The sequence below is a fragment of the Malania oleifera genome, chromosome 4 (assembly GCF_029873635.1).
Source record: "Malania oleifera isolate guangnan ecotype guangnan chromosome 4, ASM2987363v1, whole genome shotgun sequence".
NCBI classification, from domain to species: Eukaryota; Viridiplantae; Streptophyta; class Magnoliopsida; order Santalales; family Ximeniaceae; genus Malania; species Malania oleifera.
This window is the reverse complement of record NC_080420.1, coordinates 9,506,086-9,578,174: the sequence shown is the minus strand read 5'-3', so window position 1 is coordinate 9,578,174 and position 72,089 is coordinate 9,506,086.

Genomic DNA, 72,089 nt, shown 5'->3' with positions numbered 1-72,089 from the left:
CTCTCAAACTTCAATCAAATCATTTAGAGCTTCATATGATCAAAATAAGTTTAAAGGTTAAAATGATTGCTACAGGTTTCAATATAGATGATAGAACAAAATTCATAGAAACCTATGCATGAACCTTAAAAATCAAAGTCATTTGAATTTATGCCTCTCACTCATTAGGATTCACAAAGAAAAGAGGCAATGTAGGCTTAGTTCAATTAAAGAAATACTTATTGTGACTTTTTAATCCTCTAAGCCGAAGCATGATAAGCTAAGATTAAATCATGAAAATTCTAAAACACTTGGCTAAGTAATTAGAAAATAAGAAAAGGCTTAAAATGATTAAGTGGTTAACTCAGGGGGAGCATTACACTTTCATGGCTACTAAATTAAAATACTCTCATAATCATAGTTTACATGCCTTAATGAATAACAATACTACACTGAACTCAATTCTATCCTTTTTTCTTTACTATTTATATTTTTTTATGGATATATTATATTTATGAATTGATAATTGCTACCTGATTGCATGCTTAGTCTAGAATACCTCCTGCATGACAGATGCAGTGGATGTGTATTGCGTGTTGATAGTTGAAATAGGTTTTCGCATACTCAAATTGAATTATTTTGAATTAATTCTTGAATCTATCGGGTTTTGTTGCATAAAAATTTGGGAAATGTTCAATTTACAGACAACATGCTGCTGAAATTTCGACAGAAATTTTCCCAAACTAAAACCTTGTGTTAAAGATGATTATGATAAAATTAACGTTAAAATATTTTTAAAAGGATGAGTGAAAACAAATTGAAAATTAATTTTCATTCTTGCATAATCATCCAGTAGTTAAGGGAGCTGAGCTCCATCCTTATAAAAAGAGCTTAAAAGACTCATATGCATCTTATGGATTTACTCATATGCATCTTATGGATTTATTTCTTGTATATTGAGGCTCTTCTGTAACCCTAAACATAATATCCATCTTTTATGGCTTTACATTTAGATATGAATTGTTCTTGGTTATGTGCTATACAATATGCCTTAATATCTATTTATGATGCATTTGTGGCTTTTTAGGTTGACTATACCAATCAAGTGACAAATATATATATACATTCAGTATTAGTTGGTCCAAGGAATCTAGAAATAACTGCTTATAGTGCTTAGCAGATCTATTCTTGGCTAGTATATGTAGTTCATCTCATTTTGGCTATATCTTCAAATTGTTAGGGGGAGCAACTTAACTAAATTCTCCGACTCTAAAATTCCTTAACAATTCTAGCACTTTCATTCATACTCTTAATGTATTGAGTTGTGTGCTTCATACTGATTATGAATGTTGGATGTATTTGAATCATAGCATGCACTGTTTTGGCTTTTAAAGAATATCTTGCATGAATTGATAATGAGCTATTCTTGTAATCATTCAGGTCTTTAATTTATTTTTTGGAATTGCTCTATTTTCAAACGGCATGCTGCCGAAATTTCAAAAATTTTCCCAAAATTGAATCTTATATCTGAATGTCTTGTGTTTGCTTTCCTACCTTAGTCCCTTCTTGCTAATGTCATAAAGGGGGAGAAATGTCTAATACAAAATTGGGAAAGCTAAACACATGTTAATACATATCAGAATTGAGCTTTATTAACAATTAAAATTGAATGCATTATTTGTGTATGTTTGTCTTCATTCAAATGTCTGCACTTAAAATTCAAATTCTATGCATATACTTAGGGGAAGCGTGCTTGGCTTTGCCCACTTTTGCAAGTTGTTTTGTCATCATCAAAAGGGGGAGAATGCTGACTCTATGAGTCTGATCCCATTTTGATTATGACAAAACCAATGTTTCTCACTTGTGTACTAAGCTTCTTGAACATGTTTATCCTTAACATGCACTGTTAATAGGAACTTAAGTAAGTCATACGGACTATGAAGATCAAACTTCATTTATGGCATTTGAAGAATCGAAAGAATGAAGACATATTTTTCTATTGTATTTGCATTCATTTTTAATTGGTCTGTAATAGTAAATATAGGAAAACGTCTATAATAGTCTCTGCATGTTTTGCATTTAGGTAATTGTAAGCTCAAGACCTTAGAAAGACCTTAAGGCTTCGGTTGACCAACTCCGAATTTTTGGGACCATTTCAAAATGACCCTAAAAAGACCTTAGGTCCAAGCACAAATGCACAAAAGGGTCCCCACGATCACTTACATTATTAGGGGAAAGAATTGAAATGAATTGGACTAAATAGGTAAAATTGTGAGGGGTCGGGTGATTAAACCCGTTATGTTCAAAACATCTTGGGCGCTCGAATCGTGGACTGGTCAACAAGTTGACCTGTGTTTGGCAAACCAAGCTGAAATGAAAACACCATCCATAGGCAACCGAACCGCTAAGGTGACTCTTTTCACCAACTCAGCCAACCGAACATTCACGTTCAAAATGGCCCTGGGCGACTGAACACATAAGTTTGGTTAACCAAATGATAAACTAGGCGATCGAAATGTGGACAGAATGAAATCGACTCAATTCAGCCAACCGAATCTTGAATCGCACACCCGAACCTTCAAAAATAACTTTTTTAATTGAGTCTATTCGGGCGGCCGAACCATGGTTCAGCCACCCAAAACTCTCTGGTTGAAATAATTTTTACGCGGTTAAGCACGGTTAAAGGGGTTAATATTTCTTAATGGTTTTAAAACAATATTAATAATTCCCCCCATGTCCCTAACAGTTATAATTTGCCCTACTTCTATATATATAGGGCCTCATTTGTGAAAATTAGGAGAGGTTTTAGCAAAATCATTAGCAAGAAATCCTCTCAAACTCAAAAAGCTTATTTTGCCTATTCTACTTCAAATACTCTCATACACTCATTCCTTTGATCAATCCTAGTATTGTGAAAGTTTCTATTGTGCTATTGCTTGATTGTTGATTGCTTAATACTCTCATTATTGTGATTGTTGATTGTTATTGATTTTGGAGAGTTAAGCAAGAGTTATCCCACAGATTTAATTTGATAAATCTAGTGTTGGGAAAAACTCATTAGCTTGAGGATCTTAAAATTGTTATTGCAAGATTCCTATAGTTATAAGTTTTGTGTGCAAAGTATTTTACAAGCTATATTTTTCAAACAACTCTTGTGCTTATTTTATCGAGGAAAATATTTTGAATTAGTTTGCATATTTGATTAGCATCTTTAAAACATAATCTATTATTGAGATTTATTATATCTTGTTTCAAAGAAATAGTTTATTAGAACACTCTCGACCATATTTGTGATTATACATTGTTGAGTGTTTGCTTGCACAAAATCACATCACCGAGCTTACAATTCCTATATTGTTGATGTGTGGTTGACTGGTTACATTTGGTACATATCTGTTTGATTGAGAAGCATAATCACTCTACCCAATTTACTATTGAGAAATACTGTTGTATTCCAGACGTGGCCTGAGGGGCAGTAGTCCAGCCCAAAAGGATAGTTTGTAAAGGTTGAGGTCAGTCTTGTACTAATTGACCTAGTTGTATTTACGTGCCGCTCCACCTGTTAAGTAAACCCATTGTATAATTCTTGTGCTGGTGAGCCAAGGTGGGGACATAGGCAGGATTGGCCGAACCCTGATATCATATTCAGTGACACTTTTACATTTCCTGCATTATATTCTACTTTGTACTTGATTTAATTTCAATGCTGAATATACTCTATATCTGATTGGCATAAATTGTATCCGGTTGAGAAATACTCAAATTGTGGTGCATGTACTAAAATTTGTTTAATATATCATATCTATAATTTCATATATACTTGGACTGCTTCTAGGTTGCATTATACTGTTGCTAGATTAGTTTAACTGTGGAGGAAATTTTTTAAATCTCCAATTCACCTCCCCCCCCCCCCCCTCTTTGGATTGCGCCAAAGTTAACAGTATTATACACGTATTTGGGAAAAAGTAAAGTGAGTGGGGTGATCATGTCCTTTTCCTTAAAAACATATGTAATGAGTTAAACTAAACCCTAGAGATGATCATACCTTTATTTTCAGTAAAATATATTTTTCCTGAGCAGTTTATTATAATATGATATATCACTCAAATCGTGTGGCATGAGAATATTTATTATTATTGCATAATTAAACCTGATGGTTTTTATGGAATTACACAGTGGAAGATATGGTTTTATACTAATCTCAAGAAATGTTAAGAATAATGTGGATTTATGAAATGACGATTTTAAACCAAGTTATGATATGATTGTTTTATACTGAGTTATGATATGATGGTTTTATACCGAGTTATGATATGATTGTTTTATATTGAGTTATGATATGATGGTTTTATACCGAGTTATGATATAATGGTTTTATACCGAGATATGATATGACAGTTTTATACCGAGTTATGATATGACATGTTTTATACAGATTTATGAATATGACGGTTTATACCGAGCTGTAAAAATGAGATCATGTTAATGTTTTTACCATTTAAATTATAGATATGGTTTATGAACCCTGAGGGACTAGATCTTATGGAAGCTTGGTATCGCAGCTTGTGAAAGTGTTAGTACAACCACACTGTAGTAGAAGTATAGGCCATAGATAGTAGATTTGGTCTAAGTAGGGTCGTACCCTCATGGATTCTGCACCAGGTAGAGGTGGGAAAATCGTACTTCAGAGCATGTTATGTTGACCTAACGGTGGTCGACCGACTAGATGCTAGGTCCAGTCTTCAGACCATACAACCCGATCATGGGGGTTATTTATGATATTATATGATGACCTAATAAGGAAATTTCTTTATTCATATATGTAATTTATGAATAATGGGCTATATTGAGCTGAAAATATGTTATGAAGGAAAATGTATGTATTTTCAATGATATAGGTGTGAGTACAATTTTCAAATGCCATTTCACTTACAACTAAATATATGAATATATTTTGTTCCTACTTAAACTCATGTTAGCCACACGCCGATGATAATCTAATCTGTCTTATTGAGAAGTGTCTCACCCCAATATCCATATCATATTTCAGGTCCTAGAGGAATTTGAGCCTAGCGTGCTACGGGGCTGGGATTAGATTTTTTGTAGTTGTTGAAAGTGCAAGCAAGACACTAGTTTATTATGTTTGTTTATTTTGGGATGTAATATATATAACGTGGAGACACATATGAGAAACTGGGATGGTTTAGAACTCAGGTGAAGTGTTTAAGGTTTAGTTGTCTTCCACAACATATTTTATATTGAGTGTATGGATAGGGGCACCCGAGACCCCCTTTCAGGTTCAGGTCCGCTAACACTGCAGTTATGGTATCAGAGATTATTATAGGGTTTATTTATGGAATAATAGCACCTCGAGCCCCGCCAGATTTGGGGCGCTACATCCACATACATCAGTATGAACAATCTCTCCAGAAGACTCCCACTTCTTGTGGCTCTTTTCTTTGTATGTTTGGTTTGCTTTCCTTTAATGCAATCAATACATACATCAAAATCAGTAAAATCAAGATTTGATAAAATCTCATCTTTTACTAATCTCTCCATTCTTTCTCTAGATATATGACGCAGTCTTTTATCCCACAAGAAAAAGGAATTTTCATTAACTCTGCTACGTTTAGTTCCAACATTATTATGTAGGGTGAGAAGTGTTTCAGCAAACTTTTCATTAAGATTAAATTTATACAACCCCTCAGATAAAATACCAAAACCAACATACAAGAAACTTTTTATTAGACAAAAACCTTTATGTTCAAAGTACAAACCATAACCGCCATTATCTAGTGTGGACATGGAAATTAAGTTCCTAAAAATAGTTGGAACATATAATGTATCATATAGGTCTAAACAATGACCTGACTCTAAATCCAATTGAAAGGCTCCAACACCAACAACTGATACATGATTTCCATTTCCCAAGACTATGAAGTGGTCATTATCCTTTATCTATATTCCGAATTGTAAAGTATCCCTGCATCGAATTTGAAACATGAATTATAGAACCAGTATCAATCCACCATGTGTTAGAAGGAACTTGCGTCATGTTAGATTCGAAACATACATAAACTAAAAGCTTATCTTTCTTTTCGAACCAAGCTTTACATTACGGGCAACTTTTCTTTAAATGCCCATAGCCATGATAGAAATAACATTTTGGTCCATTATGTTCCTTCTTGCGAGTCTTATTACCATAAGACGTACCCGCTACCTTTAATGGATCTTTAAGTCTAGTAGTTAGATTAGTTATATCAAGTACATCTTCGTTCATTTCTTGGCTACCATCAAACTTCATTGTGGTAAGTTTAGCCATTAACCTCCCTAAAAGGGACTCGTCAGCTGAACGAAACCAATCTTCCACAGCCTTAAGGTATTCCTTTGCATTTTCTTGTTGAGGAAGTATTGACTTAATATTATTTTCTAGTTGAAAAACTATCACAACAATAATGCTTTGAGTAGAATATTTCCATTAGTAAATTGCGTTCAATCTTTGGATCAACTTATGCAATATACTAACATTTACATTTACTCGTTTTTACATAATTAGGCATAATTGATAACCTTTTTAAAGTTCGATTGGTCTATCACCTTTGGGTATCCATCCCAATCTTACTACAATTCTTTCAATTATCCTGACTAATTCAATGATTATTTGAAAGTTGGTGCACCTTTGGCTCAACCATAATAATCAAATAACCATTTTGTAATAATTTTTGAAAAATCAAATTTCAATCAATGTTTATAATTTTTTTTCCTAGCAAGATCACTTTGGTGACAACATACCAACCATAAATAAACATTGATTGATTTATTACTCAGCAAAAATTTATCCAAGTTTAAAGGAGATAAATAATTTCTCACAATGAGAATTTTACTTGGATTATTGTTTTTTTTTTTAAATATGACAGTCCATATATTAAAAAAAATCTGGTAGCCCATATATTCAAACATGCATAAATATATTTAATAATCTAATTAAATGTTTAAGTGGCCCAAAGCCAAGAACCTTGCATCTCTTTTTCCGAAATTCTCGCATTAAAGCATATGATTCAACAATATGACTTTACTGAGCAATTGATCATACCTTTTGTTCAATTCACAACTAAATCAATTTACTCTCCAAAATACTAGTAGAATCCATCTATAAGTATTGAAGTTACTACAAATTAAAAATTTGAATCTGCCACAAAATAAACACCCAACAATCACTTTACATCTCGGGCAGCGAGATTCACGATTTTAGAATCATGATATTAAAAACATTAAATCCCATAAATCCAGCAAATATCATATAAATTTTTTCAGGAATCATATATTTTATGAAATTTTTTTTCGATTCCAAAAAAAATATCAGGAACACAATTTTTTATACGAAATAATAACAAGATCGTAAGGGGTTAACGGAAACAATCTTTATCATGCAAGGAAGATCACAATAATTCCAACATGTCTCTGATACCACATGTAAGAAATCTATATGCTGCTATTAGCTAAACATTGGATCTTCATCATCATGATCTTCATATACGTGTATAATCTATAATAAGGAAAACATAAAATATACATACCGGGATCGTTCATGACATATACAAACTGATAAGAATCGTTTCTCTCGATTAATCCCGATCTCTTTTTGTATATCACCATATGTAAGGGAGTAGCTTGATGAATAGAGAACAAAGGTCGAGAGAGGACAATTCCTATATTTCTTTTCTATAGATCATTCCATAAACATACAAGAATGAATCTCCCCTTTAGATCATTCTATAAACATACAAGAATGAATCTCTCCTTTACAACTACTACCCATAACAATAGTTATATAGGAAGTTGATTAAAAAAAATAGTTATATAGGAAAATCTTTTTATTTCCCAACCATTAATTTCAACTTTACATTATCTATAGATAAGTCATTTCATTTTCCTTATCATAAGTCATTTCACTTATCATATGGACATATCTTTTGGTATATAATCCAACATGCCTGTAATCTTTCTGGCAAAGAATTCATTGTTAATTCCTCGTGTCATTCATCTTATAAAACATTTCACAGCGGGTTTCTTCATGTATGGAGCCTTCACTAATTATGTTGTGATTGGGACTAGCTTAGATTTCCATGTTTATGGTCTTCACTTAGGGTTCTTATGTAACTTGAAAATATTAGGTAATGGAAAGGAAAGTATGTTCATGTTTGGTTATCAAGTAAAGAGTAAAGTAAGAAGCTAAAATAATATAATAGACCATAAAGAATGATAAACCTTTGATATGTCATAATTTTTAATCATATTAAAGTTCATTCTTTGTAGTATAGTTGTAAGTAAAGACAAAATACTACGAAAAATGAATTTCCTTCTTATTGCTTTTTTTCAATTCCCTCTCTCAAAGAAAATTCTTGATTGAAATGGAACCTCATGACTGTACTGGGTGTCGAAGCCCACTTGATTATTTGAAAGGATCATTATAGCTCTTCTAATAATTTTAGACTGCAATTTTCATTCACTTTCCAATCAGTTCAAAAGATTTTCATGAGATGAAAGTACACCGAAGGAATGGCACCGGCAGATTAAACTCCACTTCATCAAACACCTCACCTGGGAAGGTGAGCTTGTCAAATTTTCTTGGAAATAAAAACAACCTCATGCTCACCTGCAGCATCTCTGTCTTCACAGGAGCGCAGAGTGGGCAATTGCATGAAGGAGTCATTAAATCAAGAGTCAAGTCACGATGATGATTGTGCTTCCAGAATGGCTCAGATTGTTTGTTCGTAAGTTTATTTATTCTGTAACCACTTCTTTCCCAAGTTGGTTCTTCATTCATTAGGTTGCTGTCACAACACTTGAAAAATAGCAAGTCTTGATTTCTAGCGTCTCCAGTCGCGAAGCAAAGGTCTTTATGAGGGAAAAACCCGAAAGTACCTACAGTTCAAACTAAATAAGCTTCTTCATTAATACAGCAGCAGGCCACACCCATTTCCACTGTGCAACTGCTGTGCAAGTCACTTGGCATCTTGCATATAAAGGTTTAATTTAATGTGTAGCATGTTTGACAGGTTAAAGTAAAGCTTTCTTTTGGCAAAAATGTTATCAGACATAACAAATATTGGGGATTAAGGTTGTGTTTGAAAGTATAAAATTGGAGTATTATATTCCGGATCGAACCATGTTCCCAAATGTGGCTCAAAGAATGATTTTTTAGGGAATTGTTCTTAAAGGATGTTGACTGAGAATTAACTATGCTGGGCATTCATGGTTTGTCAATTGAGCTTCAACTGCCCGATGACCCAATAAGTGTCTCAGATTCTTACGTTTTTCAGAAATATGGGAACCGTGTGTGATCAGAAAGAATGAAATCTGAAATTTTCACCCAATTATATTTGATGGGTGAAGTTCAGAGTATATTTGGTAAAAAGGAAAGAGAAAAAAGAAGAGAAAAATGTTGGAAGTAGATTGAAATCTCAGACATATAATATTAAATGCTGTTTTCAGGTCTAAATCTTTGTCTCTGTGCGTCAATGATGATGGGCACTGCTAGCCAACCGAACAGTAAAAGAGTCCATTGTGTAAACTGTGCTTCAAGACTGCATTGGAGAATATACTAGTGCCACACATTCATCTGCGGTGGGCGAGCATTGAAAAATCACATGAATATATTTAAAAGTTCTTCATGATCAGAAGGGTTTTTTTTTTTTTTTCAAAATTTGTAGTTATTCCAAAGGGAAGTTACATTATTTATAAAAGATAGAATTAAATTTACTTTTCATGTCAATCAATGTTTCTGCTGGAGCCACCTGAAACATCATAAAGTTTAGCATTCTTATATTTGTTTTTGGCCTTTTTTTTTTAACCAAAAACGTCGTTAAAAAGTATTAATGAATGACTTTTCCTACTTATATATGATGTTAATCTAATGCATTATAGCAATCAAAAATATAATATTTCAGCCCATTTAATGTTTAATGCGAAATGTGTGCAAATTGCGATTAGGAACCTCTTCTGTTACACTTTTCTTTTAATTTTTTTTTAATGATCTCTAGGATGAATGTGAAACTAATAAAATTTAAATTCATACAAATAAAATTCAAACTACTAATCCATTGTAGTACTAATGTGACAACCTATCTAATATTGAATATGGACCATGTTCAGTGCATCTGGAATTTGATCTTGAGTCTAGCGAGTGAAATTTTTAATGAGATATGTAATGATAATAAAGGTTTGGATCAATCACCCATTTGTGTTTGTAGATCACATATACATGTTATGATTGATCTTAAGGTTTTAAAAGGAATCACTTATTTGTCAAAGTGATGTATGGAAAATTAGGTGTTTGGTGCTTAATGCAAATATTATATGAAATAAATAAGACACAATTAGAACCAAAACACGACTCCAATTAGGGTGGAGCATTGAAATCTTGCTTACTATAATTAAGTATTCAAGCTCCCTATAGTTTAAGTTTAGCTAGGTGTAGATGATAACCCATTGACTTAACTCTTTTAAGATATAACAGTCTAAGTGAATCATTTGACTCCTCGCAAAGCCCACAGCGTTTGATCAACTCAGCCACAATCGGTGTTCTGATCCGAAGATCCTTTGCAGGGTTGGGTCTCTTCTCGATTCAGCCCTGTTGAATCCATCGTATTCTTCTTACACAAGAAAAGAATTGGTGAGAAGTGGATTTGTGCTTCAAGGTGCTCTATGAAACCCTAGCCGCCGTCGCGAGGGAAGATGACAATGGACTTGTTGTTCTGTGCCGACGGCGTTTGGAAAAACAGTAACTGCTCTGTGAAACCCTAGCCGCCGTCGCGAGGGAAGACGACGATGGAGTTGGTGACAATGGCATTTGGAGTGCCCCTGCTGTTCTATCGTCCCTAATGGCATTGGGAGCGCCTTGCTGTTCCGTCGCCCCTGACGGCATTTGGGGGTCTCTCAGACTCTTCCCACGAGGTTTTCTGTGAAACTTTTGTCTCCGTCGTGACGAGAGACGACGGCGTTGCAGCTCTAACTTCGGCGAGGTTGTTTCGTCGCCTTTGAAGGCGTAGAGAGTCATCGTCGGTTGTTGGCGGTCAGTGGTGGAGTTGGGATTGACTCTCGTGCAGTGGAAAGGAGGAGTTCTTTGCCAGTGCCGCTTCGAAGAATTTGTCCGCCTTAACATCTTTGTGTCGCCATCTCCGCCGCAGGTTGCAGTGGCAGCGGTACTCCTCAGAGAGCAGCAATGGCTTTGTCTTCGACGTTGGCATCGAGTTGGGCTGCGAGAATCTGAGATGGAGACAATGACGAAGTGGTGACGGCGAAATTGCATCGGTGACATACGGTGACAAAAGATGTAGGTTTTCCGCAGGTTTGGTTTTTATTGATTATTTTTAATTCTGTTTGTTTTTTTTTTTTTTTTTTGGTGTTTAATATGGAAAATAGGTAGCTGATAGACATGACCGCGCCGTCTATGGTAGCTGTTACTAGAGGGTTGAGGGGAGGTGTCGACGCTAGTTTACGAGTTGCAGGGAGTGGTTCGAGGGATAATAAGGTCGAAAAGGAGGAAGGTTTCCCTGGGGGGAAATCGTTTGAGGAAGCCTTGAAGATGCCAATTCCATCTTCAAAATTCAAAATCCCATTGAGGAAACCAAAACTAATTAATAGGGAATTAGGTTTTTTTTTCTCAGATGTGGAGATGGAAAAGGCTACTGAGGATCTGAAGTTTGCGTTGGTGCTTAAATTTCTTTCTGCAAGCCCATCTATTGATGTCCTTCAGAGGCATATTATCCAATTCTGGGGTCTCTCTGAAGTCCCAATGATAAGTTTTGTGGACAACTATCATGTTCTGATGCATTTGGTAAACGAAAAGGATTACATTCATGCATGGGCACAAGAAGGAAGATGGGTGGCAGGGTGCCAATTTCAGATTTTTAACTGGTCCATGGATTTGGATGTAAACAAGGAGTCATTGATCGCACCTTAGTGGATTTTCCTACCAGGTCTGCCTTTATATTTATATAGAATTGATTGTTTGCAGAGTTTGGCTACTAGATTTGGTAGAGTCTTGGGACGAATAATGTCACATTATATAGAACACGAGCCATTGGTGCGAGTTTATGTGTTGAAGTGGACTTGCAGAAGGATCCTGTTAAGGGTTTTCCGTTGGTGGTAGGACAAAAGCAAAATTGGCAAAGGGTAATTTATGAGAAGAGGGGTTTCTATTGTAATAAATGTTGTAGGCAAGGTCACGCTAAAGTGGTATGCCGGTTTGGAGTTAAGCCTAAGGATAAAAGGAAGGTAGGTATGAGGAAGGAGAGAGATGAGATGGTTTGTAAAGAAGTGGGTAGAAAAGAGAATATGATAGTTGAAGAGGAAGGTCTTGTTTTGAAGATTCAGGATAAGAGGGTGGAGGAGAAGAAGGATGGAAAACTGAGTGGTCCATCGAATGGGATTGAGAAAAATAAAAAAATTGTGAATGAGGTTAATAATCTAGGCTCTCAAAAAGTGGATGAAGTTAATTCGGTAGAGAAAGAGAAAGTCAATCGTTGTCAAGACCAGAAGTCAGGGGTGGTAGGGGTGCAGGTAAAACTGGGAGTTTGTTCTAGGTCTGGCCAAGAAATCGGAGTTGTGTATGAAGGGGGGGAGGGGAAAAGTTGAAAAGGACAAGGATGGGGAGGTGATTTTGGTGGAGGAGGTGGATGAGAGAGAGGGGGATGTGGAGGGTGTCATGTGTAGGGATAATTATGATGTGTTGTCTGAGGGAGATATGGAGGTTTGCATTGATACTCAAAAAGAATATCACTCTGATCCAAGTAATGTGACAGTGGGTGAGTCGGAAGGAAGAAGTAAAGATGATGGTCAAGTGAGAAAGTCTAAGGGGGCTAAGGTAGTGCCTCAAAAGTTGAACTTATGATGGAAAAATTTATGTTTTGAAATATAAAAGGGTTGGGCACGTCAAAGAGAAGATTGAAATAAATTGTGAAAGATCAGAAAGTTTCGATTTTGGCAGTTTCGGAACCTTTTCAAGATATAGAAAAGATAAGAAGGTGGGCAGTGTATTTGCAATTTACTAACTTTTCCTCTAATGTAGATGAAGGTGGGAAGATTTGGCTGTTCTGGAAAGATGATGTCCAAGTGGATTGGGTGGGTGCCTCAAATTAATGTGTGATAGTTTTGTTAACAGAGGATAGAGGCTCTTTGCTTCTTACTTTTGTTTATGCTAAATGTAATCATATTGAGAGAAGAGATTTAGGGGAAAAGCTTCAGGGGCTGTCGAGTGTTGATGTGGCTTGGGTTGTTATAGGGGATTTTAAAGTAATTAGGTCTGATGAGGAAAGGGTAGGAGGTAGATCTCGCTTGGGTTCATCTATGGTTGAATTCAATGGTTGTATTAATAGATGTGGATTATTGGACCTCAAATTCAAAGGAAGTCAATTTTCATGGTGTAACGGCCAACAAGGTTTGATGAGAAGTTGGGTCAAACTAGACAGGGTGCTAATTAATAATGTTTTTTCTAGAATATGGTGAGCTAAGACATCTTTGTTGACAATAAATACTTCAAATCATTCTCCTATCATTTTATAGCTTTGTGCGAGTATGGAGTGGTATGGGCCAACGCCTTTTAGGTTTCAGAACATGTGGATGTTGCATGGGGATTTTTTGGAAATGGTTGAATCATCTTGGAGAGAACACATTGTGGCGGATTCAGGATTGTGTAAATTGGCGGGTAAATTGAAAAGGCTAAAAAAAAGACTTAGGGAGTGGAATAAACAAACTTTTGGTCGTGTTGTTGGTTTTATTCAAGAGTTAGAGGAAAAGGTGAAAAAATATGAGCATTTACTACAGACTGAGTACTCAGAATTAGTTGAAGAAAAGTTCCTTGTTTCTAAGGCTAAGTTGGAGGTATGGTATAGAAAGGAAGATGCTAGGTTAGCGGAGCAAGCAAAGATGAAATGGTTGATTGATGGTGATTAGAATTCAAAATTTTTTTATGTTGTGATCACGCAAAAAAAGGCGTAACTCTTGTGCAAATTCAATGGTGCTTCCTGATGGTTCGATGTTGGAAAATATGCAGATGGTCCATGATGAGGCTGTGAATTATTTTGAACAATTCTTGAGACAAAATAGTTCAGTGCAAAGGTCAAATTTGGATGGTATTATCCATTTGGTAGTTTCTGAGGAGTCTATAGGTCCGTTGAGGGAAGAACCGACTGAGGAGGAGGTTTATAAAGCTATTTCTTCTATTTCTATGAATAGTAGCCTGGGACCGGATGGGTTTGGGTCTTCTTTCAATATTACTTGTTGGAAGATTATTAAAAAAATGTGATGGATGCAGTAAGAGAATTCTTCAGAGGTGATATGTTGCCTCAATTTTTTTGTTCCTCTTACATAGTGCTTATTCCTAAAGTAAAGGATCCTCATTCTTGTGATAAATTTCAGCCGATAAGCATTTGTAACGTAATCTATAAAATTTTCTTCAAAATCCTTGCTGGCAAGCTTTCGTTGGTGATGGGTAATTTAATATCTTTAGAACAAGGTGCTTTTGTGAAAGGGAGAAGTATTTTTGAAAATATAATGCTTGCTCAGGAGATGACAAAATTATTACATAAGCGGGTGAGAGAAGGTAATATAATGCTAAAGCTTGATATGAGCAAAGCGTATGATCGAATGGAGTGGCAGGTGGTAGATCAGATTTTCCATGCTCTTAGTTTTTCAGATTGGTTTTGTAAGTTGATTCAGAATTGTATTTCTAACCCATGGTTTTTTGTCATGATGCATGACACTTATAGAGGTTTCTTCAAGTCAAAAAAGGGCTTGAGGCAAGGGGATCTGTTGTCGCCATATATTTTCATCATCATGGAAGAAGTTCTTTCTAAATTAATTCAAAAAAAGCTGTCTGAGAAGCGGATTTTACCATTTGCACATCCGGGTGGTGCACGTATTATATTGCATTTAATTTACGCAGAAGATGTTGTTATATTTGCTAATGCTGGAAAAAAATATGTTAGAAAGATAATGAAGGTGATTAACGAGTATGAAAACTTGACTGTCCAAAGGGTGAATAAAGATAAATCAGCTATTTTTTTCTCAAAGAAGTTGGTATTCAGAGGAAGGGAGAAATTCTTCAAGAAACTGGTTATAGTGAAGGTAAATTTCCTTTTACGTATTTGGGTGTGCCGATGGTGGATGGTAAATTGAAGAGCTGTCATTTTGACCCTTTAATTCAAAAAATAAGTAAGAGAGTTGAGGGCTAGAAAAGTAGACTGTTATCTTAAGAAGGTCGTCTAATTTTGTTAAGACATGTGCTTTCGAGTATGTCATTGCATTTGTTAGCTGTACTAAATGTCCCAAAACTGGTGATAAAAAAGATACGAGGTATGTTTCCTTCTTTTTTCTGGGGTTTTAAGGATGGAAAAGAAAAAATGAAATGGAGGGCTTGGAAGAAATTGTGTGTTCCAGTATAGGAGGGGGGGCATAGGAGTAAGGGATATTTCGGAAGTGCAACAGTCTTTGTTCATGAAGTTTGGTTGGTATTTATTAACTCAAAATTCTTTATGGGCTAGATTTTTTAAAGCTAAATATGTGAAAGGAGGACATATTGCTCTCTGCAGACCTCATGGATCGGATTCTTCCTTTTGGAGGAAAGTTCTGTAGGGTATGCCTGAACTGTTAAGTAAATCTAAGTGGAAGGTTAGAGAAGGAGATGTAAAATTGTGGTATGATAAGTTTCTAGATTTGAGACCTTTGTTTGCAGAGTGTTCAGATGGTGCACATTCACATATCAAATTAAAAGATTTGGTTGTCAATAATGCGTGGGATGTGAAAATTTTGCAGATGATTCTGGGGTATAATAAAGCAGAAGAAGTGATGGAAAAGGTGGGGAATCTTAGAAACTCTTCAGACATACTGCTATGGCTCCCAGAAAAGGATGATTGCTTTAATACAAAGTCTGCATGGGATGTTATCATAGTTAGAGTTCCAAAGTTTGATTGGGCAAAGTGGGTTTGGAATAAATGGTTACCGAAGAAAATTGTTATCTGCATGTGGAAGGCCGCTTTTGAGTGCTTAAGTGTTGATGAAAAGGTGAGAAGGGTGGGGGTTTCGCTTGCTTTGGCATGTAATTGTTGTGAAATGAAGCAGCCAGAAGATATGGAACATGTGTAAAATAAGGGAGACCTTGCTACTGAGGTTTGGAGGAAAGTTTCAGTGGAGGTAGGTGTTCCTTTCCTTAGACAACAAAGTTGGAAAGAAAGAGTTCAAATGTGGTTTAATAAGGCTTCTAGATTTTCTCAATTGGGATCATTGATGGGTTTGATTCCTTGTTTAGTTGTTTGGAGGCTGTGGAGAAGGAGATCTGCAGCTAGAATAGAGGGGAAATTGAAGAGTAGTACATATGTGTGGCTGTCTATTAAATATTGGGTGGTGGTTTTGAGCAAGAATATGATAGGAATGACTCAGTTAAAGGATGCTGATTTTCGGATATTGTAGAATTTGGAAGTGCAAATTGTGAATAAAAGAATTAAAACAATGCAATGTGTGAGATGGCTAAAATCGGGGCAAGGGAGGTTGAAACTAAATTTGGACAGAAGCAGCTTGGGGAACCCAGGGCCAGCGGGTGGTGGTGGCATCCTTAGAGACCATGCAGGTTCTTTTGTTTTTGGTTTTTTAAAATATTTTGGTTCTTGCTCAAATAATGAATGTGAATTGAGAGCTGTGTTGGAGAGAATAAATATTTGTAAACATTTGGGTCATACTAGTATTGATATTGAATATGATTCGAATATTATTGTAAATTGGATAAGATCCAATAGGTGCTCCTTGTGGTATTTGTGGGATTTTTGGGAGCAGTTAATTGGTTTATTGGAGGGAGTAGACTTTTCGACAAAGCATGGGTATATAGAAGGGAACAAAGTGGCAGATGTCTTGGCTCGTCAAGGTGCTATGGGGAGGAATTGTTTGTTTACAAATAGTAGTCAACTCCCTATAGTTATCAATGGGTTGTATAAACTGGAGAAGATGAGTATGGCTTATATGAGGTATGTTTAGATGATTTACCGTTGGTTTTGATTTATGCTTTATGTTGTTTATCTTTTGTTTGTTTTTTTGCGTGAGATTTGTTTTGTAGGTCCTAGTTTTGTTTTGTTTTGCTTTGACTTGTAATCCTATTTTGTCTGGATGTTGGTGTTGTTTTTTGGGAGACCTTTAAAGTTTTGTCTTTTGTTTCTCCCTTTGATTGTCTTATAACCACAGTATTCCTCCATCAAAAGTGAGGGTTTATCAATAAATAAATTGAGGTGCCGCACTTCTTAAAAAAAAAAAAAAAAAAAGAAGAATCATTTGACTCTCTTCAATTTTGAACTTGTTGAAATATTTTCTAAAAAAATCGATTTTATGAGTTTTCAAAGTCTTATATTTATTAATTCTCTAAAGCATTCATGAGTATTTAATGCTATGTGGGTTTGTCCCACATTGAAAAGAGTGAAAAATGAAAGTCGTTAATAAATGCTAAGGTAAAATAATCTCCTAAAGTTGGTTTAGAGATAGTGTTATTGTGTACTCTAGTGCACCCTAGGATGGTTTGATCCATCAGCACATGCACACGTACGTGCGTGCGCACGTGGTGTGAGCTGTAGGGTGCCAGTGGTGCATTTAGTTGGTGCACAAGAACTTAGCACTTTGCACGCTTACATTGTTACGAGATCATGATTGGATGGCTTAAAATTAATCTTATAATTTTTATAAGATCAAGTGGTGCGATTTGGACTGTATAAATAATATGACGGTAAGAATAATTGATTTTCTAGAATGTCTCAACTAGGGCACGACCAAGAGACCTTGTAAGTGTGACCAGATCTACTAAACACAAAGAAAGAATTAAATATATTCTAGATTGTGTCGACCAAAGCTTGACCAGGGCACGACCAGGTCAACGCCTGATCGACTTCAGAAATCTGCTTCTCGAATGGCTGTTAATTAATGAAACATATTTGAACAGATGTAACCTTTCGAAAAAGGCATAATTTTATCCATTTAAAGACAGAATTTACTCCATGAAGATATAGAAATAATCAATCATTCTCTCTTTCTCTTTCTCTCATAAGGCTTTCACAAATTATATTTTCTTTAATCTTGGGGTTATGTTTTATGCAAAAATAGAATTCTAGAAATTTGTTCAGATTCCTCTAAGGGTGTTTGTGATCAGTTTTCGTTTGTGTATAACGCTGACTGATATCAAAATATATTATGGGCTTCATTTTATCCTGGAAACGTATCTGCTGACTCAATACTCGCCAATCTGGTGGGGGCAAATAATGTTTTAAGGAAAACGACATTGTATTGTGCCTTGAAGTGTTTTCAATATTGTAGCATTTTGTCTACTTATTTACAATACATTTCTTACATTCTTAAAAAATTATTTTCAAAATAGCTGGTTCTTCAACCTTGAGGGAATTCACTATGGATTTTTTCAAACTTGAACGTTTTGATAGAAGCAATTTCAAGCACAGACGAAAAAAGATGCACTTTCTTCTTGCGAGTCTCAAAGTGGTTTATGTTCTAACCACCCCCAAACTTGTTGTGAATGGGAATGAGACTTTGGCTCAAGGACGTGCAAGACTAAAATGGGGACAAGATTATTCTATATACAAAGCCCACATTTGAAATTCAATGTCAAACAATGTGTTCGATCTGTATCAAAATATGACTACTGCAAAAGAGTTGTGGGAAGCACTTAAGGCTAAGTATTTTACAGATGATGTGACTAGTAAGAAGTTTCTAACTAAAATTTTTTTCAATTGTACCATACTTGATAGTAGGCCCATGGTAGAGCAATTTCATGAAATTATGCATATCCTTAACAAGTTTAATCAACATAATATGAAAATGGATGAATGCATTCCTGTTTCATCTATTATTGATAAGTTACCTCCATCTTGTGAAGATGTTAGAAAATCCTTGAAGCATAGGAAGGATGATATGTCTCTTGAACAATTAGGCCAACACTTCCAAATTGAGGAAGTGTTTAGGAAAAACCTAAAAAGTGCAAAAGAGCATACTTCCAAAGTGCATATGATGGAAGAAGGATGCAACTCTAATCAGCCCTAACATCCCAAGAAATGGAATCTAAAGAGGAAGTTCAATTTTGTCAAGAATCAAAATAAGAAAAAGAAGGGTTCATGCTTCCATTATGGAAAACCCGGACACAACAAAAATGAGTGTCGTCTTCTCAAGAAAAAGCAAAATGGAACAAACTCTAACAAGTTTGTGACTATGATTTTTGAAATCAATGTTGTTGAAGATGACTGTGCATGGTGGATTGACTCAGGTGCAACAATGCATGTTTGCAAAGATTAGAGTTCATTCTCAAAGTATGAACCGTTGATAATGGCAATGTTCTCTACATGGAAAATTTGTTCACTACTGTAGTCAAAGGCAAATGAGATGTTACTTTTGAATTTACTTCTGGAAAAAGTTTAACTCTCATTGATGTATACCATGTACTAGAAATTAGGAAGAATTTAGTTTCTAGAAACCAACTTTTTAAGTTTGGCTTTAAGTTAGTGTTTGAATCTGACAAATTTGTACTCTCCGAGGGTGGAGTCTTTGCAAGAAAAGGTTATATGTATGAGGGTATGTTTAAACTTAGTATCAATAAAGTGAATGTTTCTGTTTATATTGTTGATTCACTTTCTTTATGGCATAATCATTTAGGACATATTAATACTACAAAATTGCATGATATGGCTAATATGGAATTAATTCCTAGATATGCAAATGACATGGATGATAAGTGCAGTGTATGTACTAAAACCAAAATAACCAGAAAACCTTTTCCTAATAAAACTATTGAAATTTCTTCTTTACTTCAATTAGTGCATAGTGATGTATGTGACTTGCATGGTACACCTACCATAAAAATATTTTGTAGCATTTATAAATTATTTTTCTAGATTCTGTTATGTTTATCTTATGCATGCTAAGGATGAAGTAATTGATAAATTTAAGGTTTATAAGGTAGAAGTTGAAAACCAATGTGACACTAAGATATATAAAGTGTCTTAGATCAGATAGAAGAGGTGAAAATCACTTCCCCGCCTATTGTGAATCAATAGGCGTGATACATGAAATTTTTGCAGCATATACTCCACAACAAAATGGAGTGGTAGAAAGGAAAAATCAAACATTAGTTGAAATGGTCAATGTCATGATGTCAAATTTAGGACTAAGTAGTGGTTATTTGGGTGAAGCCTGACTAACTACTTGTCATATATTAAAAATAATTCCTTTTAAGAGGATTAAGACTTCTCCATATGAGTCATGGAAGAAAAGAAAATCTAATTTAAAATATCTTAAGATTTGGGGCTGTAGAGGAGTTGTAAGGCTTCATGAACTCAAGATAAAGAAATTAGGTGAGCGAGGAATAGAATGTGTATTCCTTGGCTATGCTGAACATAGGAAAGCTTACAGATTCTTGGTAACTAAACAAAATGATTCTATAAGAGTTAATTCAGTGATAGAATCTAGAGATAATCAATTCTATGAAAATAAGTTCACTTCCATACAAAAGGTTAGTGATCAAAATAAATTAGTGGAGACATTGAAACCACTTCGTACTAGTGGTGAACCTTTTGAACCTAGTGAATATAAGAGGAGTAAGAGGAGGAGAACAACAAAGTCTTTTGGACCTGACTTTATAATCAACCTAGTATAAGTACTAGAGAATCACACTCTAGACAAACTATAATTTCACCAAGTGTGGAATCAGATCCTCTTCCTTATGTAGAGGCAATGAAGTCTTAAGATTCTATATTTCGTAAAGAAGCTATAACCGATGAAATGAATTTTATCATGGGTAATAAAACCTGTAAATTGGCTGATTTACCTCCTAGTTCAAAACCAATAGGTTGTAAATGTATCTTAAAAAAATAAAAAAATAAAATTATTTCACAATATTAGTGACGAATCTTCAAATTCGTCAATATTAGCCCATTATTAGTAACGGATTTGGGAACCGTCACTAATACTTCTTTTATTTAAAAAAAAAATAAGAAAAATTTATTTCACAATATTAGCAACGAATTTGAAGATTCATCACTATTAGCCCATTATTAGTGACGGATTTGGGAACCGTCTCTAATACTTTTTTATTTTAAAAAAATAAGAAAAATTTATTTCACAATATTAGTGATGAATTTGGAGATTCGTCACTATTAGTCCCTTATTAGTGATGGATTTTAGAACCATCACTAATTCTTCTTTTTTCTAAAAAAAAAAATAAGAAAAATTTATTTCACAATATTTGCAATGAATTTGAAGATTTGTCACTATTAGCCCCTTATTAGTGATGGAATCTAGAACCGTCACTAATACTTCTTTTATTTAAAAAATAAATAAGAAAATTTTATTTCAAAATATTAGTGACGAATTTAAAGATTCGTCACTATTAGCCCTTTATTAGTGATGAAATTTAGAACCGTCACTAATACTTCTTTTATTTAAAAAAAAAAAAAAAAAACTAAGAAAAATTTATTTCTCAATATTAGTGAGGAATTTGAAGATTCGTCACTATTAGCTCCTTACTAGTGACAGATTTTAGAACCGTCACTAATACTTCTTTTATTTAGAAAAATAAGAAAAATTTATTTCACAATATTAGCGACGAATTTGAAGATTCATCACTATTAACCCCTTATTAGTGACGGATTCTAGAACCGTCACTAATACTTCTTTTATTTAAAAAAAAATTATTTTAAAATGTTAGTGACAAATTTGAAGATTCATCACTATTAGTCCCTTATTAGTGATGGATTTTAGAATCGTCACTAATACTTCTTTTATTTAGAAAAATAAGAAAAATTTATTTCACAATATTAGCGACGAATTTGAAGATTCATTACTATTAGCCCCATATTAGTGACAGATTCTAGAACCGCCACTAATACTTCTTTTATTTAAAAAAATTAAGAAAAATTTATTTCACAATATTAATGACTAATTTGAATATTCGTCACTATTAGCCCATTATTAGTGACGGATTTGGGAACCGTCATTAATACTTCTTTTATTTTAAAAAAATAAAAAAAAAATTATTTCACAATATTAGTGACGAATTTAAAGATTCGTCATTATTGACTTTATGAGTCCAAACCTATTTTGATAGTGACAAATTACTTAGTATTTGATATGTGCATTGAGAGTGTGAACAGGAACATTATTTAGCATGCACAGAAGTTGAGGAAGTCATGGAAACCATGAGGATTAAAGAATATACAACCAGACACAATCCATGGAACTAAAAGAGTAGAAGAATGGAGATGCAAGCACCAAGTTCTAGAAAGTCATGGGAATGAGTATTTAGATTTCATTGTATTTGCATATTTTATATGATATAGTTAGAAGTTCAAAATCATACCTTAGACTAACCTTAGGACAAATGCATATCATGAAGAATTTATTTAAAAGAGTCTAAGTTAAACAGAATTTTGGAGGTAAATCTTTAGAGGCCTCGTAGGCGAACCCAATGGTCTTGTCGGCGAACCCAATGGTTTCGTCAACGAGAACAGAATCTTGAGGTTTGAGGTTTGGTAAAAGTATTTTACACATTTAAATCTTATTTTTGTTTTCCCTTAACTTATAAAATTTATATATATATTACTTGGGAACAAAAATAACAATCTGAATATTTTATTCTCTTATTGAATATACATACTTGAGAAAAAATTTGATTTAACTAAACTGAAAACTAAGGTGGAGTCCCAAGAGGGGGGTGAATTGGATTTAAAAATTTTCTTTTAATTTTTTTTAAAGAATCCTTAACCTCCTTTACTTCTTTTAATGATTTCTTGACTTCTTGTTGATTTATCAAATACACAATAAATACTTAAAACGAAATTCAATCCACAACCACACACAAGTACTTAAACAATCAAGTAACCAATCAATCAATTTTCCAATCTACCACAATATCTAAGATATAAGATTCTGCTTTTTATTTGTTTGCAACCCTATATATATGAAAGTTTGATTCAAACCCTGTGATAATGAATTTACTTTCTCAAAATGAAGTGCAATATAAAATCCAATACACTTTCCAAAAGCTTAGACGTTAAATAAACTTTCAGTTAAAGAGTCTTTGGGTGTTCCACTAATCAATGTACTCTCTTACGATTTCCGCAAAGTATGGATCAACCAACATACTCCCTTTCAGTTTCTACAATCTCAAAAACAAATTAAGCTTAAGTTTATTTAATATCTAATCCGCGTAGTGTATATGATTAAGAAATTTAGAACATCCACGCAGTTAATATATGTTGAATGTAAATAGAGTAAAGGAAAGAGAGAGACACCGAGATTTTACGAGATTTGGCTTATCGCCAGTCTACGTCCTCGCCTTTGGCAAACCACCAAAGGATTCACTAAAACCAATTCCTTTGCCGAGCAAAACAACACCATTTACACACTCCTTTAGTAGGCTAGAGCCCACTTCTACAAGCGATATCCCCTCACTTGGTCACTCCTTCAATAGGCTAGAGCCCGCCTCTCTAAGTGATATCCTCTCGCTTAGCCAACGATCCGAACACCTCGAATCATCCAAGAACTACAAAAAAATATGAAGTAAACACTATGTACAATAACACTCTCAAAACAAAGTAGATTAGTACAAATTCAACACTAGGTATTGAAGCTCAAGTGTAGAGATCACCTAGGGTTTTTTGTGATTGATAAAACTCAGTATGAGAACTGTAGGTTGATGTTTCAGCAGCAATTCAGAAGAATTCCCCCTAGCAAGAGTATGAGCAATAGAGAACTTTGAGAGAGATTGAGAATTTGAATGCAAGTTTGCTGTGTAATTGCTTGGTTATTAAATTTTTGGGATTAAGGTAGTATTTATAGATTTTTTAGGTTTAGTTTTCTTGTTCCCCAAGTTACTTGGAGTGTCCACCAAGTTTTTATAACGTTCATATTTGAAAAACTAATTTTTTAGAATTTTCCCGTTGAGGCTTAAAAATTCAAATTCCCGTAGAGTCGGGTGGCTAGACAAGCGACTGGGTAGTGTTTTTCACAGGGTCAGTCGGCTGGACAGACAGCTGACACCTTTCTATTTGTTCATAATTTAACCCAAATAAATGTCAGTCGGCTGGCTTGACATAATTCAAAAATGTCAATCAGTTGACTATTTCTAGTTCAAACTGTTAGTCGGCTGGGCAGTTAATCATTCTGATGTTTTCTCAGTCGGTTGGCCAATCTCAATGTTTTGCTGGTCGGTCGGCTAACTAGTCAATTTTCTGAAAATATTTCATTTTTCATTTTTAAACCCTTTTATTACTTGAAATATTTAAATATAACTTTGTTAAACACATTTTCCAAGGTTTTAAAAATCTGGTCTCTAAGTCCATATTCAACCCTAAAAGAGTTTCAATAATATTTCAAAAGATATTTAAAATATGAAGTACTTATATAAAGACTTCTAAAACTTTGAACATTCTTGGCACTTGAGTCTTTATGCTTGTCTTTTCTTTGATCTTTCTTTTGCTTTGCTTTCTTTTGCCTCTCTTGTTTTTCTTCAAGCTTTAATATACTTTCAAGCTCTCTCTCATATACTTCAAGCTTTAAAATGTTATCTTGAAATCCATGCTTTAAGCTTCATTTTCATGCTTGATCCTTGTGAGTCCTGAAATATCATTACTCAACAAATATGTTAAGTTTCACTTATTTGTTAGCATCAAAACAACATGTTAATCCTTGTTAGGCCAACATAAAATTATTGTTCCAAGATTGACTACTACAAAAACTATTTGATTGCTCAATTTTTGAGTGTTTTAAATATATATGTGTGAGAAATCTTTGGAATATTTCAAGTCATATTTTTATTCAAAGAGTTAATCTTGCAAATTACTTGATAGCTGGAACCTAGATCTAAGTGCTACTAAAGATTATTTTTACAAGGATCATATCTTGATTTTCCTACATCAAGTGGATTGGTTTGAAACCTTAAAATCTCCAAAGTGTTTTTTTATAAGAAATTAATTTTTCAGAGATATTATCTTGAAAGTAATTTTGTGAAGCATATCATACATATAACGATTTTATCATTACATACATACTGAGTTTCAAGTTTTATCATATGAATATGTGTTAGGGATTTCTATTGTACTCACCAGCTTGTGTAGAAGCATTATTGAGTTTTTTCCAAATAGTTATATTGTAATCACAATTCAGGTTGTGAACCGGGTTTAAGGAGAAAGTTGTATCTCTTGTAAGTAGCAGATTAGGAGGAAGTTGTACCTCTTGTAAGCAGCGGATTGTAAGAGAAGCTTCGTCCCGATTAAAGGAGCAGGGATTTAGTGAAATCCTTAAGTGGGTTACTCAAGGCAAGGATGTAGGCCGGTTTGGCTGAACCTCGTAAAAATTGTGTTTGCCTTCTCTCTTTCCTTACTCCTTTTAATTTTTACAATGCATTTCATTACCTATCTTACATGTGTGTATGTTGAATAACCTTTAAAGCACTTGGTAATTAATTGGGTATAATTGAATATAAACTTATTGGATTAAATTAATTTCAAGCCCTAGTGATTGTCTATGTTAAATCTTAAAATAGGGACTGATTAATGAAGTAAAATTATATATTTTCAAAATACCCAATTCACCTGCCCTCTTGGGATTACACGTAAATTCACAGTCACTATTAGTCCCTTATTAGTGATGGATTTCAAAATTCATCACTAATAGTCAGTTATTAGTGACGGTTTAAAGAACCGTCACTAAAAGTTTTTTATTTAAAAAATACGAAAATAATTTATTAAAGAATATTAGTGATAGTTTTGAAAATTCGTCACTAATAATAGGGTATTAGTGATGATTTTTTAAATTCGTCACTAATAGTGTATTTTATTTTAAAAATATTTACGTAACTAATAGTGACGGTTTCAAAACCATCACTGATACCCTCTCTGCACAATTTCCCCAATCTCTCGCCTTTCTACTTTCCCAATATCGCATTTTCCCTCCTCTCTTCTTTCCTCCTCCCTTATTTCTTCTTTAGGTGTTGATTTCTGCCTTTCTGCATGATTTCCGCGCGTCCTCTCCAGCCTTCCCATAGCCCTCATTAAACTCAAACAAACAGAGCCCTTACCCCTTTCGTCGAAGCCCTTCGTGAGTTCGTCTTGCACATTCGAACCAGTAAGAGCCTTCGTGATCCTTCAAAGTACCAGTGTGAGCTCGCCTGCAAGCCTTCAAACCAGTCGAAAGCCTTCAAGACTTCGACTTCGACCTTCGAACCATGATCGTGAGCTCGTCTGTGGTTTTGATTTGATCTGGCTATAGCTAGGGCATAGCAATAGAATTAGGAATTAATCTATACGCATACGAATTCCACTAAGGAGGAAACCAAACATCATCTCGTCCGACCTAGGTGAGGCAGTCGTAGCACTGAACGGAGCGAACCCCCACCGAGGAGAGCATCCAATCTTCTGCTCGATGAACCACATCTGATCACATTCTTCACCTACTTGATAAATTATTTCTATAGAAGATTTGGGATTGGAGAAGACAAAAGATCAGTACTTTGATTTTGCAACAATCTGATCTTTAGGTTTTAGAGGATTGGTAAACAAAGTTTAAAAGAAGGCATATTTTGTCCGGACACAAGTCATCTTGGTGTTCAATCAATGGAGGTAGAGGCAAATTACTGTTTTGAATTTCATTTTTATTTTCTTCTTTTGGTGATTGAGGCTTGTTATGTCATGAAGATGATGAAAATTAGCCAAGTAGGTAAGCAGATTATTTTCGGTTCCCATGGGTATATTACTTATATAGTTATCTTGACGGTGTGATTTCATTTTGTATCTTCTCGAAATCTGAAATTTTGATTGTAAGTTTGACTGAAATTTAAGAGTATGCTTGCCACAAATTCAATCATTCTGTTCCAACGAAATTTCCTATAAAAGAGCAAAAGAGCACACAGCCACAACCTTCTAGCATCCTCGCCCTTTTCAGAACCAATAGAAGAAATGCTAAAATGCTCCTCCATTGACTTCATGCGATGCCCAACTTTGTCGAGGACTCCCAGTAAACTACTTCACAAACCCCAAGTAAATAAATAGTGCATAACAAACTGGGAACTTTCTTTGTACTACTCGCACACAAAAGCAGTCATCTATAGCAGATTGCTAGTGTTTACTCTATTAATGATGAATATTCAAATAAACACCTTTATCTTTTAAGTGACATCAGCTCCTCATATGGTGAGCAATATTCGGTAGAAACCAAGTTAAGCAACCAAAAAATTGTTAGATAAGTTCTGCTAATTTTTTAATTAGGTATGATTAATATGAATTTTTTAATATTTCAACCTTTTATTTTTAATTTTTGTTTTTTCTTTAGAGCTAGTTCAAACTCGGTTAATAGAATTTAACTGACTATTACATGCACATAGACACATTTTAAAGTTTTTAACCGACTAACCCCCAATTCCACAAATCCCCACTTCTGTATATGTCCAATTCTTTCCCATTTCCTGCTCCTTAGCCTAGACAACGTAGCCCTTGTCCACCACCTCAAATCCCATATGTAATCTTAGGTAATCTTAAATTTTATAATATAATGAGATTTCCACACGGTCTTACAATTTTCACAAATAAAGTCAACATGAACAAATGATTTGAATCTCTTTATTGACATTTCCAAGATTTTGCTTCCACACCAAACACCCCCCAAAACCAGCCTCACATTAATTATAGATAGAAAGAAGAAAGAAAAGAAAAGAGAATAAATGAAGAACCAGTGGACATCTTAACTTGACTGCTTTCCTACTCAATTATGATCTTGCTGAATCCATCCAATCTCACATGCTGACAAATTTTGTGCATTCTTTGATCGGATGACTGCCTCTAACCATTGCATTGAATCATTCAAAGGTATGAAAAAAAATTATAACACGCTTATCTTAACTAATGATCAACCTTAAGGCTGTGAAACAAGAAACCTTATATGTAATCTTAGGTAATCTTAAATCTTATATGTAATCGTATATGTAATCTTAGTTAATCATCACCCCTTTTCTTCTCATTCACTTCCTTGTTTTCCTCCTATAGCCTCTAAAAACATCTGGATCTATTTTTCTTATTGGAGCATTATTTGGTCTGCTTTTCAAATGCCTGAATCATATAATTGCCCTTCCCTTATCTTATTTTCTATTGGATGCCACCTAGAAACTTTAACTTGGGATATTTTTTGTTATACTTTTTCCAGTAATGATAGTTAATATTTTCTTTTTAGGAATGTTTTGGAATATGAAACAAATGGGAAAGATAGTGATTAGGGGTGTGCTTTTTAGGGAGTGGGGGTTGTTTCTTGAAATGGGAATAGACTTGGCAACGAATATTGGATCGTATAATCTGTGGTAGATTAGGAGGTTATTGGATGAGCAAATTTATAATTCATATCCAATTCAACTAAGTGGTGGTTCAAATTAAATAATTTGTGGTGGTTGGTGGGTAATCTTTCTTCCTAAGAATTAATTATTTCCCATAGTGGATAACTTATTTCGTAACATAATAATTGACCATGTGTGTGGTAAACTATAAACTATTTACTAAATAGTAGTGCTGTTATGCTAGCATCCTTCTATTATTTTGATGATAGCAACTTTTCCATGTGAATAAGCCTCTCCCACTTTTAATTTCTATATCTTTATTCTTGTTTGAGCCTTTCAAAATGAGCCCACTACAATATAAGGAAATCCTACTTAAGACTTTCTGCTCTTATTGAAACTATATTGCATCTCTTGTGAAATACTAGATTGAGTTGTCATACTGGTTGTGAATGTCTTCTACATGGCTGATGCAGATTTGTGTATTGCATGCTAGTAGTGAATCTAGGTTCTCACATGCTCTTATATATGAACTATTTTTCAGGTTAATTTTTTTTTTGGAAATATTCACTTTACAGTCGGCATAATGCCGATATTTTATTAAAAACTTTTCCAAAATATGAGATAATTGATGTTGAAATATATAATTGTATAAGTACCAAATGAGATGAGTAATGTTCTTGGAACTACAAATAGCTATTACTTGTTGGAAATCAAGCTCAAAAGAAGAAACTATGTCCATAATTTCAACAATGCTGTGATTGTGCATTTCAAGGGGAATTTACGCTATCCAATTTAAAGGAAATCATTTTGCTAGATGGATTCATGACTTGATACATAAGTTTTGTATGTGTACATTTGGGATAACTAGCAACATTTTGTCAAATAAATAATTGTGTACAATGATTTGATTTAGACGCTTGACGTGTCTCAAAGCATAAATCTTTCACGTTGCTCACCATGGTCATAATTTGTAAAACCTTTCAAACGATCTTCTTAAACTTTTTTTTTTGTAGGATTTAGTTAACTTTTGATTTAATAATTAATTTCTTCCTCCAATTCCTTAACTCATTTGCTCAAATGATTAAGCATTTTGTTCTTTGAATAGTTTGATCTTTTGGGTTTGATACTCGTAATCATCTATATTGGTATGGTAGGTTTGAAGAATATCTTTAGTGTCATGTTTTAGTTATACTTACTTTCTTTTGAAGTTGATCAATAATTGATTGAAGGGATTTAGCTCGTTCATTGACTAATGCTAACTCCACTAAAATTTCATTAATAGTTCGTACATAAGTTTTCATTTGCTAGTGAAGTACCTTTGTTTAATGTAGCCTTTTTCAGTACTCAACTATTCTCTCTGTTGAGCCTTTCAAATTATGCTATAGATTGCCATTTTCATCTTCTAACTTCATTGAAAAAAAAAAAAAAAAACAAAGGAAAAAAGGAAGCACATTACAATTTAGCTCAAGCTACTTAAGGTAAAATTTACGCATGAAAATCCTTTAAATAAACGTAGTATTTTTTAGCAAAATTGGTTGTGTGAGTTAAGAAACAATGGGACCTCTTAATTGATGAATATATTTCATTGCCATATAGGATACCAATTGATGTGCTTATAGCATTCTACCATCATTTAATGAGCTTTACCTACCTTGAGGCCTATCATGTTTCCTTAAGCTTAATTGAGGTCATCTCATTTGTATAATTAAAGCCATTTCTCTAAACCCCTTGTTCCTAGGAACTTATGGGGTTTTTCCTAATTGGTGTATAACCATTTCTCTAAACCGTGTGGTTATGAGTCTTCATTCAATTATGATAATCGAATTTATAAATCCGGTTAAAGTATTTTAGATGACAATTTTAATAATACAAATTAATGAGTACAAGCTTTCATTGCTTTAATTAAAAGTACATATACTAAAATAAATTTATGCTAGTAATACAAGGATGAGTTAAATTTGGATATGTAGTTAATTTGACAAACTAAATTCAAATTTGAATTGTTAGAGAATTATTTTGAACTCGATAAAATTAAAGAAATTAAAAATATGAAAGGAATTTAATAAAAAAGTTAAAGAAAGAAAAAGTATGAAAGGAATTTACTTTAGAACTATGATATAATATAATGGATGCATCCCATTGAATTTAGAACCCATCTAAGCATCCACATTGCAATCATATATATATATATGATTGCAATGTGGATACTTTCAAAAGATTACATTTTGAGTTTCATTTACACAAAACTATAAGGAAAATCACATGGGTTGGACAAATTTTTTGTTAAGATTTGTATTAGTGTGTAGTCATTACTCCTATTATTGTTTTTTCCTTGTACAATTTTTATAAATGCACAAAGATGCTTAAACATTAACAAATACATACTTTTACATTCTAGATTTAGAAAAATAAGCATATGATTATTTTCTTGTTTATATTTTTGAAAAATATGTTAAGCACATTGTATTTGTCAAAGTTAAAAATAAAAAATGTATGCATGTCTAAGTTTGAGCTAGCCACAGTTGATCACTTGACCACATCCACGCATGTCTCCAATGGTATGAAAGGGGTGAGTTATATACGTCTGCCTATTAATTGAATATTTTCTCGTAATGTTATTGTTAGGTAAGATTACAACCAAGTCGGTCCAAAACGAGTCAACTTTTAACATACTTTACTTATTTAGTAAATGAGTTTTAAAATTAAATTTATGTTGAACCTTTTTAATAAGTAGGGGTGAATATTTTCTTGTAATGTTATTGTTAAGTATGCCTTTCTGAAAAAAAAAAAAAAAATTTGTTTTCAACATAAATCTTAGGGTTTTGTCTTTCCTAGCCAATGCCTCCTCGAACGAAGCCTCAAGCTGCCTCAAAGCATGGCCACTCACCACGATGCGCTGCCAAGAAGAAGGGAGTCCAAGACCCACCAAGGGGAGAGTCTTCTTCCAGGGGGTTGAGTGCCCCTGAGTGAGCACGAATGGATTTCGGATGAGACGAGAGCACCAAGGGTGACTCTTGAGGATGTGTAGTTGCCCCCGACACGTTCTGCTGCGCCACCCATTAGAGAGCAATCCCCAAATGTTATCCTAGGGCTTACAGAGGACATGGTCACTCATCCGGTGTTGTTCCATATGATTAGACCGACCATGCCACATGATTTTGCTGCGGGGCCTCCGGTGGACATTCCTGACAAGCTGGTGCCGCACCGTATCCTCAAGCCACGCAAACCACCACCCTCCCCTAGTACCCCTGAATTGCATCATCTTTTGGAGGAAATGACATGGGACCGAGACACCGCTAGAGCAATAGCCGCCTTGTCGTGCTTGGCCAATTTTGATTTTGATTCGGACTCTAATTAGGATAGTCTAGATGCTTGGGATCTTTAGATGCGCTTTCTCTTTTGCTTATGTACTGTGCTTATACACCATTTGCTTTTATTTTATTTTCTTTTCTTTTATTTGTTTTTTCCTGTATTCTATTTCACCATCATTTTGATGTTTCTATCTACATTGTATTACCTCTAAAATTAATGAAAAGACATGGTGCTTTTGGTTTCTACCTGTATTTTGTGCTTCACTATGTCATTACATTTTTCTAGCTATTTCTGGATTTTATGTGGATGTTACTTACACAGATAAGGTGGGCAGATAAGTGCTCACCTTTTTTATACTTCTTGTGCATTCATTTAAGATAGTGTCATAGCTGTCTTTTATGAATTTATGTTTTATATGTTGCATTAATATGTGATCGAGTTACTTATTATTGTGTTGGGGGTTGTTGGGCTTGTTTTTGGAAGTGAAACCTCTACTTCAGGCGAAGATAGGTAAGCTACTCTTATATGTTCATGATTATTTGTAAGGGATAATTTTTTTCCATTGAACTACTGGAATACATGAAAGACCAAGAACTAAATGTCATATGAAGTAAACTGTCAAATTAATTACTGTCATGTCTTTTGTTGTAGGTTGTTATATTTAATGACAATAATTTATTTTAAAAATGATTGCAATAAATCTTCAAAACTACAATGTATAAAAGAGTAGTGAAAAGACAAGAATTAAAAGCCATGAGAAGTAAATCTTCATAATTTTTTAATTTGCTTAGTTTGAATTAAGTTCCAGAATTCTTCAATTTTGAGATCAAAGAATTTAATCTTATCTTTCGAACAAAAGCTAGGTAATTAATGCAATTTTTTAATGGGAATTAATGGTTTTTATTTGCTGGAAATTAATTATGGGAATAACTAATCTCAAATTTCACCATTTGAATGTATATTCCTTTCTTATTAGTGTATTGTTTACCATATAAGTGTTGTGTTAAGACTTTCTACTCTTATTGAAATTATATTGCATCTTTTATGAAATACTGGATTGAGTTGTCATACTGGTTGTGAATATGCCTTCTGCGTGGCTGATGCAGATTTGTATATTGCATGCTGGTAGTAAATCTAGGTTCTCGCATGCTCTTATATATAAACTCTTTTTCAGGTACAATTTTTTTTTTTTTTTTTTGGAAATGTTCACTTTAGAGTCGGCATGCTACCAAAATTTTGTTAAAAACTTTTCCAAAATATGAGATAATAGATGTTGAAGTATACAATTGTATAAGCACCAAATGAGATGAGTAGTGTTCTTAGAACTACAAATAACTATTACTTGTTGGAAATCAAGCTCAAAAGAGGAAACTATGTCCATAATTTTAGAAAATTGCCCATTTAGTGTTATAAGCAATGATGCAATATAAGAAACGCTACCTCATTTAGGGCTATTTTGAGAAACAGTCATTGCAAAATTTAAATGGTAAAAATGTATCTGAGCAGATGTTTGTGTATGAGATGAGCTAAACAAGTTGTAGTTTTGTTTTGTTGAAGGTTGTTATATTTAATGACAATAATTTATTTTAAAATTGATTGCAATTAATCTCCAGAACAACAATGTATGAAAGACTAGTGAAAAGACAAGAATTAAATGTCATGTGAAGTAAAATGTCAAATTAATTATAATCATTTCATGTGTTCATTAAAGCTCAGACCCATTCAAGAATGGTTATTATACATTCATGCCTAATCGTACATGTGAGACAAATCAATTGTCAAAATTCAATTGATTATTAGTCATACTATATAGACTAATAATCAATTGAACGTGTTAATTATTTGATTCATTTACGATTAGTGATGTTTATATTTCAACTATTTTTGAATTGTCCAATGTGGACAGTTTTGGAGGTTGTATTTATATTGTTGTCATTGTTCACCCTTTGTTCATTGTCATTACATATTTTTAGTGTGTCTCTACTTGTGTTCTCTAGGTGCATAGTGGGGTGTCGTGACAAGTTGTTAATGATGGAAAACTAGCAACATTTTCACTTTCCTCATCTCGTGTACTTTGAGAGTCATGCAGAGATACTGCTGAAATTTTTAATGACTATGACGAGGGAATTTAAGCGATTGATTATAATGTAAATGCAATATTCCTGAATGGGATAAGATTCATACCCTTTAGAAGGAAGGTTATTAATTTTAGGATTCAATATGCATGCGTCAGAAACATTATGAGAATGTAATCAACATCATTTACTTGAACATGTTATAGGGTAATTAATGAACACAGATAAGAGTTGGCTAAATGCTCAGGGGTTGGTTTTTTCTAGAATACGTGAAAGGGGTACATGATTTCATAGAATTCGCGCATTCTCGTGCAGACAAAGCCTGTAGAATAAGGTGTCCTTGCAAGAAATGTCAGAACATAACATTCAAACACATTGATCTGGTCCATTCACATTTATTAGATTTTGGAATGGAGAAAAGGTACACAGCATGGGTATTCCACGGTGAAGATTACCTAGTTCAGAGTGATGATGATGACAATGAAGATGAGGGGACAAATATAATAGGTGGTGATACACATTCAGAAGGGTTAATCGAAATGTTAGGTGACTTGGAAAGGGGGATTATAGTGGACATGGGCAATGTCGGTGTGGGGCGTATTGGTGACGGATCTACTTCCAAGGTACCATACCTTTGATCCTAGTACGTTAAATCGACTCGGTAAACCATTTGCTAATCTCGTGAAGGATGCACGTGTGCCCCTATATCCAAACTGTACAAAGTTCTCAAAATTAGAGTTCCTGATAAAGTTGCTTCATGCAAAGACAATGCATGGGTTATCTCAGAGCGCATTCAACATGCATTTAAACCTCATTAAGGTGGCCCTGCGTAATGGTGAAACACTTCCAAAGTCCTTTTATGAAGCAAAAACATACATGCATGAATTGGGTCTCAATTACACTCCAGTACATGCATGTAGGTATAATTGTGTACTCTTTTATGGTGAACATGAAAATGCGATGAGTGCCTAGAATGTGATGAACCGAGGTATAAAACTAATCAAAAGAAGGGAAAAAAGATCCCCTAAAAATTTTTGTGATATTCTCCATTAATCCCATGGCTGCAATGATTATATATGTGCAAAAAGACTGCTGCAGATATGAGATGACATCAAAAGAAGAAGCATGAAGACTTTATAATTTTGAGATGTAATAGTAATTAGGTTTCAATTGTGCATGCATGCTCATATGATTTAAATTGAAGCTCTTCCATGACCATAGATTGACCTTAGGAACTCTAAAGTTATTAAAAACCTTTTTATACTTAAAGATTAACTTCTACAAAAGGTTTGAAATATTTTGAAATCAAACACAAGGCCAAAAGCTCATTTTTGTTAAGGCCAATTGACTAGCCTATAAGGCCCATCCGACTGGAGTGTGCTCAAGGCCAAAAATGAGGATTAAATGAGGATTTTACAATGGCCCAGTCAACTAGTTGTTCAAACCCAGTCGACCAGCCTTATGATCCGACAGACTGGATCTTGATGCTCGATAGACCGAAGCTCGCAAAAAAGGAAATCACCTTTGGTCGATCGACTGAACCTCTCGGTTTTAGCTTAGATTAAGCTTCAAACGGTTAGAAAAATTAAAATTATAATATTATTTTAATGCCCAATGGTCATATAATGGCCATATTTCCAAAATGTCTATAAATACTTGGCCAAATCTCTTTTGAAATGTTAGAGAATCATCTTGAAGTTATAGTTGATTATTCTTTGATTCTTTTTATACTTTATACTCCTTTTCAAAGATCAAATCCATTTTCTCCCACTCTTTCTTTTGAAAAATCTTTTTTGGAGAAAATCTTGGAGGTTTACAAGTAAACTTTGAACATATATTAAAATTCTTCAATGACTAGTTCTATGGTTTTAGAGGATAGTATAGTTATGGCATCTCTTGAGGAGATTCATGAAGGTGTGGTTAAGCATTTTCAACATTTTTCTCTCTGAACAGTCTACTAAAGCATTACCTGATTTGAGTCAGCTTATTTTTCGAGAGATATTGGATAAATAAAATGAGCATTTGGTCAAAGAACCTTTGGAAATGGAGCTGAAAACAACTCTAAATTCTATCCCAAAAGATAGTAGTAGAAGACCCAATGGTTTTAGTTCAGGATTTTACAAATCTTGTTGGGACTTTGTTAAAAAGCATATGTTGGAAGCTGCTAAGGAATTTCTCAATGGAGCCTCTCCCCTGATTTTTCACTTCTTCTTATTTAGTTTTTATCCCTATGGTGAAAGATTCAAGAAACATTGAAAAGTTTAGACCAATGCCTAAATAGAATTATCTCTCTGAAGCAAGGAGCTTTTCTCCCTAGTTGAAGTATTTTTGAAAATACTACTCTAGTGCAGGAAATGGTTCACTCAATCAATAGAAAGAGGAAAAGGGAAAATGTAGTATTAAGTGGATATGGCAAAGGCTTATGATCGGGTTGACTGAAGATTTTTTATTTGGGTCTTGAAGGTTTTTGGCTTTTCTAGTCAAGTTTGTAACTTAATAGCAAACTGTGTTAAGACCCCATAGTTTTCGATCATGATGAATGGTATGTATAGGAGTTTTTTCAAGTCTCAATGGGGCCTTCGGCAAGGTGATCCTCTATCTCCATATTTATTTATTTTGATGGAAGAGATTCTTTCTAGATTATTAAAAAAGAATTTTGAGGAAGGCAAGATTGGAAGTTTTTATCTTCCGAGGGGAGCCCCTTTAATCTCTCATTTATTATATACGGATGACTTGCTTGTTTTTGCTAACGGAGAAAGGAGATCTTTAAAGATGCTTTTAAAGACGTTGGATTTGTATGAAAGTTAGTCTGACCAATTAATCAATAAGGAGAAATCAACTCTCTTTGTGTCCAACAAGATCAACATTTGTAGAAGAAGGGGGTTATTTCAATTTGACGGGTTTTGCGGAAGGAAAATTTCCAACCATGTACCTTGGGGCACCTTTCATTTTTGGATGCCTTACTGCTAGAATACTTGAACCGTTGGTCTTAAAATTTTGAAATAAGGTGGCGAATTGGAAGATGAGGTTGCTGTCTTAGGGAGGTCGTCTCATCCTTATTCGACATGTTTTATCATGCCTGACGACTCATATGCTTGCGGTTCTCTCAGTTCCTTTGGAAGTTATTAGAAATATTAATTCAATTCTCTTTTCTTTTCTCTAGGAGGAGAGTAATGGTAGGGCAAAAAATGAAATGGTGTACTTGGTCAAAGGTTTGTAAGCCCTTAGATGAAGGGGGTGTTGGCATTAGGGACCTTAATGATGTTCAAAGATCTTTTCACATGAAGTTTGCTTGGAGACTTATCATGTTAGATAATCTTTGGACCCAATTCTTTAGGCTAAATATGTTAAATCAGGTCACTTGGTTTCAACCAATTCTACTCGTATGGGCTTTCGATTTTGGAAGACAATCTTAAAGGTTTTTCTAGAGGTATATGAGAATGTTTATGGGAAGGTTAGAGAAGGAAAAGCTTCTTTTTGGTTTGATAAGCGGTTGAGCAGTGGTCCTCTTGCAGAGTGTTCTTACATGGTCCAGCATCTTGAGTTAAAGATTCAAGACTGAGAATTAAGATACTAATATGCTGAAAGAATTGGTAGGGGTCCCCAAAATGGATGATATTTTTTTATTGTCTATACAGTACAAAGTGGGGCCTGATGTGTTTATTTAGAAGCCTTTCATAAATGGAAAATTTTCAACCACCTCGGCTTTGGAGGTGATAAGAATTAAAGGGGAGTAGTGCCCGTTGAGGGAGTGGGTCTGACATAAACTACTTCCTAAAAATGTATCGTTGTGTATGTGAAAAGCGATGTTCCAATGTCTTCTTGTAGATGAGAGAGTGCGGAGCTGGGATTTGATAAGGTCTCTTGTTGCAACTGCTGCGTGAATAAAAAAGAGGAGTCTCTTAATCATGTTCTAAGTATGGGATCCATCGCAAGTATGGTATGGAAGAGAGCAGCGTCTGTCTTGGGAATTCTAAATTTTAATGCTGAATCATAGAGGGTGAAAATTAGTAGATGATTCATATGTGCTAAAAAATCAACCAAACAAGGTACGATAATCAGTTTATTACCTACTATAACTTTTGTTGACTTTTTGAGTCCGATCCCTATTTTGATTATGACAAACCACATCATCTCATTTGTGCGCCTGGTATATGAACATGTTATCTTTCTTAAAAGCACAAATGATAATACAATATGGAAGCCTTAAAAAGCTTCTACACGTTCATGTTCCAAGGCATATTCCATGGATTTGTTAATAGCAGAAGCATGAAGACTTTACAATTTTGAGTTGTAATAGTAATTAGGTTTCAATTGTGCATACATGCTCATATGATTTAAATTGAAGCTCTTCCATGACCATACATTGACCTTAGGAACCCTAAAGTTAATAAAAACCTTTTTATACTTAAAGATTAACTTCTACAGAAGGTTTGAAATATTTTGAAATCAAAGACAAGGCCAAAAGCTCATTTTTGTTAAGGTTAATTGATCGTCCAATAAGGCCTAGTCGATTGGAGTGTGCTCAAGGCCAAAAATGAGGTTTTTACAACAGCCCAGTCAATTGGTTGTTCAAGCCCAATTGACCGGCCTTATGATCCACCAGATCGGATCTTAATGCCTACTAGATCGAAGCTCACAAAAAAGAAAATCGCCTTTGGTCAGTTAACTTGCCTATGGCCCAGTCGACCAGACCTCTCGAGTTTAGCTCAGATTGAGCTTCAAACGATCAGAAAAATTCAAATTATAATATTATTTTAATACCTAACGATCATATAATAACCATATTTCCAAAATGCCTATAAATGCTTAGCCAAACCTCTTTTGAAATGTTAGATAATCATCTTGAAGTTATAGTTGGTTATTCTTTGTTCTTTGATTCTTTTATACTTCATACTCATTTTCAAAGGTCAAATCCATTTTCTCCCACTCTTTCTTTTGAAAAATCTTTTTGGAGAAAATCTTGGGGTTGTACAAGTAAGCTTTGAGCATATATTAAATTTATATATACTTGCTTGAGGAGCTTCTTGTTCTTAAGATTTCAAAAAGCAAAGTGTTATTTCTCCAACTTTCATTTTGAAAATACTTTCTTAGAGAAAACTTTTTTAAGGGTTTCTTGAAAAAGGATTGAGTTTATATTCAAGTTCATATATATATAGCTTGGGAGCCTTTTCTTTTATCTTGTGTTAGTCTCAAAGACTAACTCTCCTATACACTTCATTTGAATATTGTTTGTGGAGAAAATCTTTGAGTAAATCAAGAGAGCTTTGAGCAATATATTCATTTGTATATGTTTTTTTGAAAAGCTTCTTGTATTTTAATTTTACAAAATGTCAATCTTAAGGAAAAACATTTTCCATACTCTCAGTTTTTATTTGAAAAATATTTTGAGAGGAAAACCCTAACTCTATTGAACTTCATTTTATTAATCATTTGAGAGTGAATATTGAATTTTAAATTGTACATCTTAGCTTTTCAGAAGCACTTCATTGTACAAAAATATTTTTCAAACAAACTCTTCACAGTCCGGGGTGTGACTCGTGGTCAAGTGAGGGTACATCACTTGAAGAGGGGGACTCTACCCTGTAAGGAGTGGTTTACGGTTTCGGTACAAAACCAAGCCAAGCATGGGATATCACTTGGAGAGGGGAACTCTACCCTATTAAAGGAGTATTAAGCGTGGGGTATCGCTTAGAGAGAATGGCTCTATCCTATTTGAAGGAGTGTGTAACAGCTTTGCTCCTCCTGGTTAAGGGAGGAGGTTAGTGGAATTCTTGGAGGGTTTGTCCAAGGCGAGGATGTAGGCGGAATTTGTCAAATCTCGTTAAAAATCTTGGTGTCAATATCTCTCTCTCTCTCTCTCTCTCTCTCTCTCTCATCTTATTTAAATTTCTAAACATGTGTTATTGCTTATATTATTATGATTGTATTTACATGCACTCCTTACATTTTGATTGGGATATTGTGTGGGTGAATCATTTATATAATCTGAAAAAGTTTTTAAAATTCCAATTCACCCCAGCTCCCTCTTGGGATTACACCATTCCCCTCAACTTCTTGGATACTATGGCTCAGACCTTGTAAAACCCACATAGAAGATAAGTATGAGTTGGGGAATGCAATTTGGTTATCTGTGAGGCTTTGGCTCACAAAAATTATAGACGGTGTGAAGGGTTCTCTATCCTTTGTGTCAACACCCCAATTTTAACCAGACCATTTTTGAAAAGACCCAATGCAATAAAAGTTGACTTTGAATCCTGAAAATTGGAGGATCCTACTTTAAGAGTCTAGTGTTTTTAAATTGAGTCCCTGGGTTGTAAATTGAGCCCTGGTATTTTAAGTTGAGTCTCAAAGTCTTAAGTTGAGTCTTGAGTCTTCAAAGTTGAGTCGTTTTACTTCAAAACTGAGTCCCGATATACCTATCAAGCCCCGGTATTTTAAATTGAGTCCCCGCATTTTTTAACCAAGTCCCGGTATGCCTACCGAGCCTTGGTATTTCAAATTGAGTCTCTGTGTTCTAGATCTAGTCTCGTTGTTTTCTATTTGAGTCCCAGTGCTTTAAGTCGAGTCCCGGTGTCTTTAACTGAGTCTCAGTGTTTCAGTTTGAGCCCCGAAACTTTTCCAAGTTTCAAATTTTTAGGAGTCGAGTCGTTAAATTTTTAAAGTGAATTTTTACCGAGTCGTCTTTCCAAGTTCGGGTCCTTCCAAATTTCGGGAACCGGGTTTTGATTTTCAAATCTAGGTTTTTATTTTTAGGAAAACAAAAATGGCCAAAAGAATAATAAGAAATTTAAAAGAATAAGATACAAAAAGGAAAAATACCAAGAAAATAAGAAAATACAAAGAAATAAAAAGTTAACCGTGGAGCCTTCAACAGAATTGGCACATGCGCGCGGGAAAAAAAGGAACAGAACAGCCTAATTTCAGTTATAAAGAATGTGATCCTAGCGCCAATGAACTCTCTATAAAGAGAGAGCCTCAACCCAACACAAGGGGGGCGCGGCATTTTCCATATCTCTCTCTTCTCCCTCATATCTCTCTTTCCCTCTCGCTGGTAGCATCTCCAAATCCACTGTTCACACACCACCAGCTGCAACCTCTCATTTCTCCAACCAGATCCTCCACTATTGGAATATTGCTTCAAGAATTGAACAGTTGGAACTGAAATCCAAAGCTACACAAGTTAAATTAGAAGAAGAGAAGATTAGTTAATTAGTTAGCCTGATTAGTTAGTTTCTTTATTCTTGATTCTTGTATTATAAAAATACAAACATATACTCTGTATTTGAATATGAAAATAGAGAAGAATTTTTCAGCTTATGTAAAAAATTCACATGGTATCAGAGCAATGCTTCCCTTCTACAATTTTTTTTTAAGTTTCAAGAAACCATGAAAGCTTTGTTTTTAGCCACACTTGTGCCTCCAAATTCTGAGCAGTAAGAATATTCAGAAAATTCTGACGGTGATTAAGAGAATCTGATAGATTAGTATTCTATCTCGACATTATTCTGTTATCAAATTGCAAAGCCTTAAGTAAATTGCTTTTATCTCTGGTCTTTACAAAGAAAAATTCTTTGTTCTGCAATTTTTTTTATATTTCTTGGAGAAATTCCAGATATGACTTCTGCTGATAATTCTACCAGTTCTCAAAATTTGCATCGCATGATCAATCTTTCTGATGATTCATCCAATCCATATTACTTACATCCAAGTGATAATCCTGGTGCATTACTGGTTTCTAAAATTTTTAATGGTGATAATTACATTACAGGGAGTCGGTCAATCACCATTGCTCTAACAGTTAAAAATAAGGTAGCATTCATTGATGGCTCAATTCTTGCTCCTTCTATAAATCAGTGTTCTCTCTATACTGCATGGCTGCGTGCAAACAATCTAGTTCTTTCATGGTTAATGAATTCTATTTCCAAGGAAATAAGAAATAGTCTTCTCTATATTACATGTGCTATTGATCTTTGGAATGAGCTGAAAACAAGATACTTATGAAGTGATGGTCTGAGCGTTTTTCATCTTGAAAAATCTCTTAGTTCTATTACTCAAGGTTCTTTATCAAGTACTGAGTATTTTAATTCATTCAAATCATTATGGGATGAGTATGTTAACTACCGACCATTCCCTACATGTAGCTATGGAAAAATGGCAACTTGTACCTGCAACCTGTTTGATTTTTTGCTGGTTAAACAGCAATCTAATTATGTGCTGAAATTTTTGATTGGTCTGAATGATTCCTATGCTCCAATTCGAAGCCAATTGCTTATGATTTCACCATTACCAAGTATGGCCAAAGTATTTTCTTTACTACTTCAAGAGGAAAGTCAAAGACAACTAAATAATGTTGTGAGCAGTGAAACTCATGCTTTGATTGCCAAACAAAACATTCAGCCATTTGGTTTTTTGAAATTCTCAAAGGATAAACAGAAGAGATTTTCTCTATACTGTACACACTGTGGATACAATGGACATACAATAGAAAAATGTTTTCATCTTCATGGTTTTCCTCCTGGCTGGACTGGGCCAAAAGGAAAAAGGAAGCTACCTACTGCACATGCTGCCAGGACAACTCCTGAGTTCTCTCTTCAACAGAGTGATGAGGATCCAAAATTTTCTTTTACTTCTGAGGAATTCAATAAATTGCTAGCACTTGCAAACTCTACTTCATCTCCAATATCTCATCAAACATATTCTCCGGCTGTTAACATTGTTACTTCTCAATTTTCTGGCAACCCTTCGAATTTTTGTTATTCAGTTTCTTCATCTCTGCAGAATGTACATTCATGGATTCTAGATACAGGTGCAACAGATCACATGATATGTTCACCTTCATTATATTCTTCTCCACCTATACCAATCAACACTTCCATAAATTTGCAAATGGAAACTCTGTTCCAACTTTACACATTGGCAATATTTGCATTTCAAATATACTGTCTTTACATAATGTGTTGTGTGTTCCCAGTTTTTCATTCAATCTGTTGTCTGTTTCTAAACTAACAAGACAATCTAATATTTGTGTTTCTTTCTTTAACTCATATTGCTTTCTATAGGACCAATTAACGAAGAAGATGATGGGGATTGCATTTGAGAAACATGGACTGTACCATTTATCTCAAGTTCCTTCAAAGGCTGCTACTCACAATCAAGCCAAGTTTCATTCTTCATCTTTGGCTTCAACCATTACCCAAAATCAATTAGATACCTGGCACTACAGACTTGGTCATGTTTCCAACTCAAGGTTACCTTATCTTAAACAACTGGAGTCATCCATATCTTTTAATACCACACATGTTTGTGATGTATGTCATTTAGCAAAACAAAGAAAACTCTCATTTCCTGTATCTCAGTCTAGTTCAAATAACAAATTTGATTTGATCCATTATGATATATGGGGACCATTCAATGTCGTTTCCTATTATGGTTTCAAGTATTTTCTTACTATAGTTGATGATCATACTTGTTGTACTTAGGTATACATGCTCAAGATGAAATCTGAAGTTTCTTCTATCCTTAAAATTTTTTGCACAATGGTAGTAACCCAATTCAATGTTCCTGTTACAAATAGTGAGATCAGATAATGGTCCTAAATTTCTTTTAACTCAATTCTATAATGACCATGGCATTATACATCAAAGAAGTTGTGTGGAAACTCCACAACAAAATAGAGTTGTGGAAAGAAAACACCAACATTTATTAAACATTGCCAGGGCCTTACTGTTTCAAGCAAATATGCCTTTAACTTTCTAAAGTGATTGTGTATTAACTGCAGCTCACATTATAAACAGAATTCCAACTCCACTTCTTAACAACAAAACACCATTTGAAATGCTTTTTGATAAACCTCCTAATCTTTCTCATCTCAAAGTATTTGGTTGCCTTTGTTTTGCATCAACACTAACAACCCATAGACATAAATTTGATCCAAGGTCTACCAAATGTTTATTCTTGGGTTATCCTTCTGACATAAAAGGTTACAAATTAATGGACCTTAATACTAATAAAGTTTTCATCTCAAGAAATGTAGTTTTTTCTGAAAATATTTTTCCTTTTAAGGTTTTTCCACCTAATCCTGAATCACATTCTTTCTTATTCCCTCCATCAGCTTCTACATCTGATTTTTTTTATTCTTCTAATCAAACTTCTCCATCCTCTTCACATTCAACCAACAATCATCTAACATCTTTGAACAATGTTCCCATCCCAGATATTATTTTACCACAACTCAGAAAATCTTCAAGAATTACACGACAGCCAAGCTATTTGCAGGATTTTTACTGTGGTACAGCTTCCAAGGTTTCACTTGCAACCTCTTCATCTGATCTTGCTAATTGTTTTTCTAATGAAGGTATTCTATGTCCCATATATGATTATCTTTCTGAAAAAAAAATTATCTCCTTCTTATAAAGCTTTTCTAGTCTCCATTTCAGCTTCTAAAGAACCCAAAACTTACAAATTGGCTGCTCAAATACTTGAATGGCAAGCTGCAATGCAAAATGAATTAAATGCCTTGGAATTAAATAAAACTTGGGAACTTGTAACTCTTCCTCAACATAAACAGGTCATTGGTTGTAAGTGGGTATTTCGAATTAAGTATAAGGTAGATGGAACTATTGAAAGATATAAAGCTCGATTAGTAGCTAATGGTTACACTCAACAAGAAGGGTTAGATTTCTTCAACACTTTTTCTTCTGTAGCAAAAATAACTTCTATTTGGTTATTACTTGCTATAGCTGCTATTAAAAATTGGCATCTTCACCAGTTGGATATTAACAATGCATTCTTACATGGTGACTTGAATGAAGAAGTTTACATGGACTTGCCCCCTGGTTTGGTTGTCAAATGAGAAAATAAAGTTTGTAAACTTTTAAAGAGTTTATATGGTTTGAAGCAAGCATCTAGGCAGTGGTTTGCTAAATTATCCACAGCATTGCTTGCTTATGGCTTTACTCAAGGTACTTCTGATTGTTCTTTGTTTATCAAGAAGTCCACATCATCTTTCATAGCTTTATTAGTCTATGGAGATGATATTCTTTTGGCCAGTGATAGTTTAAATGAAATTCAGTTGCTTAAATCTTTTCTCCATGACAAGTTTACAATTAAAGACTTGGAGGAACTCAAATACTTTCTCGGCTTGGAAATAGCAAGAAGTAGAACTGGTATATCTCTTTGTCAAAGGAAATTTATTCTGGATACACTTGAACAACCTGGAGTTCTTGGTGCTAAACTAGTGGCTTTTCCCATGGATTCCAATTTAAAACTTACTACTGCAGATGCTGATTTCTATGAGGATCCTTTAGCCTATAGAAGATTAATTGGGAAACTGTTATATTTAACCTTAACTCGACTTGATCTTGCTTTTTCAGTTCAAGTTCTAAGTCAGTTTTTAGATAAACCAGTTGTTAGTCATTTTAATGCTGCCATATGAGTTCTCAAGTATTTAAAGGCAACTCCTGGTCAAGGGTTATTCTTCCCAACTTCTTCAACACTGCAACTCAAGGCTTTCTCTGACAGTGATTAGGCAGGATGTATCGATACTCGAAAGAGTGTCACTAGTTTTGCTGTTTTCTTGGGTGATTCCCTAATTTCTTGGAAGAGTAAAAAGCTGGCTACTATCAGCAGGTCCTCAGCTGAGGCAGAATACAGGACTCTTGCTTCAACAGCTTGTGAACTTTAATGGATTTTGTATGCACTACATGATTTACATATTATTCATCAGCAGCCAGCCTTGGTTTATACTGATAGTAAATCGGCTTTGTCCATCGCTACTAATCCTGTTCAACATGAGAGAACCAAGCATATAGAGATTGATTGCCATTTCATTCGTGAAAAACTCCAACAAAATATCATAAAGTTGTTTCATGTTTCGTCAAGATTACAACTCGCAGATATTTTTACAAAGCCTCTCAACTCACTTCCTTTTCATCATAATCTTCGCAAGATGAACATTCACTACATACATGCTCATCTTGAGGGGGGGTGTTGGAATATTGCTTCAAGAATTGAACAGTTGGAACTGGAATCCAAAGCTACACAAGTTAAATTAGAAGAAGAGAAAATTAGTTAATTAGTTAGCCTGGTTAGTTAGTTTCTTTATTCTTGATTCTTGTATTATATAAATACAAACACATACTCTGTATTTGAATATGAAAATAGTGAAGAATTTTTCAGCTTATGTAAAAACTTCACATCCACCTCACTCACGGCATCTGACCAGCCACCAGATCTGACCACTCCTCACCAGCAGCAACCGATCCTCCCCCTCACTCATAGCCCCCCGTGAGCACTCCCCCATCTGCTCTTTCCTCTCGGCCACTCACGTACCGGCCCCGAGCATCACTCTCCCCTTCTCCTTCTCTCTTCTCTCCCTTTTTCTATCGTTTCCTTGTCTCCCTCTCCCAGCTTCTCACTCCCCTTCAGTTGCTGTGGCCAAGACGCCTGCCGAAGCTCCCACAGCACCCCCAGGTTTTCCAGTCTCCGCGACACAGCTCAAGGACACAGCAGCTACGGTCACCCGAGAGGCCACCCCAACAACTCCAGCCCCATTCCCGGCCATCCTCTCCGGCAGTGCCTAAGTAGCAGCTTGCTCTCGTCCTCCACCAGCTGACCCACAGCAGCATAGAAGACACAGTGGAAGCCACCTCTTCACCGCCTGACCACCTGAACGCAACCCCCCACCCCCCCAGCTTGCTCTCGTCCTCCACCAGCTGACCCACAGCAGCATAGAAGACACAGTGGAAGCCACCTCTTCACCGCCTGACCACCTGAACGCAACTCCCCCCCCCTCTCTTGCTTTGAGTTCCCCGCACGCACACAGAGCACATTTACACCTCCTGTATTTGTCGATTACCTCTTCTTCTTATTATTATTACTATTGTTATTTTACCCATCGGTTGCTGCAACATTTGTTTTAGAATTCTAACAATCATGTTTAAGCTATTTCTGACTCACCCACTGCCTGCAACTTTACACCCGTTTACACACTCGCAACCCACACACATTGTTCCACGTTAACTCACACTGTTCTAAAACACACACTATTCCACGTTAACTCACCCACTTCTTCACGCCCGCACGTTGGCACACCTACAGGCACACATACTGCCACCCAAGAAAAATCACGCAACATTAACATGCTCACTCTTACACACCCAAGAAACTCACACTAACACACACCTTTACACTCCCTAAACCACGCACAAAATCTTGCTAAAACACCCACAAATATACAGACACAGTTTTCTTTTTCGCCCTGCACCAACCCACACACACCTGCTGTTACACTCATCACACGAAAATAAAAAACTCACCTCACATTCTTACACCCACCTGTACCCACCTATAGACCCCCTACAAACACCTGCACCCACCTGCAGACGCCTACAAACTCCTACACACATGCACCTGCCTACTCCAACTCACGGTGAGACCCTCAACCCCTACACACTGGTTTTAGGACCGACCACTCTCAGTGCCAAGGCCCTGCCCACATCCCCAATTTTACTTTAAAAATTCTCCAATGAGGTAAACTCTGTTTTCTTCATACATGTGCTTAGATTCCACATCCCTACCACCTGTTTGATAAAATGCTCGAACCAGACTTGATTAATTTTGTTCCTTGGATTTCCATGGTGATTGACATCTTGGGTACTTGTGTTTGTCTGGATTTATTACACTTGCTGCATCAAGTTTTCGGCATTTTGGTTTTGTTTGGTTTGAGGACGAATAGTGTAGTTCATAATACATTGTTGATGCTTTTGGAGAATGTGTTGATAGGGTGGGGATTTGTCCAATGCAGGCTAACTGTTTGATTAAATGTCAGAAAGAAATATTGAGTTGTGGGGTTGGAATTTGGCACCCCTTACACCCACATTCCACACACCTAGGCATTTACATAAATCACACACGCATGCAATTTTCATTCATACCCAAGCATTCATACGCATACACATACTCCCATATCCACATACATACATATATGTGTGTGCCATTTCACACAGACACATTCATGAATGCCTTCGTGTACACTCACATGCACATGCATACACATACACGCAATTTCACACATACACATGCATGCATGCAATCACACATACACACACGAGCACCCATGCATGCATACATGCAATACACACATTCTCATATTCATGCGCTACATCATGTCATTACTCAAGCATGCATGTACGCATACACATGCTTCGCATACCCATGCATGCATGCGATTACACATAAACACACATTCACATACCCATGCACATGCACACATGCATTCATGCAAACTCACCCCTTTACACTCATGTCGCATGCATGCATACATTCATACGTACGCATACATTCACATACACCCACGTCTACATACATACATATGCACGCATTTATATACGCTCACTTGCACATGCATACACATGCAAATATCACTACAGAAAATAAGGTTATTAGTGACGGTTCAAAACTGTCACTAATACTCACAAAACCGTCACTGTCACTAATACTATTAGTAACTGTTTTGTTAGTATTAGTGAAGGTTTTGAATTAGTCTCTATATCTGCCGTTACTAATACTTATTAGTGACGAATTTTTCAAATCGTTACTAATAATAGAGTATTAGTGATGGATTAAAACTGTCACTAAAAAACCTAAGCCAATCACTATAAATTCTACACCAACTCAATCAAAAATCGTCCCTAAAGCCATAGTATTAGTGACGGCTTTAAATTTGTCACTAATGCTCTATTATTAGTGACGATTTGAAAATCGTCACTATTGCTCGCAGGCAACTATTAGTGACGGTTTTCAAACTGTCACTAATACTATAAAATCATCACTAATACTATATTATTAGTGACGATTTGAAAACTTTCACTAAAACTCTTTAAAAAAATACAATTATTAGTGACGGTTTTGAAACCTTCACTAATACTTAAATTGGACAATTAGTAGTGATAGTTTTAAAATTGTCACTAATAATTTTAGATTAATTTTTTTCAATTATTAATTCCTGTAAAAATCTATAATTACATTTTCGTATACGTAACACTAAACCATAATTACTAAAAAAATCATAAATTATTCAAAATTCTAATTCAAATTTAAATAAAAATACAAATATATTATACAAATTCAAATTCAAATACAAATACAAATATATTATACAAATTCAAATTTAAATACAAATACATTATACAAATTCAAATTCAAATACATTATCCTTCCCTTGCTCCCTCGATATCATCTGCCACAAAAACATCACAAAGCTGACAATCACAGCCACTGAGGTTGTCACGATCACCACCGCCCAGTCGGACTCCATCGAAACCCGCAACGTTGCCTGGATCGACCTAAATATATTTTAATTTATTTTAAATAAATAAATTATATTTTAATTTAAAATTTATTTTGAACAAAAATGTCACGCCCCGAACCCGCAAGATGGGTATTAGGTGTGAATTTAGTAATCTAACCTGTCTCTATATCAATTAAAACATACATGATACAACACAAAAGAGGGTCCGACCCCGTGGGGTAAACGGATTCCCTATATACATACACATAAACATCCATACTCATCAAAATACGCAGCGGAATGCGATTTTTTTTTATACATACACAGTATCATACCAGAGTCTATACCAGTTAGGATATACATTCTCATAATACCAAACATTCCCAGGTGCTTACAAAACCATCCCGACAACCCAGATACCAAAACTCGTACCTAACAGGTACTAGCAGTAGCTATCGACACCCCTGCTTCCAGATGCTAAAATGCTAATTACGGCTACCTGAAGGAACTGAAAAAAATATTGTACATACATTCAGGGTGAGACACATCTCAGTGTGGCAGAAAACAGGTTATATCAGTGTGTGGCATACCAGTGTTAATTTACATACTTCATAACACTACAAAATACGATACAGTTTGAAACATTTCCAAACAGTTACATACAGTTCTAGTATTTTCACAAAACCATTCCAGTACATACGATGCCCAAAACATACGGTTAGTGTCGTCACACTAGTACGCAACTACATAAGGTCACCTAAGTCTCACAGCGATTACATTGCTACATACGCAACTACGCTGCAACAACCGAGGCCCACAGTGATTAAATTGCTCCATACGCAACTACACAAGGTCACCTAAGTCTCACAACGATTACATTGCTACATACGCAACTACACTGCGACGACCGAGGCCCACAGTGATTACATTGCTCCATACAGTGTAGAACACACCCATCGATGACCAGCCGAACATATTGGTGATATTTCACACCCCTGATATAGAGCCGGTCACTCTCGTCCACGGTAGTTAACCGATAGATGGCACAGCGTACAATAATTAACCGCCACATAGCTGTTTCGGCGTACGATAATTAGCCGCCCTAGCCGATTTCACAAAACCTGGAATCATTTTGGAACTCACGTTCCTATACATTTCAACGTACGGTAATTAGCCGCCACATAGCTGTTTTACAAATACCTAGAACAAATACATACAACCATACATACCACACTTATTTGGTTTGCAGTAAATCATATCATTTTCCATTTCAAGTATACAGTTTATGCAAATATGAATAACAATCATCTCAATAGTACAGTTTGAATGAAAAGAATAGTTTTCCAAATAAAGTAGAAATGATACCCAAAATCCCCAAATTTACCTGAAAACTATAACCCAAAAATCTCGTATTTTACCTTATGGATTTCCCAAATAAGTTACCAAAACATACATACAATCGTAGCCTATAAGCTTATCGATCCTGATTTCGAAAACAAACTGATATAAACTAAATCCCCTTACCTTAACCCGAATTCCAACTACAAACTCTACGATCCTAAAAACTACGAACCGAGACTCCAAAACCTACAAACCACCGTACAATACATGCTTACAATTCGTACTACCACACATATACTGAATCAGAAACGAAAATCGAGCCTTAACTCGATTTTAGCTCGAAACCCAAAATTGCTAGAAACGAAATTTCGATCCGCTAGAAACGTAGAGAATCCTTCCTTGATCCTCGTAGTCATGTTTGATTTATGAATCAGGCGACGAATGGTGAAGAAATCGAGGAGAGAGAGAGAGAGAGAGAGAGAGAGAGAGAGAGAGAGAGAGAGCTTTGAGTTCTAGAGAGAGAAGGAGAGGATTTCTAAATCTTAGCCAAGAAGCAACCCCAAAATATCCTTAAATGCCTTTGACTCGGGTGGATTCGTCGACGAATTGGCATCCTCGTTGACGAGTCCGCCATTGCCTTCGTCGACGAAGAGGTGGCCTTGTCGACGAGCCGGATATTTCCAATTTCTCTGAACCTCTCGACATTCCGTCGTCGACAAGCCTCTGAATTTTGTCGACGAGGAGCCTTCAACCTTCGTCGACGAATGATGGCCTCATCGACGAAGTCTGTACAATTTACCTTTTTACCCTTCTTTCAATATTACACCACATACTACAGTTCAAGTTTAAATCTTATTTCATTGAAGAAGACAATGGAACTTTAGCGTCGAGGATGGATCCACCATGATGGTGATACAAGCTTCGATAGTGAGAGACCATGGCAGCATGGGAGGCTATGGCTTGCTTTGGCGTCATCCTTGAGAGTGAAGTTCTCAAACAATAAGGCTCAATCTGCAATCTAGGGCCCAACTTCAGAATCCTTGACCTTGATGGTGATGGTGCAGACGACGAGGTCATGAAGGGTGTTGAAGGACAATGAGGTCATGGATGACAGAGAAGGACAACGAGGTCGTGGATGGTGGTGGCTGCATCAATGATTTTTTATCTAGTTTACCCGTAGTTTCTTTTCAAAATTGATTTGAAATGCGATAAGTCTGCCTATGTAGGCAAAATGAATTTTAGCCTTTCATCTTATAGGTTGTCTCTTATAGTTAAGGTATGATTTAAATATTAATTTTATTTCTCTTGAATCTTGATGCCTTTCTTGCGGTCATTGCATCCACTTGCCTTATCGTAAATAAAATTAATATTTAAATCATACCTTAACTATATGAGACAACTTATCAGATGAAGGGTTAAAATTCATTTTGTCTACATAGGCAGGCTTATCGTATTTCAAATTAATTTTGAAAAGAAACTCCGGGTAAACTAGATAAAAAATAACCATCCACCCCATTACAAGAGTACCTGAACCTCCCGATTCTTACCTCCATGTCCATCATAAACTCCAAAGAATGAAGTGGAAGCATCCAGAACAGGATACGCAGCATGCTAGCAAATCAAACATTTACAGTCAATAACAAAATATTCATACTATTAGTAAAGAGTTAACACAGGCATTATCACAGAAGTTCCAAAAACCTTGTGAGGTACATTAGTATGTCCAACTGTAAGGTCTTGGGCACGTATTTTCATCTTGTAAGGATGTCCAAGTCGTAGAATTAAACAAACACAATACTATATATATATATATGCAGTTCAACACTAAAACTACATACCCAGACAATTATTATTCAATCAGAGGAATTCAACAAGATGTTTGTTACTATCCAAGTGTGAAAAAAGATGCCACAAATAAGTTTAACACATACTAATTCCCACAACTTGTGAAAATATGCACATGAGGAACACATATTTCATACCTTATGATCTGACTTGGCAAGTGCTCGCATATCATAGCTTGTATGTGCATAAGAAACCAATTTTAACCACACAATGCAAGCGAATAGCATTAATGTGACACCAGATAAGACAGTTGAATCACCGCGCGCAACGACTCTCCACACGGCCTCGTGATCGGGAACTTCACCGTGAACCCTGTGGTAGCTGTCATTCGCGTACATCAACATGGGGGCTTGAGCATTTTATGTTCTGTAATTGAAGGTGAATTTTCACTAGTTCAACAAGAGTGAGCAAAAGGCTCTGCAGGGCCCCTGTTCCAATTCCCCTTAGGGCAACTCCTTTGTAAGAGGGAGGCTCTTCAGCTGCAACCGAGGAATCAAATGCTCGTGACAGCACTGCATAGATCTGAAAGACCATGGCGTTCTATAAGAGGCAACAGAAAAATTAGTCTTGATCAGCTCACTAGAATGAATTTTTTGGTAAGAACTGCTACACAGCTAGGAAAACAATTTGTTTGTAGTCTCTTTCATTATGATAGCTTTCCCTTGATGGATGGGGATGGGTGTGTTGTCTCATCCTCAAAACCCTAATTGAACCACAACACCAACTAATTGTGCCAAAGTTCATCCAAAAGGTCAAAATCATATATATTCTAATAATGTTTTCAGAATTTACTTCAAAACCCAAAAAACCAAAATTAAAAAGGCAAAGTTCCCAAATGGTGATAGCATCCATGACATCAGGTTCACGGGATTGGGAACACATGAGCATTGGCGTAATAATCATGATATGGTTCAAGTTTAATTGTATGTGTCATGATAAAAAAGCTCGAATCCAAGGCATGCAAGATGAAACAAAGTTCGGGCTCAAGAATCTAAATAGATTAGACACATGCAAGATGAACAAATTAATAAAGAAGAAGATAGAAGAAGAAAAAATGGTGAACCAGGCACCTACAAAGTGACAGAGCCAAGAGGCGCCCCCATGCCGCAGTAAAGGGCAGAGGGTCCCTCGGCGGCAATGATCTTGCGGAGGATGCCCAAGGCAGAACCACCGGTTCTAGAATGCTGTTGCCCGATTCTCAAGGAATCGAGGGGGTAGCCGGAGATGACGTCGGCCATCCCCCCGAATCCTCCCACCACGAACTCCTTCCCCTAACTTTTCTGTGTGCGTGGAGGAGTGAGGAGGGAGGGGCAGAGGGAGGAGCAGAACAAAATTTGGGGAAAGAAGAGATGGCAAGAGGGAGAAGGAGGCAGGAGTATGAGAAAGAAGAAATTTGGGGAAAGTGTGGGGGATTTCAAATTTTGAGCATCAGTGACGGTTTCAAAATCGTCACTAATACCATATTATTAGTAACGGTTTTCCCAATCCGTCACTAATACCCTTAACTAATTTTTTTTTATATATTTTTAAAATAAAAACACTAGTAATGACGGTTTCAAAACCGTCACTAATATCCTATTATTAGTGACAGTTCGTCCAAATCGTCACTAATACCCTTAACTAATTTTTTATATTTTTTAAATAAAAACACTAGTAGTGACGGTTCTCTCAAACTGTCACTAATACCCTTAACTGAATTTTTTTTATATTTTTTAAATAAAAACACTAGTAATGACAGTTTCAAAACTGTCACTAATACCCTTAACTATTTTTTTAATATTTTTTAAATAAAAAACACTAGTAGTGATGGTTTCAAAACCGTCACTAATGCCCTTAACTGATTTTTTTAAATATTTTTTAAATAAAAATACTAGTAGTGACGGTTTCAAAACCGTCACTAATACCCCATTATTAGTGATGGTTCTTCCAAACCATCACTAATATCCTTAACTGATTTTTTTTTTTAATAAAAAACGCTAGTAGTGACGGTTTCAAAACAGTCACTAATACCCTATTATTAGTTACGATTCTTCCAAACCGTCATTAATACCCTTAACTAATTTTTATTTATTTATTCATAAATATTAATAGTGACGGTTAGTTAATCGTCATTAATAAGTAACTTTTAGTGATGAATTTAATCCGTCACTAATACCCTAGAATCGTCACTAATATTTTTTCGAAACAATTTTTGCGCGAAAATTGTTTACCGTGCTATTTTTAGTGACAAAAGTATTAGTGACGGTTTTTAAAAACCGTCACTAATACCAACTTTTAGTGACGAAATTGAATTCGTCACTAATACTTTCGTCACTAAAAACCAGTTTTTTTGTAGTGCATGCATTCACATGCATATGCGTTCGCACACCCATTCATGCATGTGCTCATTTACACACGTGCACATTTATGCACGTACACATTCATACACGTGCACATTCAAGCACGTACACATTCATACAGATGCATGTCATGCACGCACACACATTCGTGCACATGCTCATTCATGCAAGCACGCGAGTTCATGCACATGCTTATCCATGCATACACATGGTCATATGTTCGTGACCACACATGCATTATGCATCATTCATGCACACTATCATACACCTGAAGACACACAGCCCATGCGTCTGGCAACGTGTGTTGATTCATGGTCTCGACCAAAACCTTAAACTGGTTTTCCCCCAGACCGGTCAAAATTTAACTGGTTCACCACTCCTGGGACCGGTTCACCCTGGTTTCCTCCATTTCGTGTGTATACTACTATTATATCCAGAAAATTCACAAAAATCTCAGAAAATCCAAAAAATATTTTCATACTTTGATTTCCATGGTTTTTATTTTTGCTATTTTTAAGTTTGGGAAAAATCACAGAAAATCACAAAAAAAAAAAAAAATGTTTTCATACTTAGAAAAATCACAAAAATATTTTTAGGTTTAGAAAATCATTTTCATCCCGAACAAATTTTAAAAACCTCCCGGAATAGTATTTTCCTACTTAGCAAAGCCTACAGATTTCAAAACCCCCGGGAGCGTATTTTGTACCTTATTTTCTTGATTTTCCTTCCCGATGATTGCAACCAAGGGTATAGACTCTTCAGAGTATTGGATTGCCCCGCTTCTAAAGGAATACTTATATAGTATTTTCATTCTTTTGATTTTTGAAATGAGTAATTTTGACAGGCTTATTAGATTTCCTTTTGGGATAATTTTTTATTAATCTGGTACTGTTCGTAGGAACGGGCACGTAGGGAGTGCTAATACCTTTCCCTCGCATAATCGTACTCCTAAGCCCGACTCTGGTTATGCAGACTGATTCTACCTCTAACGGGGTAGCAATCGAGTGTTCTAACCGTACTTTAAAAGGTTAGTGGCGACTCCATCACAGCATATTTTCCATGAAAAATATTTTGCAAATCACACATTCCATCTCTCCTAATTCGCAACCGAACCCATTTCACGTGCCGAGAGAGTGGTTCTCTGGAAGAGTTCTAGGTGACAACGAAAACACTGAAGGTTAGAACTCCTCGAAAAGTAGTATGGGAAAAGCCTCCAATAGGTTGGTTGAAGTTAAATATAGATGACTCTTGTAGAGGAAATTCAGGTTCTTGTAGAGGTGGCGGTGGTATCATTTGTAACTCATTGGGTAATATTAAGGCCACTTTCTCTGAGAAATTTGAGTCAGGTACTAACAATGGAGCGAAGTTAAGGGCTCTTACGAGTGGTGTATGACTTTGTAAAGAGTTGAGATATCAAAATATTTGTATTGAAAGCGACTCGGAATTAGTGGTGGCATGACTCACAATTGGAATTTATTCCTCTTAGTACTTATGGGACTTTTGGGAATTGTTAGAGGAATTATAAGGTCTTCAGATCTCTATAAAGCACCAATTTGGATAAGGTAATCAGGTGGCATATTTCTTGGCTCATCAAGGAGAGGGAGGCAACACAAGAAGATATTTTGTAAGTGATATGCTACCGAGTAAAAAGAGAGGTCTCATTTGTATGGATATTCCAAACCTTCATCTTTAATTGTCATCATTTAGTTTTTTCTCTATTTTCATCTAGTTTATGTTTGCAGGTACTTGACATAATTTTGCAGGCAATTTGTTTATGTTTGTTTTTTGTTGTTTTTTATTACATATAGACATATTTATATTGTTTTAGTTGGATAATGGTTATGGTTTTTTTAGTATTGGTTTTAATGTATAGGATAGTTTTATTAGTTTATTTGTAAATCTCATATGTCTTGCTTGTAACCACAGTATTCATCTGCCATATGTGAAGACTATCAATAAAATTGGGATTTTCGTAAAAAAAAAAAAAAGTGTAAGAATTCAACAATTTGTATTAAAAAAAATACAATTATAATAAAGGAAATGACAATTTAATTTATGAATCGATAACAAAGAATAGGTAAAGAATAGCTATTTTCAAATTTCACCATAAGAAAATCAATTCCTTTCGTATGACATATTAGATAAAATAATAATTAAGAAATATAAAAGGAACAATTGTTATTTTTATTTTTCAAAATTTTTGTTATATTTTATATTTTATTTAATTTTTAAAAATAATTATCCTGTAAGCCAAATGCAATTAGAATAAAGTCAAACTGTCACTTTTGATGATTTAACTTTTTAAGCTAATGGATTGTTTGGAAGAATTAATATAATATATCACTTAGGTAATAATTTTATTTATTCCCATAAACTACCATCGCAGTTTTACATCAATTAAGGTGTACGATTAAAGTACGTATGGACTATAATGCTGAGCAAAGTCAACTTATTATGTTGAAAATACGTTGTAAAGCTCTTGGGAGTGACAGTTGGGTAATTGCGGACTCATAAAAACATGGAAGTGCAAATATTAATATATTTATATATATAACTTTGAGAAACAAACACCGCCGCCCTAGTAGGTGGGAGTTGGAGGATCAAATTCATCAATCAAATAAAGTTTGAAAAGTTTAGTTTAAGGGTGTGGATTGTGGTTTTTTTTTTTAAATTGTTATAATTATTATTAAACTTTAGCCACCGATCATCCTTTTTGATTCTTTGGTGCGGCACCAAACCCACAGGGATGGAAATATTGTTATCTGTCCATTGACGTACCCCTGATAATTTACCGTGCAAACTATAAGTAAGGAATCGAACCCGTGACTTGAGGTCACCAAAGTCATTAAACCACTCTTACCACTTGAGCAAGCCCAACTGAACTCAAGGGTGTGGGTTGTTAATTTAAATTTTAATTAAAGTATAAGATAGTTTTATAGTACATTTTATTTAAATTAATATCAATAATAAAGTCAACGTTTTAAAAATAGTTACTTTATGTTCAGGAACTTAAATTTTAGATCTATCATTTGGTTTTTTTTTTTTTTTTCAAATTCACAAAATTTTAAATTAAAGACTCAAAATCCGTGCTCCTAAACAACACTTAGGTAGTAGTTCCTGAACATTGATTGGTTTGGAATTTAGATTTTTTTCAAAAAAACACAATCAATACAAAATTTTGTACTATGTTTTTTTTTTTTTTTTTTAAAAATCCAAGTTTTAAATTCATACTTTCAAATGTAATATTATAATGTCGTTTGGGTCTAGTCGGGTTTGCTTAAGTGACGAGGTCGAACTTATGACTTTGGTGACCTTAAGGTCACGGGTTCGTTTCTCCACTTGTAGCTTGCACGGTGAATTACCAGAGGTATGTCAATGGGCAAATGAAACATTAACAAAATTATATTAAATTTTATCCAAATCCACATAACTCCAAATATAAGGTTTCAACCAAATACGTGATAAGAGAAAATGAAAGGTAGAGTTCACAATTTTATATTAGAGATTCATTGAGTGCTGCTAAAAAAACAGAACATAATCGGCCTCTAACAGTATGCTTATTTTTACCCATTTAAAAATTAAACTAAAATAAATTTTCAATACAAAAGTTTTAAACTTTAATAATTAATATTATATTTTTTTGAATTGTCAAGTTTTACTAATTAACCATTAAATTTCTTTCAAAAAAACAATAAAATGTTAAATCTTTAATAGAGGAGGTGGGAAGGGAGAGGGGGCCAAACTAGTTGATGCCCGCGAACCGTCTCACATTTATTTTTGTGAAGAACCATTTATTTAGTCTCCACGTGTGCATATATATATATATATATATATATATATATATATATATATATAAAGGTAGATTATATTTTAGAAAAAGAGAAAGGTAAAAGAAACATAAGTATACATTTTCTATTTATTGAAGAGTTTATTGGTGTAGTACAGCACAACCATATGTACTTTCCTTTTTTTAATACTTGAAACTTTAGCCCGTACAAAGTTTGTACTCTTAATTTATTGTAAACCTACATGTCAAAACGTGGAAAAAAAAAAAGAAGATATTTATTGAAAAAGAATTTTTCACTTTATTTTTTTAGAATTAATCCAAACATTTCTTAAAGAGATGAAGTTATTGATGTTATTCTAAAAGTAAGTAAATTTAAATTTTCATTTTTTGAAGATGTAATTAAGTTAGTACATAAAAATAGAATAGAATAAAATTAAATTAAATTAGTCAAAAAAATATATTTTGGAGAGATATTTTGTTGTGATCAAGTTAAATTTCATCTATCTTCACACGAATTTAATACATTTATGTTTAATTGAAACGCGAGTCAAATTGATTTTAAGTTTGGAATTTTACACCCAATATTAATATATTGAAATAATTAATCTCAAATTAAACAAGGTTAATTAATATTTTATTTAATTATTGTGAAGCTAGGTATATGGTTAATTCAAAAAATGTAAATTACTTGGTAAAAGTTAATTAAATTAAACTAATTGATAAGGCGACTTTGAAATCGGAAGAGAAAAAAGATATTACGAGTAATATAATTCTTTCTTAATATAAATAGTAGAATTGAAAGGATCGATCTATGTAATAATTTTTATATACGAAATATTTAATTTAATTTAACCTAAACTAAAGATAAAGAGGTAGATGAACTCATAATAGAAATTAAAAAAAAAATAATTAGAGTGCGTAGCTAAATAGAAAGGCACAGTAAAGGTTGTAGGTAATTTTTTTTTATAAAAAAATAAGGTTTTTTTTTTTTAAATTAATTATATTTTATATAATAGTTATTTCATTCCCGCCTTATTCTATTTGCAGGCCAAACACAACTTAAAAACCGTGTTTTGTTTTTTTTTTTCTTTTGTTTTTGCTTGACTAATGAAAGCTAAGCTTGTACCAGATTTGACTACACAACACGAAATAGTGCGACCATAAATCCTTTGACCCATCTCCGGAAGGGTAGACAAGGCACAAAAACTAAAAAAGAAAAAAAAAACAAATTCTACACATGTCCTCATCATATTCTAGCGAGTAAGCAAAGACATAGTAGATAACAACTTTAGGGGTGGCAAAATAGGTTAGCGGGTCGGATTTGGACGAATCATAAATGAGTAGGGATTAAATGGATTCGAGTTCGCGTTGACCCATTTACTAAAGGTGACTAACATATAAACTCAAATCCATCCATTTAATAAATAGCTCACAAATGGGTACTCGTTAAGAACCCGTTTAAAAATATAATATATTTATTTTAATTTTTAAAATATTTCATATAAAGAGACATTTTTTTTAAAAAAATTCTTTTATTAAATTTATTAATATCTGAAAAAAACATAAAATGTAGAAAAAGTACATTTCTCTAATTAATATTTTTTAATGTAATATATATATCAAATTAAACGGGTTACTCGACGGGTACCCAACCCAAACCTGCCTAACCCGTTTGTTAAACGGGTCGAGTTCGGGTTGACTTTTCTATGAATGAGTCGCCTACTACTAAACTCGAACCTGATTTAGATGAGTAAGTCACGGGTCACCCACCTGGTTCTGACTCGTTTTGCCACCTACAAAACAAGCAAATCCATATATATTGAACGATATTTCATAAAGTCAAAATTTTATTTCCTAAAACCATTGTATAAGTATTTGTTAAACAAGAAGATAAATGAAAAAATCCAATATATATATATGGTATCTTATAATAAGCTCAATTGTTTTTTTTTTTTTCTCCTTTTTTTTTTTTTTAGTCTATTGGAGGCTAATAGGACTTGTGCTATACACCACGAGGAGGTTCGTTCCCAACTCATGTCTCTTGCAATCCATCTCACAAGGTTAAAATTTGAAATCTTGAACATGAAAGTAACAAACTCTTATTATTAGACTGCCTCTTACCATATAACATCCGTAATTATTAATTAACATGCTAAAATGCGTTGTACAAATAATGATGTGACTATTGAAAAACAAAGTAATAACTTATCCTTGAAATTAGCAGCTAAGAGTTCAAACATTCAATTTACATTTGCATTGATTTTAAGAATTCTCAAATTCACACAAATCAAAATCAACAATTAAAATTTATGCTTTAAACCACAAAGTCACGGATTGGATTTCTGTTGACAAATAAACTTGAACAGTAGAACGGTGGCAGTAAAATTTGACGGCAGCAGTTTCATCAACCGGCAACCCACCTCTAATGAAATTGGGCGAGATTTGGCCACCAACCTCACCAACCAGCCCACAATTTTTTATTTTAATATTCACTTGTTCTGCTATAAATAAATGTGTGTGTGTGTGTGTGTGTGTGTGTAATGTAAATGTGGTGAAATGAGGGTGAATAACCAGTGAGCAAGTTGTTTTTATTCCTCTGTTTTTATTTATTTATTGAAATTAATTGTTTTGCAATTGAGTGTAAATACTCACTGAGTTTTAGTCACAACTAGTGACTGAGTGTCCCTTCCACCCATCAATGGTATCAGAGCATCTAGGCTCGCTGAAATTCGTCAAATAGATGTGAACAGAGAGAAATTCAAATTTTCTCCTAAATTTGAAGTTGCTCAAAATCCAAAATTGAGCATACCAATGTTAAATTCGCGTAGAGATGATTCTAACGGTGAAAATTGTGCTGCAAATGGAGTCTGGGAGCACCTGCACGTGCTCCCACGCGCCGACAGACGACATAGCGTCTGCCACACGCACTGCACGTGCCAACAAGAACACTAACCGTCGGCATCATGGGCACCACGCACCCGCATTCCTCACCTGGCTGGTGAGATTCGACCTGGAGATCTGATCCGCGACCTGGCCCACCAACCAAAAACCCAGCCCCAGCCTCGCGAACACAACCCGACCCGGCTAACCGACCCACCTCCCATTCCCGACACATGGCACACGCAGACGCCACCACGTGGCCATAACAGTAAATCTTAATGTTGTTATCTCCATTAAGTCAAACCGTTTTTTTTTTATATAAAAAAAAAACTGGTTCAAAATTTTTGGCCGATTCAGTGACTTTTGGACCGGTTCTTTACAACTCAAAACTAGTTACTAAGGTTTTTCATCCTCCGAACACGTTGGGGGCATCATATTTTCCAAAATCAATCTCCATTTCTTTTTTTTATATATATTATACATGGGCAGGCTTATCGCATTTCAAATCAATTTGAAAAGAAACTCCGGGTAAACTAGATAAAGAATAACCATCCACCCCACTACAAGAGTACCTAAACCTCCCGATTCTTACCTCCATGTCCATCATAAACTCCAAAGAATGAAGTGGAAGCATCCAGAACAGGATACGCAGCATGCTAGCAAATCAAACATTTATAGTCAATAACAAAATATTCATACTATTGGTAAAGAGTTAACACAGGCATTATCACAGAAGTTCCAAAAACCTTGTGAGGTACATTAGTATGTCCAAGTGTAAGGTCTTGGGCACGTATTTTCATCTTGTAAGGATGTCCAAGTCGTAGAATTAAACAAACACAATACTAAATATATATACATATATATATATGCAGTTCAACACTAAAACTACATACCCAGACAATTATTATTCAATCAGAGGAATTCAACAAGATGTTTGTTACTATCCAAGTGTGAAAAAAGATGCCACAAATAAGTTTAACACATACTAATTCCCACAACTTGTGAAAATATGCACATGAGGAACACATATTTCATACCTTATGATCTGACTTGGCAAGTGCTCGCATATCATAGCTTGTATGTGCATAAGAAACCAATTTTAACCACACAATGCAAGCGAATAACATTAATGTGACACCAGATAAGACAGTTGAATCACCGCGCGCAACGACTCTCCACACGGCCTCGTGATCGGGAACTTCACCGTGAACCCTGTGGTAGCTGTCGTTCGCGTACATCAACATGGGGGCTTGAGCATTTTATGTTCTATAATTGAAGGTGAATTTTCACTAGTTCAACAGGAGTGAGCAAAAGGCTCTGCAGGGCCCCTGTTCCAATTCCCCCTAAGGCAACTCCTTTGTAAGAGGGAGGCTCTTCAGTTGCAACCGAGGAATCAAATGCTCATGACAGCACTGCATAAATCTAAAAGACCATGGCGTTCTATAAGAGGCAACAAAAAAATTAGTCTTGATCAGCTCACTAGAATGAATTTTTTGGTAAGAACTGCTACACAGCTAGGAAAACAATTTGTTTGTAGTCTCTTTCATTATGATAGCTTTCCCTTGGTGGATGGGGATGGGTGTGTTGTCTCATCCTCAAAACCCTAATTGAACCACAACACCAACTAATTGTGCCAAAGTTCATCCAAAAAGCCAAAATCATATATATTCTAATAATGTTTTCATAATTTACTTCAAAACCCAAAAAACCAAAATTAAAAAGACAAAGTTCCCAAATGGTGATAGCATCCATGACATCAGGTTCACGGGATTGGGAACACATGAGCATTGGCGTAGCAATCATGATATGGTTCAAGTTTAATTGTATGTGTCATGATAAAAAAGCTCGAATCCAAGGCATGCAAGATGAAACAGAGTTCGGGCTTAAGAATCTAAATAGATTATACACATGCAAGATGAACAAATTAATAAAGAAGAAGATAGAAGAAGAAAAAATGGTGAACCAGGCACCTGCAAAGTGACAGAGCCGAGAGGCGCGCCCATGCCGCAGTAAAGGGCAGAGGGTCCTTCGGCGGCAATGATCTTGCGGAGGATGCCCAAGGTAGAACCACCAGTTCTAGAATGTTGTTGCCGGATTCTCAAGGAGTCGAGGGGGTAGCCGGAGATGACGCCGGCCTTCCCCCTGAATCCTCCCACCACGAACTCCTTCCCCTAACTTTTCTCGAGAAACTCCGGCCAGAAATCCATCCATTCCATAATCCACTCACCTCTTTGTATTGCAACTATCCTTTTTAATGAGCTGTGTGCGTGGAGGAGCGAGGAGGGAGGGGCAGAGGGAGGAGCAGAACAAAATTTGGGGAAAGAAGAGATGGCAAGAGGGAGAAGGAGGCGGGAGTATGAGAAAGAAGAAATTTGGGGAAAGTGTGGGGGATTTCAAATTTTAAGCATCAGTGACGGTTTCAAAACCGTCACTAATACCATATTATTAGTAACGGTTTTCCCAATCCATCACTAATACCCTTAACTAATTTTTTTTTTTATATATTTTTAAAATAAAAAACACTAGTAGTGACGGTTTCAAAACCGTTACTAATATCCAATTATTAGTGATAGTTTGTCCAAATCGTCACTAATACCCTTAACTAATTTTTTAAATTTTTTAAGTAAAAATACTAGTAGTGACGATTCTAAAACCGTCACTAATACCCTATTATTAGTGACGATTCTTTCAAACCGTCACTAATACCCTTAACTGATTTTTTTTTTATATATTTTTTAAATAAAAACACCAGTAATGACGATTTCAAAACTGTCACTAATACCCTTAACTATTTTTTTAATATTTTTTAAATAAAAAACACTAGTAGTGACGGTTTCAAAACCGTCACTAATACCCTTAACTGATTTTTTTAAATATTTTTTAAATAAAAATACTAGTAGTGACGGTTTCAAAACCGTCACTAATACCCTTAACTGATTTTTTTTTTTTTAATAAAAAACACTAGTGGTGATGATTTCAAAACAGTCACTAATACCCCATTATTAGTGACGATTCTTCCAAACCGTCATTAATACCCTTAAATAATTTTTATTTATTTATTCATAAATATTAATAGTGACGGTTAGTTAATCGTCACTAATAAGTGACTTTTCTAATACCCTAGAATCGTCACTAATATTTTTTCGAAACAATTTTTGTGCGAAAATTGTTTACCGCGCTGTTTTTAGTGACGAAAGTATTAGTGACGGTTCTTAAAAACCGTCACTAACACCAACTTTTAGTGACAAGATTGAATTCGTCACTAATACTTTCGTCACTAAAAATCAGTTTTTTTGTAGTGCATGCATTCACATGCATATGCGTTCGCACGCCCATTCATGCATGTACTCATTTACACATGCACATTTATGCACGTATGTGATGACCCAAAAATATATATATATATATATATATATATATATATATGATTAAAGTACAATAATAATAAAATAATAAAAATAGTCATTAAGTTAATATCAATACAGAAGTGTTTTTCTGTAGGATCCTTGATTCCATGTTTGATGCCTAAGAAAGACCTTATCTTAGCGAGTGCTCAGAGACCATTGCAGCTCAGTCGCTCCCTGGAGGTCGGCCTGGTCAAAATGAAATTTCATAGGATAAACAGGATAGACACTGTTTGTACACGTAAATAAGTATATATACATGAAATAGTGTTTTGACAAACATAATTTGTAGAAATACATAATAAGATGATAATAATATAGGTATCATATGTGGGGCCCACAAGACTATGTGGGGTCCACATGAGTCCCGGAGCCACAAGACACTGTTTATATACGTAAATAAGTACATAAAATAATACTTTAACTGATATAATTTGAAGAAATATATGATAAAATAATAATAATATAGGTATCCTATGCGGGGCCCACAAGACTGTGTGGGGCCCACATGAGTCCCGAAGCCGTATGGAGGTTTACACAAGTCTCAAAGTTTTGTAGGATGCATAAAATCGTATAAGAGTTATTCGAGTTACGTAGGATCCATTCGGGTCTCGAAGTTGTGTGGGGCCCACAAGACCGTGTGGGGTCCACATGAGTTTTTAAAATTTAAATTTAATTCTTATTCAAAAATAAATAATAAAATAAATAAATACTAAAAATGGTTCAAAATTAATAACAATGATAATAATAATAATTAAGAAAAATAATAAAATAATAAAATAATTAATTAACTAATTGATTAATTAATTAGGTAAGTGATTAATTAAAAATTTATTTAATGGGAATGGTGGCAAGCACTCCCACATGGCCTCCATCCCCATTCCATACTCAACCCATACCTTGTCCATCTCTTGCCCATTCTTTAATTTTTAAAAATTATAATTTCACCAATCTCCCCACACTTTTATAAATTTTATTTCTTCCTCAAAATTTTCTTATAAATAGGGAGCTCTCAACCTTCATTTTTCACAACAATTTTCCAAGGAAGAGAAGGATTAGTGAGTGAAAGAATTTGTGGTGGAGAGAGAATTTTGAGCAAGTTCTCACTCACCCACTCTTTCCGATCTCATTGCTTAAAGATAGTTTTTGTGTTCGTAACACACGGTAAAAGAAGAAGGTAAGTAAATTTTAATAATGTTAGTTTTTTTTATTTAAAATTCATACCTGAATTTACTTTATAAGTAAATTTCAATTATGTTAATTATACTACAAAATTTCCATGAGTTTATTTTTACGTATATTTAATTATACCAGTTCTATCTTTAATATACTTGCATCTATTTTTGGGTTAAGAAATGTTCTAATCCCCTCGGATAAATTTTCAGCATTTCTTTCTATTCAAAAATAAAATTATATATATTTTTAACACAAAAATTGTGTGGCATGAGTTTATTTCTACATTACATTTTTTAAGAAAATATGAGTAAAGATGAGATTTTTACGATATTATTTTAAATTGCATAAATTATAATAAGATGATTTTAAAACCCCTTATGGCAACGAAAGTTCAAAGTTACAGATGCTCGGTACCGCAGCTTAAAGTTTATACGGATCAGAGTGCACCCACACTGTTTACAGAGTGGTTATTTATGTTAGTGGATTTCTCCTGGGTGCACACCTGGTTCCGGACCAGGACTTAATAAGGAAAATCTCACTTAAAGTTTACATACGTTGATTTAGTTCGGTCGGCCAGCCAGCTAAGTCCAGTCTTCGGACCGCACAACCCAGTCATGGGGGTAAACATGACTTACGGCAAACAGGCTTAAGGGTGATTTTTATAATATATGTTTATACATATTTAATTACGTGTACGAAGTTACTGATGATTTGAAGAAAAAGGTTAGTGGCAATTCCATCACACCATATTTTCCATGAAAAATATTTTGCAAATCACATATTCCATCTCTCCCAATTCACAACCGAACCCATTTCACGTGCCGAGAGAGTGGTTCTCTGGGTCGGGTCTGAGACATCGTGACACTTTGTAAATAAGAATTTATTGGAAAAGTTCTAGGTGACAACGAAAACACTGAAGGTTAGAACTCCTCGAAAAGTAGTATGGGAAAAGCCTCCAATAGGTTGGTTGAAGTTAAATATAGATGACTCTTGTAGAGGAAATTCAGGTTTTTGTAGAGGTGGCGGTGGTATCATTTGTAACTCATTGGGTAATATTAAGGCCACTTTCTCTGAGAAATTTGAGTCGGGTACTAACAATGGAGCGAAGTTAAGGGCTCTTACTAGTGGTGTATGACTTTGTAAAGAGTTGGGATATCAAAATATTTGTATTGAAAGCGACTCGGAATTAGTGGTGGGATATCAAAATATTTTATCTTAAAAAAACATAAAATGTAGAAAAAGTACATTTCTCTAATTAATATTTTTTAATGTAATATATATATCAAATTAAATGGGTCACTCGACGGGTACCCAACCCAAACCTGCCTAACCCGTTTGTTAAATGGGTCAAGTTCGGGTTGACTTTTCTATAAATGAGTCGCCTACTACTAAACTCGAACCCGATTTAAACGAGCAAGTCACGGGTCACCCACCTGGTTCTGACTCGTTTTGCCACCTACAAAACAAGTAAATCCATATATATAGAAAGATATTTCATAAAGTCAAAATTTTATTTCCTAAAACCATTGTATAAGTATTTGTTAAACAAGAAGATAAATGAAAAAATCCAATATATGTATGGTATCTTATAATAAGCTCAATTGTTTTTTTTTTTTCCTCATTTTTTTTTTTAGTCTATTGGAGACTAATAGGACCTGCTATACACCACGAGTAGGTTCCTTCCCAACTCATGTCTCTTGCAATCCATCTCACAAGGTTAAAATTTGAAATCTTGAACAAAGTAACAAACTCTAATTATTAGATTGCCTCTTACCATATAACATCCGTAATTATTAATTAACATGCTAAAATGCGCTGTACAAATAATGATGTGACTATTGAAAAACAAAGTAATAACTTATCCTTGAAATTAGCAGCTAAGAGTTCAAACATTGAATTTAGATTTGCATTGATTTTAAGAATTCTTAAATTCACACAAATCAAAATCCAACAATTAAAATTTATGCTTTAAACCACAAGGTCACGGATTCGATTTCTGTTGACAAATAAACTTGAACAGTAGAACGGTGGCAGTAAAATTTGACGGCAGCAGTTTCATCAACCGGCAACCCACCTCTAATGAAATTGGGCGAGATTTGGCCACCAACCTCACCAATCAGCCCACAATTTTTTATTTTAATATTCACTTGTTCTGCTATAAATAAATGTGTGTGTGTGTGTGTGTAATGTAAATGTGGTGAAATGAGGGTGAATAACCAGTGAGCAAGTTGTTTTGAATTCTTCTGTTTTTTTTATTTATTGAAATTAATTGTTTTGCAATTGAGTGTAATACTCACTGAGTTTCAGTCACAACCAGTGACTGAGTGTCCCCTCCACCCATTAATGGTATCAGAGCATCTAGGCTCGCTGAAATTCGTCAAATAGATGTTGTAGACACCCTAATTTTAACCAGGCCTTTCCGAGGAGACCTCATGTCAAAACCTTCACACACGGTTGTGGACCCCACACATTCTTGTAGGTCCCACACTGGTTGTGGACCCCCCACATCCTTGTAGGTCCCACCCTTCTTGTGGACCCTGCACATCCTTGTAGGTCCCACACTGCTTATGGACCCCACATATCTTTGTAGGTCTCACATTGCTTGTGGGCCCCACATATCTCCATTGGGCCCCATATGTGTTGTGGGCCCCACATCTCTTAGTACGCTAGCTCGGATTCCTACATCCAATGCACGTTACCCCATCTGGTACGCGAGCTCGGATTCCTACATCCGATGCACGTTACCCCCTTTGGTACACTAGCTCGGGTTCCTACATTCGGTACACGTTACCCGCTCTGGTACACTAGCTCGGATTCCAACATCCGATGCACGTTACCTCCTTTGGCATGCTTGTGCCTGCTGGCTTGGGTTCCTATAACTCTTAAATGGCTTGTGGACCCCACATTGCTTGTGGGCCCCACATATCTCCATTGGGCCCCACACGATTTGTGGGCCCCACTTTTCCTGGTACGCTAGCTCGGATTCTTACATCCGATGCACGTTACGCTCTTTGGTACGCTAGCTCGGATTCCTACATCCGATGCGTGTTACCTCCTCTGGTACGCTAGTTCGGATTCCTACATCCGATGCACGTTACCCCCTATGGTACGCTAGCTCGGATCCCTACGTCCGATGCACGTTACCTCTTTTGGCATGCTTGCACCTGCTAGCTCGTGTTCCTATAACCCTCAAATGGCTCGTGGACCCCACATGGCTTTTTTGGCCCCCCACATATCTTCATTGGGCCCCATATGTTTTGTGGGCCCCACCTCTCTTGGTACGCTAGTTCGGATTCCTACATCCGATACATGTTACCCCCTTTGGTTCGCTAACTCGAATCCACATATCCGATGCCTTGCTAGTTGGGGTTCCTGTAACCCTCAAACGGCTTGTGGACCCCACATGGGGCGTGGGCCCCACACATCTCCAATGGGCTCTGCACAGCTTCTAGGACCCTCATATGTATATTATTATTATTTTTTTTAATTTTTATTTTTATTATTCATTATTATTATTATTATTATTATTATTATTTATTTTAATTTGTCAAATGCAAGCATACTTTGTCCCCCCCATCATCACTCACCACATGTCATGTTTTCTCCCTTTATCATTCTTCCCATACTATATTCCCTTCATCATTCTTCATCCCATACTTTGTTTCCCCCATGATCACTCACCACATGTCATGTTTCCTCCATTTATCATTCTTCCCATACTATATTCCCTTCATCATTCTTCATCCCACACTTTGTTTCCCCCATCATCACTCATCACATTTCATGTTTCCTCCATTTATCATTCTTCCTATACTATATTCTCTTCATCATTCTTCATCCCATACTTTGTCCCCCCATCATCACTCACCACATGTCATGTTTCCTCCCTTTATCATTCTTCCCATACTATATTCCCTTCATCATTCTTCATCCCATACTTTGTCCCCCCATCATCACTCACCACATGTCATGTTTCCTCCCTTTATCATTCTTCCCATACTATATTCCCCTCATCATTCTTCATCCCATACTTTGTTCCCCCCATCATCACTCACCACATGTCATGTTATCTCCTTTTACCATTCTTCCCATGCTAATTTCCCTCCATCATTCTTCCCCCCATACTTGGTTCCCCCCATCATCACACCCTTATGTCTTCTTTCCTATGCTTGCCCCAAGCTAAGCCTATAAATGACCCTCTTATTCCAAGCAAAAAGGTGAGGAGAGTTCTTAGTGGTGGTAAGGAGAAGATTTCAAATATTGAAGTTTTCTATTATAAGTTTGTAAAGCTAGTTTTTTTTTAGTGAAGATCAAGAGGTCGACTGTTCCTGTTTCCTATCGGTGCTGAGTCACCCCATTTAAAGAAGGCACTCCGTAGTGCCTCGAGTCAGAACTCAAGAACAACTCTCGGGAAGACGTTGTAGAGCGGCCCTAGTAGACTCACCAACAGGAAAAGAAGACCGGAGCAGAGGAAAACGAAAGAAGATCAAGCGGTCGACTAATCCTGTTTCCTGCTGGTGTCGGGTCACTCCATTTGAAGATGGTACTCCCTAGTGCCTCGAGTCGGAGCTCAAGAACAACCCTCGGGAAGGCGTTGTAGACTAACCCCTGCGGATTCATAGACAGGAGAAGAAGACCAGAGGAGAAAAAGACGATAGGTAAAACTAATGAACTTTCTCTTCCTATGTTACATCTCCGCCTCCCTTTCCCGAATTGACCTCTGCTGGTTTATTTGATTCTATTTCATTTCTCATTTTATTTTAAATGGCTTCTTTTTAACTCATAAAAAATAAAAAAAGAAATTTCATAAAAGACACAAAAATTCAAAAAAAAATTGTCAAAGAAAATTCAAAAATTTTTAAGGCTTTGAAACTTATTTACATTTGAAAATTTTTGAAGAAAATCCAAGAAAGTTTCCAACATGTTTGGCAAAGATTAGATCTGTTTCCTTACATTCAAAATTTTCAAAAATACATTCTAAAGTCATGTCTTTAAAACTATGACTTTCATGATTGTTGTTTAAAATTCTGTTGTATTCAGAAGAACATTGGAAAACCCCGAAAAATCAATGGTCTCGATTAAGACCTTAAACTGGTTTTCCCCCAAACTGGTCAACGTTCGACCGGTTCACCATTCCCGGACCGGTTCACCCTGGTTTTCTCCATTTCGCTTGTATACTATTATTATATCCGAAAAATTCACAAAAATCATAAAATTTTCAAAAATCCCAAAAATACTTTCACATTTTGATTTCAACTGATTTTATTTGTGTTATTTTGAAAGTTCGGGAAAAATCACAGAAATCACAAAAATCATTTTCACACTTAGGAAAAATCACAAAAATATCTTTTTAGGCACAAAAAAATCATTCCAAATCCCGAACAAATTTCAAAAACCTCCCGGAATAGTATATTTCCTACTTAGAAAAACCTATAGATTTCAAAACTCCCGGGAGCGTATTTCGTATCCTATTTTCGATTTTACTTCTCGATGATTGCAAACAAGAACATTGACTCTTCGGAGTACTAGATTGTCCTGGTTATGAGGGAATACCTATATAGTATTTTCATTCTTTTGATTATTGAAAGGGAGTAATCTTTAAAAACTTATTACATTTATTTCGGGATAACTCTTTATTAATCTGGTACCGTTCATAAGAACGGGCGTGTAGGGGGTGCTAATACCTTCCCCTTGCGTAACCATACTCCCGAGCTCGACGTTGGTGACGCAGACCGATTCTACCCCTAACGAGGTAACAATCAAGTGTTCTAACCATACTTCAAAAAGTTAGTGGCGACTCCACCACACATCGTTTTCCACGAAAATTCATATTTTCAAAATACACATTCATTTTTCCCAGTTCGCAAGCCGAACCCATTTTTAAACCAGAGATTGGTTCTCTGGGCCGGGTCCGGGACGTTGCGACAGATGTGAACAGAGAGAAATTCAAATTTTCTCCTAAATTTGAAGTTGCTCAAAATTCAAAATTGAGCATACCAATGTGAAATTCGCGTAGAGATGATTCTAACGGTGAAAATTGTGCTTCAAATGGAGTCCGGGAGCACCTGCATGTGCTCCCACGCACCGATAGACGACATAGCGTCTGCCACACGCACCGCATGTGCCAGAAAGAACACTAACCATTGACATCGTGCGCACCACGCACCCGCATTCCTCGCCTGGATGGTGAGATTCGACCTAGAGATCTGATCCGCGACCCGGCCCAGCAACCAGAACCCAGCCCCAGCCTCGTGAACACAACCCGACTCGGCTAACCGACCCGCCTCACGTCGCCGACACATGGC